Genomic DNA, 70,072 nt, shown 5'->3' with positions numbered 1-70,072 from the left:
TTCTCAAACTTTTAAATCACTTGTGGAGGCCACTTAGGTTGCCGGCATTCTCCCACAGATCCTTCTGCTTCTCTTTAGGAGAAATAGTCGTTATTACCGAGGAGGGGGTAATGACTGTACCTACCTCGTGGGTTTGTTGAGGATTTAAGCGAGTTAATATAAAGCTTTCGAAGGGTGGCTGGCACTTACAGGAACGGCTGTTTTTGTAGGTGCAAAATGGTAAAAAATGAAAGCATTTCTCACTTTGTACTCTGATTTCTATTTGCGAACTACATACGTGAATTACTTATTTTTAAAATGTCATCAAAGGTTATAACGGTGGGCGGTGTGAGATGGGGGAGCATAACTGTATTTAAAGAATAAATCCTATTTTTAAATAGCTGGTAAGGGTTGAATAGAGACAGGTCCAATTTCCTGTGTTTCAACTGAGCAGTAAGCACTCCATAAATATTAACCATCACCTATCCTCTTCAGAGGAGGAAACAAAGGCTCAGCATGACGGAGCACCCGCTGGCTATCGCCCAGCTAGTGAAAGGGGAAGCTGAGACTACAGCCCATCCAGAGCCTGCTGGTATTACTGCACTGCACTGCTTCTCTGGTTGTGACTGCCAAATTGCTCCTGTTGTAGCCCCAAGAACCACGTACTGCGGTTCTGGAGCATTTAGCAGACTCCGTTGCTAAAACTATACTAATAGTGTAAATCTATCTAGCTCATGTCTATGGGCACCTGCCATGACAGGAAGCATCAGCCAAGCCCCAGGCATCATTTGCTGGCGCACCCAGAGAGGCTGCTGTTGTGGAATTTTATGTCCTGTCTAGTGCTGGCAAATTAACCCTACCAAACTGATTGTTCAAGAAAAATGGTCCTGGGCGTGGGAGTGTCTTCCTTTTCATTGCTTCTGTTCTTCCCTGTAAGTGGGAGAACCGGGCTAGAATCTCCCATGGGCTCCCCAGAGGGGCAACGAATCAAGGCCTTAACCTAGGGGCTAAGACTGCTGACAGAAAGTAAGAGACTCTGGGGATCCACTGAGGAGTGGCAGGTGGAGACTGCAGGAGCTAAAAAGGACATGATGGCCAGTAATATCTCATTTTTATGGAAGGCTTACTAGGTGCTAGGCACTGGGCCTATTGGCCAAACATACTGAGTGTAAAAGTTCCTAGGGAGACATCCAGGTAGATATATGGGTCTGCATCTCCGAAGGGAGGCTAGGGCCATGCATAAAAATAGACGTGAGGGAATGTTTTGCTGGCATTTAAAGTGCCATTCACAAAGAATAAACAGAGATGATCATAGTACCTACCAGAGAAGGATTTGAGAAGGAATAATTCAGTTAGAGCTTATTAAAAACAACTGGCACACAGGCACCTGTTAATAACTATGTGTTGAATGAATAAATAAAGCATAGGGGGCCCAGGCTGGTGTGGCTCAGTGGATTGAGCACAGGCCTGTGAACTAAAGTGTCGCTGGTTTGATTCCCAGTCAGGGCACATGCCTGGGTTGCGGGCCAGGTCCACAATGGGGGGCTTATGGGAGGCAACCACACATTGATATTTCTCTCCTTCTCTTTCTCCCTTTCTTTCCTTCTTTCTAAAAACAAATAAAATAAAGTCTTAAAAAAAAAGAACATGGGAAATACTATGGGATCAATATTAATAGCTACCACATAAGGCACTCTACAAAGTGCTTTGCATGCTTTCTTTTGATCTTTATTAAAAAGCCTATTTGGTAGGTATTATATCCCTAGTTTACACATGAGGAAATTGGCTAAGACTGAAATGAGATAATTTACCCAAGATTATAACTGGTAGTGTAAGAGGGTGCACCCAGGCCCCCCCAAAGGAAGAGTTTGTAATGGGGTCCAGAATTCAGGGTGTCCAGGAAATATTAGGGAAAAAACATACATATAGGATGTCCTCACCCCCACAAGTCTGAACTGGGGGATGGGACACATGGAGCAGGGCTATTGAGTTGTTTTGAATAGCAACAGTTTTGCAGATAACCTCTAGAACAGTCATTTAACATATCTACATCCTTTAACTGGGTATAGATATGTTAAGTAGCTCTGGCCATGCTTTGAGCCAGAAAGAAGGGAGTGACTTCCACCCAGGATGTTACTTGGAGGCAACTCCCCCTGGTTACAGCGCCTGCGTGAGAGCTTGGAGATGATTGGCTCCACACCACAGGGCCACACATGCTCAGACTTACCATGGCAGCCCAGAAAAGCTGGAAAAATATGGGAATGCTGGCAAGTGTAGCCAATTGTGGAAGGAGTCAGAAATGGTGGGGTAGAGGAAGATTGTCACTGCGATTTAAACTCAGGCACAGGAGCCATAACAAGAATCATCATGTGGCTTTGGGTCTCCCTTTGCCATGCAGTTTAGGAAGCCAGAAAGCAAGATGTAGCAGCTATGCAGAGCTCTCTCTTAGCAGTTTGGAAGAATATAGAAAAGATGCTGCTGGAAGGAAGGGGGTGAAAGGACTATTGCTGGTGGGCCAGGAGTAGGTGCCATGTGGTTTTGGAATAAGAACTGAAGATCCCGACGACACACCTGGTGGTGCTGGGAACCGAGGGCAGCCTGCCAGCTGAGCACAGATTACTGGGAAGAGCCGGGAGCTACCTGAGCCACAGACTTCTATTTCTTTTTCTGAGATATGGTACCCCAGATCGGGCAAAGGGTGAAGGAATGACTGTGTATGTTCGTGGTTGTTTTAAGGGACTTTGGGATTTTAATGAAGACATTAAGTCATTACTCTTAAGTCTGTATAACTTTTAAATAAATAATTCCTTTCCTTTTCACCAATCTCTGACATGGGGAGCTATAATTCCCTGGCAGTGGACAAGGTGAACCTAGCACAGGGGACCCCAGGAGAAGGCGGGGTCCATTCAGGAACACTGTATGACCCCTTCTCTGGTGGCCAATCAGAGGAAATCATGGGAGACCACATACATAGTAGCTTTAAAGTAATACAACTACTTGTACAGGCTCAGTAAAAGCCCACCAAAACTAGCCAGGAAGGATCCGCCCTATAAGAATAGAACCCCTCCAGCCCATGAGGTCAATCTCTTCTTGGAGTTGTCCTGCTCCCCTGTTTTCTGCTATAAACCCTGGGTGTTCGGTTCAATTCTTTGTCCCCATCACCAAGAACCTGGTTACCTGTGACAGTAAAGATGCAGTTTGGATCCAGGACTATTTTAATGTAGATTTCACCTGATTTAACATTTAGTCCATTCTTTCTGAAGATCAGTGGTTGTCAAAGTGAGCTCCCTTCCCTCCAGAAGATATTTTGCAATGTCTAGAGAATTATTTTGGTTGCCACAGCTAGGGTGTGCTCTTGTCCCCTATGGATGCTGCTAAACATCTCACGATGCACAGGACAACCCCCCTCCCACAACAGTTGTCCAGTCTCAAGTACCAATAATCCTGAGATAAAGAAATCTTTCTCTAGAGCAATGATTCTTTTAATTTTTTGAGTCAAAAACACTATTGAGAATAATCTGATGTAACCAGTGGGCTATCTCCTCACAGTAATGCACATATACACAAAAATGTTGCATATGGTTCTAGGAGGTTCAGGGAAAGACTTGTCCAAAGCACATCTGTAAACCCCAGATTAAATCAACTCATCTCAACTATTAAATCAACTCGTCCTGCTTCTAGATTGTGATGTCTCTGCCAAAAACTGAACTCTTGTTTTTGGCCACTTACTGGATTACTTTTACTGTACATTGACTTGGAATCAATGTCCTTCACTGAGGGTTTGAATTAGAAGGAACAGCCCTGAGGATTCTGATCTTTACAGTAAAGATTTAGCTGTGAGAGGGTCACACAGCATCCTTTCAGTGGAGACCCATGAGAGAAATTCTCTCACTCCAGCACTTGTGTTCTCGTGGGAGGTTGGTTTGCTTTGTATTTTTTAAATAAAGTTTATTGTTTTTCCTTATTTTATAAGTAATTCATGTGCCTTATAAAAAGGAAATTGAAAACTAGCCGAGTGGCGGGCATAATTCTAAAATGTCCCCCAATGGCTGACAGCTTTGTGTAACCCTCCACTTTGGGTGTGGACAAGGCCTATGGATATGCTGGGATATTATTCCTGAGACTATGTTACTTTATATGGCAAAAAGGACTTTGCAGATGCAATACCTAATCGGTTGTACTCATCTAAAGGGAGATTGTCCTGGGTGGGACTGACCTAGTCAGGTGACTCTTAAAAGAGGATCTAGAAGTCGGAGATGGAGTCAGATGAGTTTGGAAGAAAGCAAACATCCATGTTGTGAACCGCCTATGAAGCCATGTAGCAAGGAACTCTGGGTGGCCTCTGGGAGCAGAGAGTGGTCCCTGTCTGACAGCTAGGAAAAGAACAGGGTCTTCAGTCCTACAACCACAAGCACCTGAAGTCTGCCAGTAACCTGAATGAGCTAGGAAGAGGATCCTGAGCTTCAGATGACAAGCGGGAATGGCTGATGTTTTGATGGCAGCCCTTTGAAACCCAGAGCAGAAAATCTTGCCACACCCTGCCTGGAACCCAGACCCAGGGTTCCAGACTCATTCAAGGCCCATGAGATAAATGTAATTACCACTAAAATTGTAGTTATTTATTACACAGCAATAGGAACCTGATACAGAAAGAAAAGGCTATTTTAATTTGCATAATCCACTGGCCCATTGCTTTTATATAGTATCTATTGCTTTGTGATTTGCTAATTTTTCACTCATTCATTTTTCAAACATTAAATATTTTTTAATTTTTCATATCATTAAATATTCTATAATATAATTTTCTAAGGGCTGCATAGTAACTTCCCAAGTATGGATGTAAATGGTTTTTTGGGGCTTTTTCCCCTTTCTCTTACACACCCTGTGAACCATGTGACCAATCTTATTTCTTTCTTGGCATCGGAAGCCCAGAGCCAAACTTGAATTCAGCCTCTGGCAATAAATTGTACGCAGTCTTATCTTATCTTTGGCTTCATCTTATTTTTCCTTTAACACAGTTATGGAGCCCTTACCTAAAAGCTTTTGTTTATTTGGTTTTCTTAGGTCAATTCTTTATGTAACATAGTGTTTCTTGCATATATATCATTTTTAAACTTTTATTTTGAACTAATATTAGACTTAAAGTTTGCAAAAATAGTTTGTCTATTACATCCTTCACTCAGCTTCCTTTAATAGTAACATCTTACTTAATCACAGTACAATGATCAGAATGAAGAAATTAACATGGATACAAATATTATTAACTAAAGTAAAGACCTTATTCATATTTCACCAGTGCTTCCACTACTATCCTTTTCTGTTCGAAGATGCCGTGTAGGGTTTCACATAACATTTGGTTATTTCTCCTTATTTTCCTGAAGTCTGTAATAACTCCTCAATCTTTCATTGTTTTTCATGACCTTGACAGTTTTAAAGAGTATCCACCAAGTATCTGTCAAAAGTCTCTCACTTTGGGTTTGTCATGTTTCCTCATGATTGGACAGATAGTTGTTCCAGATGTACTTTCATAAGCTGCACCACATTCTTTTGGGAGTTGGGTGGAGATAGAAAGCAAGCTGCAAGGTCCTGGCCTGTCTGCAGCCTGAGAGGCTCAGGAGCATGCCCAGACTCATTCAACGTCACCTGGCCCAGGTGTCTAGCTCCAGGCCCATTGTCTTCCAATGACAGTTTGCGCTGCATGCAACAAAGGTCCTTGTCTCCAGCAGGCACTAAAAAAAGGAAATGACTGTTTGGGGCCTAAAATTCATGCTGGTGCCTGATTTGCAATTTGCTGCTGTTTCTGTGGGTTGTTTTTTTTTTAACTATAGTTGATACTTTGGGTCTTGAGCTGACATTCTCTTATTAGTTTCCAAGGCCGCCATAACAGAGTTCCACCTACTGGATGACTTAGAACAACAGAAATGTATTTTCTCAGTTCTGGAGGCTAGAAGTCTGAGACCGAGGTGTCAGCAGGGCCAGGCTCCTGTCGGGAGCGTCTTTCCTTTGCCCCTCCCTGCCCCTGGCATCCCCAGACAGCTGCTGGCTTGTGGCAGTATCCCTTCAACCTTCATGTGGGTTCTCCCTGGGTATCCTCACATCATCTTCCCACTGTCCAGGTCTGTCTGGCCTTGTGTCCAGATTTCCTGTTTTCATAATGCCACCTGTCATGTCGGGTTAGGACCCACCCTGTGACCTCATTGTAACTTGCTTCCCCCCTATAAAGACCCTATTCCCAAACAAGGTCACATTCTGAGGTACTGACTGAAACTGAGGTTAGGGCTTCGTTCTTTCTTAAGGGACATGAAGTGGGGAAAAGCTTTTATTCATTTTTAGAGAGAGGGGAAGAGAGGAAAGAAATATCAATGTGCAATTGCCTCAGTTGCCTCTCCTGCACCCCATACCGGGGACCTAGCCCATGTTATGTCCACCGGACTCGAGAATAATTTTCAAAGACCTTTCAGGGTTTTGGTCTTATTTTATTGGCCAAGCTTAACCTGCGCAGGGGCAAACTCTCGGGGTGTCCGGAGACACGGTGCCCAAAAGGGCTGCAGATGAGAGTCGCGCCGAGCGCTTACAGCTAAGTCCTTATATAGGGACGCGCAAGCAAGCGTTGAACAGAAGCAGACGTGGCAGTTACCTATTTGCTGACAGAGACCGCACGCGGGAACAGGGTGGGGTTTCAAAATTCAAAACTAAACAGATTACAGTCTGCCTATCTTGCTCTAAGTAGGGCACTCACACACTGCAGGGTGTCTGCTCAGCCTTTGTTTGCATGCTGCTCCTTGTTCCTGTTTTGCTGTGGTCAGGCTATGTTCTCAATTTCCCAGATCTCAACAGTCCACAACCCAGGCATGTGCCCTGATTGGAAATCAAACTGGGGACCCTTTGGTTCTCAGCCTGCGCTCAATCAACTGAGCTACGCCAGCCAGGGCAGAAAAGTGCTCTTCGGTTTCTCCTTTACTCACACATTCACAGTACTTCTGAGTCAAAGTGCATGTTTTTTCCACACCAGCAGTTCTCTGCGACACCAGCTGGGTGTCCTATAATTCAATTCAAGCCTGACACTAACTGGAGCTAGGGCAGACCCCACAGGTTAAAGACTCAATCCCATGAGACTTCTCGCCTTCCAGAAGCCAATCACAGTTGCAGGTTATCTATCACCTGTACTTCTGACTGACTGGCTATACATGGGGGTTCTTGTGACCTCCTTCTTGAATTTGATAACCTGCTAGAATGTCTCACAGAACTCAGGGAAATGCTTGGGTTTATGATTTATTATACAAAGAAGGACACCCAGATGTAAAGATACACAGGACAAAGTCTGGAAGGGTCTGAGGAGAAGGAGCTTCTGTGCTTCTGCAGTTGGGGTGCATCACTGTCCAAACACATGGAAACCCTTGGAACTCCATACTTTTGGGCTTTTTATGGTGGCTTCACCACTGCAGGCATGATCAACCATTAACTCGATCTCCAGTCACCCTTCCTTTCCAGGGGGATGGTGTAACAGGGTACAGACAAGGGGGGGGGGGGGCCAAATAGGGATTTGTACTGGGGTCCAGAACTCAGTGTCCAGGAAATATTAGAAAAAAATATATATAGGATGTCCTCACCCCCACAAGTCTGAGCTGGGGGATGGGACACATGGAGCAGGGCCATTGAGAGTTGTTTTGAATAGCAACAGTTTTGCAGATAACTCTAGAATGGTTGTTTAACATCATTGTAACCTTTAACTGGTTTCATAGATATATTAAACATCTGTGGCCATGCTTGGAGCCAGGGGAATGGGAGTGACTTCAACCCATGATGTAACTGGGAGGCAACTCCCCCTGGTTACAGAGCCTGGGTAAGAGCTTGGAGATGATTGGCTCCACACCACAGGGCCACACATGCCTGGACTTAACGATGGCAGCCCAGTAAAATTGGAAAAATACAGGAATGCTAGCAAGTGTAGCCAATTGTGGGAGGATTTGGAAATGGGGCAGAGGAAGATTGGTGCTGGGATGCTGGGATTTAAACCCAGGCATGGCATCCGAGCAGCGTCTTTTTAGGGGACCACTAGGCTTGGGCAGAGAAGAACCACAGGCTTCCATTTCTTTTTCTTTTTTTTAATTTATTTTTTAAATATATTTTATTAATTATGCCATTACATTTGTCCTATTTCCCCTCTTCATTTCCCTCCACCCTGCACACCCCTCCCCCACCATCTCCCCTTTAGTTTATGACCATGTGTCTCAAGTTCTTTAGATTCTATATTTCCCATACTATTCTTGCCCTCCCCCCTATCTATTTTCTACCTACCATCTATGCTACTTATTCTCTGTACCTTCCCCACCCTTGTCCTTCTCCCACTCCCCTGTTGCTAACCCTCCATGGGATCTTCATTTCTATGGTTCTGCTCCTGCCATTTCTTTTTCTGAGATAAGGCAGTCTGGACTGGGCAGAGGGGGAAGGAAGGACTCTGCGTTTGTGGGTATTCTAAGGGACTTTGGGATCTCAATGAAGACATTAAGTCATTATTCTTAAGTTTGTATAACTTTAAATAAATAATTCCTTTTCACCAATCTCTGGCACTGAGAGACCTCTTTCCCTGGCAGCAGGCAAGGCAAACTTTGTATGAGGTGGGGGACCCCCCAGAGCACATGGGTGGATCCATTTGGTAATAGCATATCATTCGCACCCCACCCCAGTCTGTTCTGTAACAATGGGAGTTAGGGCTTAAAGTTCCAAGCTTCTCATGATGACTTTATCTTTCTGGTGATCAGCCACCATCCAGAAGCCCACCAAGCATTGCCTCATTAGAACAAAAGATGTTCCTATCACTCAGGAAATTCCAAGTAATTCATGAGCCAAGGTCAAAACCCAAATATTTGAACAAAAAGTGCTGCTATTGCTCTTATCACTTAATTGATTACAAAATTTTTAGGAGTTCTGTCCCCAGAACTGGAGGTGAAGACTCAATATATAATTTCTATTATTTTGCAGGGCACAATTCACCCCATAACACTCCCCATCCAGGAGCAGGCTGCAGGAACCATTCTTACCCCAGGATAGCTGGGGAGGTCCAGGAATTCACATTTTTTCCAGGAAGGATGCTTTCTTTAAACTTCACATGATTCAGAACGTTATATACCAGGAACGTTTTTCCCCATAGGAATGAATGTAAAGTAGGCCATCAAATGCATTTGCACGGCTCATAAATCTACAACCATTTTGCCATATTTTTGCTCTTGAGGCTGCTTTGTATTTTTGCAGCATTATTGCTACGGCACTCTCCTAAATAAACAGCGCCATGTGCCTCGGAGGTGGTTCAGTCTTCTTCGTGTTTTATCATGTCCAACACCTACTCCAAAGATATTGATTTGTGGGTATGTTTTTCAGCACTAGCATCTCTACCTCGTGAACGTGTGAATTGAGTTGTTATTATATCTTTTTTAAGTGGCTCACAATGACAGGGAATGGCAAAATAACAGCTCAGTAGTGTGGAAAAAGCAATTGCTAGAGTCCAAAGCATGTTAACAGTGTGATTTGCTCCATAATGACACGTGTGGTCATTTGTTTTCCAGCTGTGGTGGCGCCGCCTTGTGACAGTAGCATAAAGAGTTTATAATTCATTCCATCCGTATGCTTTGAAATTGTTCCATACCTAATGAGTTAAACTGTTTTCTTTTTCTGGCATTTGTACGACTTCCAATTTATACACGGAGTGGCACTTTGTTAATGGTTTTATGTGGCACCATGTCAAAGTTGCATAATTCATATCTGCCCATGTGACGCAACACACAGAAAGGCTGGGACTTGGCAGTGCAGCTCATGCCCCAGCTGAAACAGAAAAGCTTTCTTGTCCCTTCCTCTCCTGTTCGGTGTCCCATAGGAGCTGGGCAATGAAATTCTGAGAGCAGTCGGGCCCGAGCATAAAAGCCCATCAATAAGGAGCAGGTGACACTGCCACAGCTGGGTAATTTGTCTCTTTGCTCTTTTGCAGCCCATTCAGTGATGATCTATTTGTCCTAGAGAATAGATGATGGCAGGTTTGTCCATATTTTACACTTATGAACCTGCCTGCTCCTCGCCGCCCGGCACTGCCCATCTGTCTTTGTCCCTGGCTCCTCTCATTTCATTTCACAAATTAGGCAATAGGCCTTGGCAATGAGTTATGGAGGCAGATTCCATAAGGGCAGCTTTGGGAAGGAAGAAAGGGAGAAGAGAGGGGTCAGCTTTCTGCGGAGAGGGGAGGGATGGACAGGTGCGGGAGAAAGAGATGTCACAGCCTCAGTGGTGGATGGGGAAGGAACCTCAGAGAGGACAGAGGGGACTAGATCCTAGAACAGGAGACAGTGGTGCTGGGGCGGCCGCTCATAGAAAGCTGCTTGAAGGTCTGCATCCAGTCCTCATTAAGTCGGGTCTAGTGCAGAGCCTGATTGTGGTAGCTAGCCTCCAGGATGGCGCCTGTAACTCTGGAGTGTTGGTGTTCACACCCCTGTAAAGTCCCCTCCCACACCAAGCAGGGCTGATGTATATAACCAGTGGGATATGCAGAAATGACAGAGCGTGACTTCCAAGGCCAGGTTATAAAATTCCTTTTTAAAAAAATTATATTTATATATTTTTAGAGAGAAGGGAAAGGAGGGAGAAAAAGAAGGAGAGAAACATCCATTGGTTGCTTCTCACACTCCTCCAACTGGGGACCTGGCCTGCAACCCAGGCATGTACCCTGACCGTGAATAGAACCGTGACCTTTCAGTTTGCAGGGTGACACTCAACCCACAAAGCCACACCAGTCAGGGATGGTTTTAAAGGTTCTTGAAGTTTCCACCTCACTCCCTTGGATCACTCACTTTGGGGGAAGCCAGTTGCTATGTGGCGACTGCCCCCACTGCCTGGAGAAGCCCATGTGGTAAGGAAATGAGGCTCCTGGCCAACAGCTGGCACTCAGGTGCCAGGGGTGTGAGCACCCCACCCTGGAAGCCAATCCGACAGCTCTAGCTAGTCAGGCCTTCCCACCCCAAGCCAACATCTGTACTGTAATGTTGTGGGAGACCCAGAGCCAGAACCGGCCCAGCTAAGCAGTTACTCCTGAATTCCTGGCCCATTTGACACTGTGAGATAATAAATGTTTATTGTGTCAAGCTGCTAAATTTCGCAGTAATTTGTTCCACAGTAATTGGAAATGGCCTGATTCATTTTTGGCGGACTTGTCCAATATCTCTCTGGTTTGCTGCCCGGAATGCACAGTCCACGGGGCAGGAATCCACTCACACCAGCTTCTCAGCTGATTGGTTGTTGCAGGCCACAAGAGAGCCCCCTTTCAAGCAGGGTGAATGCAGTTAGTTAAGAAAAAAAGTTTCTGGGATGGAGTGGGTGTATGTCCTGTGGAGAGTGAGAGAGCCACAGTTAGTATGACCAAACCTTCTGGAAGGTTTCCCCAGGACAGAGGGGTGTCCTGGGATGGGGGACTTTCCATGATAAAACTGGGACAGTGGGCAAACTGGAATGAGCTGGCCATCCTAGGTGGGGTGAGGGCGGGGTTCTCGAAGCTGCATACAAGTGAGATTCCACACTGTGGCTCATTTCCCATCACTCTAGGCCAGGGGTGGGAGCATCCTGGAGCCACCTAGTTTGATTCTCTTGCCCCACTTGACTGGGGGGAGATGGGAAAACCTGCTTTGAAAATGCCTAGACCAGCGAAAGGAGGCTGCGGTTCTGCCCTCCCTTCTTCTCCCCCGCAGAGGCAGCCAGAAACACCAAGAATTGGGTGAGGACTCTCCATTTAGACCAGGAGGGCCATAGTCACCCTGTCCAAGGGTCCTGGCTTCCTGGGGCTTCATTGACAAATGCCCTCTGTTACATGGCCAGTGAGTTGTTACGCAGCCTCTGTTTGCATCTCCAGTGACAGGTTATCGAGGCTGCCCACACCATTGTTAGAAAAGTGTCCTTTGTCCTGAGTGATTCTCCCCCCTTTAATTACGTGGGGTGGTGCTGAGCAGTTCATACCCATTTCTTCCTGGTGGCCTTTTCACATACTGTGCACACATTGCTTCCTCTGCTTAAGGTTCTCCTTGCCCTGATCCCTGCTCCTGGCACGTTCTCTCTACATATCCTTTAAAGCTCAGGTCGAAAGTCAGGCCTCCGGTGAGGCCCAATGGAGGCAGTCACTTCTACCTCTCCATGCCTGCCACACTCGATTCCTAAGGGAAGGACAGCGCCACCAAATGACACTAGTGATATCTTTTAAAGGATTTATTTATATACTTATTTATTTTTAGAAAGAGGGGAAGGGACGGAGAAAGACAGGGAGAGAAACATCTGTGTGAGAGAGAGACATTGATCGGTTGCTACTTGTATGTGCCCCAGCTGGGGACCTAACCCACCACCCAGGCATGTGACCTGACCAGGAATCAAACCATTGGCCTTTCGCTTTGTGAGACCATGCCCAACCGAGTCACATGTCTCAGAGATACACCAGTGACATCTTTTTATTTTCAGTTGCTACCTCAACTTATTCATATGAAGCACACTGCACCAAAAGGAAAATGTATCATGTATTTTGGGGGAAAGGGGTAAATGTAAAATATCAGTAAAAGATTTTACGTTTCTTAGCTAAAAATGAGGCACTTACATTTTACACAAAAAGCCGTATTTAGAGTAAATTATAAATAACATGTAAATTATTGCAAATAGAACACCTTTAGTATAACACAGCTTATATTTAGGATGAAGCAAATTGTGTGTTGGAATTGTATCAGCAAATGGGGAATATAATTTTATTTGGCTGCCTCTGGCTGCCTCTGCTGGGGAGAAGAAGTCAGGTTTTTAAAATGTAATCCTCTTTAAAGTGATGTTATTATTACTCCCTGTTGCAATTATGTGGCTAAAAACATGTAATGTCATGTTAGAAATCCAGTTCTGTTTATCCATAAAGTCGTGCACCTGTGACTCCCCTCCCAGCTCTGGAGGCTCAGTGAACACGCAGAGAGTGCAAAGGGCAGGAACCAAGCAGGGCGAGCACTCTTGTTCAGGAAACCCAGTAAATTATCTTCTCTTGCTCCCAATAAATGGACATCACTGCTGCCACATTCCTCACGTTCAAGTGCATCTGCCAAAGCTGTAACCTGCGGCCTGCTGCTGTTTGTTCTTAAATGCAAGGCTGTTTTCCAGACATCTGCCCTGTTAACCTTTACCATCATTGCAGACACTAGTGACATCTTATTTGTTGCTCCTCCATGTACCCATTTGGGCTCTTCCTGAAGTGGCTGTGACCGGGAGCCCTCCAATCACAGTGACTTTCAGAATGAGGAGTTTGCTCCCTTTTCGGTCCCTCTAGTAATCCCAAGAAGCCACTGGGCCCTGCCATGTCTCTAACCCCTCTCCATGCTCTTTGTTAACACAGAACACAGGCCTCAGGCTCACAGCCTTCTGCCTGAGCTGCAAGGCAGCTGCCACACTGGTTTTCATTGCATTTATTTTGATGGTTCTGCCTGTTTACAGCAATTGATTCAGGTTTTTCATTTATCATGATGACACTCAGATTCCTTTTTAAATAAACCACATATATAATACATGTTCATTGTAGCTACTTTAGAAAAAAATCATATTTTGAGCCTAACTTCTTTATAGAAGTCATCATTGACCTTTATCAAAGTCATCATTGACCTTTGAAGTCATCATTGACCAAGGTCATTATTGACCTTGAAGTTTTTGTGGGACCTCCCTTTTTTCTCTTCACAGCCTCTATTGCAGTTAGCAAAAATATTTTTGTATATGCTCTTCTATTATTCAGTAAATATTTTAAGCGTCAGGTAGGAGAGGTGAGGGAGAGAGGCCCAAGGCTCCTTCCTGCCCTGGAGGGACTCAGAGTCAGTACCGATGGACGTGGACGACAGTGTGGTGATTGCAGGCAGGAAAGAGAGGTTAGGGGAAGTGGAAGAAGGCATGGGGGGGATAAATGGTGATAGATGGAGATTTGATTTGGTGTGGTTAACATACAGTACAGTACACAGATAATGTACTGTAGAACTGTGCGCCTGGAACAGTTCTACAATACATAATCTTGTATCATTTTGTCAACCAGTAACATCCCAATAAATTCAATTGACAAAAAAGTCCGTGCTCCCCTGACCAGTGTGGCTCAGTTGGTTGGGCGATGTCCTCAGCGTGAAAGGTTGTCAGTTCAATCCCGTCAGTGGCTGGGTTTCAAGTCTGGGTTTCGGGTTTGGTCTCCAGTCAGGGCATGTATGAATAGCAAACGATGCTATTTGTCTCTCACATCCATGTTTCTCTCCCTCTCTTTCTCCCTCCCTTCCCCTCTCCCTAAAAAACTAAAATAAATAAATAAATATTTTTAAAAAGTCAGTGCTTATTTGATTTTGTCTCCCCTGCCAAGGCCTTAAGTCCCCAAAAGGCCGGGGGCTTATTATTCTGGCCACCTTTGGTGTCTCAGAGCTTAGCACATTCACTAGCCAGGCATACTCAGTATTTGCGGATATTCACTCCCTCCACTCCCCCACTCCAAGCATACCAGGAGGGAGCCACCTGTCATCGATGAACATTCGTTTCTGGGATGTGCATGCGTGTTTCCAGGCCCCTTTGGAAGCCTTTAGGCTCCTGGGCCCTGAATGGGGTCTGCAGGCTCTCTGTCTCTGCTGAGGTCTGTAACCTGGGGGATTGTGGGCTGAGCAGGGATTAGTGTGGAGGGCAGACAAAAGAGCTGAACAGGGCAGAAGGAGGGTGTGGGACCCCAAGAGGCCCAGGCAGAGAAAAGGAAATGAGCTAGAGAAAGCTTCCCTGCAGCCCAGAGCCTTGCTCGCCTTGTCTTAAATTGTTAGTGGGTTTGTTTCTTTGACATTGTGATAAACACTGCTCCCCTCTCCCCAGAGAAATGCATACTTTTAGGGGGCTTACTCAAACACTTATCTCTCAATGCCCAGCTGAGAACCCTTGGTACCATCATTGTTCAACGCTCCCATTTTATAGAAGTGGACCCTGAGGCCCTGAGTGGGGAAAGGGGTTTCTTAAGGTCACAGAGCAAGTCAGTAGCAGAGCTGCAGGGGCTCAAAGGACCAGAACCCCAACTTCCTTAAACCCAGGGTCTGTGGAATAGTTGGGAGAGAGCTGCACCGAGGCAACGCCCACCTGGCCCTGTGTGGAAGGAAGGGGCTAGCGGAGGGGGCGGGGCTTATTCCCGCTCCTCCGCCTCCGGGTTCGGGGGCGGGGCTTTCCTCCAACCTGCTCTGTTCCAACATGGCTCCGCGGCTGTGCAGCATCTCTGCAGCGGCTCGGCGGCTGCTGGGGGGCCCTGGACCCCGCAACACGGATGCTGCAGCTGCATCTGCGGCACGGTGAGAGCCGGGCCGGGTAGGGGTGGCGTGCGTGGGGTTACAGGGCGGGTGACCAGGGCCTGGGCATGGGAGATGCGCAGAAACTCCGGCTTATAATCTATGGGTTAGAGGTTGGGGCCAAATCTAGGCCTAGGGAAGAGCCCTGGGCAAGAGCCCTGGGCAAGAATGGAGGAGATAGTACGTGCAGGGTCTTTGTCCCAGTGGATGCCTGACTCTGAGCAGAGAATGAAAGGTGGAGGTAAGTGAGAGGGGCGGGTCCTGGGACCTGGAGAGAGGGAGCCTGGGAGGGCAGGAGTGGCCTTTTCCCCAGGCCTTTGCAATGATTGTGAGATGGTACCCACTGGAGGCTCCTAGGAGAGCCAGCTTCCCCTTCTGGAAGTTCTGAGGGGAAGAATTAGGGAGAGCAATGGAACATCCCCAAGAGCCACGGCTGCACAGACCTTTTGCTCCCCAACCCTGAACAGTACCGGTGCGGCAAAAGAGGCCTGAGAATGGATGGGAGTTGCCCAGTCACTCCCCGTGCTGTTCAGTAGCAGCACTGGGTCTGGATCCTGGTCTCCTGACACCCAGTGCTCTTTGCACCACAAGTGGTGGCCTCCTGAGAGAGGGAGGCTGGCTGGCTCATGCCTTCAGTCAGCTTCCGTGTGGGCCCTGCTGTGGGCTGAGGCAGGGCTTGTCCTTTCTGATTGGCCCTGGGCTGCCCCTCCCTCCTCCGGCTCCTGCAATCTGTACTTCCCCCATCTCTGCTCTTATCACCGTTACCTGGCTCCCCTACTAGATCATCACCTCATTTTTCTGTTTTCCCAGCCCCTGGCACAGGGGTCAGGACAGTGTATACTCAACAGTTGGTAAGAAGTGAGGACACCTGTCCCCTCGCCTGTGGAAAGGAGGCAGCAGTCCCTTCTGGCCAGCTGCACAGGCCTGAAGCTTCAGAGCTTCCTCAGAGCTTGCCCTGAGATGTTAGAGCAGCATTGTGCAGTGGGGCTTTGGGGAAGGTGGGAAAGAGGGGCCGGCATGGGCCTCCACCAGACTGCCTAACATTTGGGGAGAAAGCTGATATCATGGAAAGAGCCTGGAATCTGCCTGGCACTAGCAAATCTAATTCAGCCATTCTTGGAGGGGTGAACTTGGGCAAGTAATTTGGCCTCTTGAAGTCTCAGATTCCTCATCTATGAAATGGGAGTGGTAAAATAGTACATATCTCATAGAGTTGTAGAGGATAAAAAAGGCCATGGTGTGAGGCTGCTAGTTCCTGGTGAACAAACAACAGGTGTTGCCCCTTGCTCAAGCCTGCATCTCAAGCAATTTCTGCATGACCCCCTCATATATCAGGGCAGCAAGGGCCTTGGGGAGATCATCTGTATGAGCCCCTTATTTTCCACGTGGAAAGATCAAGGCTGGGGTAGGGACCTCACTTCCCCAGGGTTACAGAATCAGTTGCTTGTAGAAGCCATTTGTGTGACACGTATCCAGAGGTCACACAGGATTCTGGGACATAGAGGCCACCTGCTGCTCCTCACTCGTTCAGTGACCTTGGATGAGGCACTGAACCTCAGTGAGCCTTGGTTTTCTTCTCTGTACGGTGGGAGTGGTGATCTCTGCTAGTTGTGTTCTGCAGGATTGCTGTAACTGCACATAGAAGATACTTACCCAGCCCCTTAGTTACCTACTCCCTGGTCCAACATTGGATAGAAGTGAATGTCACCATCCCAACTGACCCTTACTCAGTCCTCCCCACCTCTCTGGAGTCACTAGAGGGACAGCAGCAGCCCTTTTGACCTCTTCAGTTTGTGGGCATTGAAATCAAATGGATCCAGATCGGAATCCTGTGGGTCATTGATTAAAGCATGGAGCATCTTTTTCTCAAAACATACTGTGAGGATTAGCTCTTTGCACATAGTAAGCACTCAGTAAACAGCAGTCCTCTGCTGCACCAGTGATCCCGTTGTTAACAGTACTTAAATTCTAATTCTTCTAGTGTGTCTTCTAAAGACACACTCTGGAACAGTAAGCAGAATTGTGGCCCTTTCTAAAGTCAGCCAACTTAAAATACAAGTGTTTCAGAATGTTCATAAACCCCAGCTTCCCGGCAAATAAATACAACTTTTCGGAGCAGTTTCATGGGGAGAGGCATCAGACTATTGATCCCTATCGAGGGTGCAAATGTGTCATCTACTGAAAAATTCTCATCTGGAGCAAATATTGAGCAATTCTCATGTGAAAAGCATGGTGCTACATATCCTGGGGGGTGGAAGGACACTAGATAGTGGCTTCCGCTGTGTTTGGGGAGACAAGATGTAGTCATATGAAAATGAAAGGAGTGGGGGAAAATGTGAGAGGTGTTTTGTGGAAGGGGCTGAATGTCCAGCTGGGGCAGATCCTTCCCAAAGACTGGACAAAGCTGTATTGTGTTTTCTAGGCCTAGGAGGCATTCTTAATAGAATTTAGATAACAAAATCTTCAGTATTTCTGGGATAGTTTACTGAGGTTAAATGAAAAATAAATAAATTGGGACGGCTCTAGAGCAGTGATTCTCAAGCTTGAGTGTGCGTCAGAATCCCCTGGTGGGCTCGTTCAAACCAGGGTCACTGGGCCCATTCCTGGAGTCTTGGAAGGAGCTGAGAATTCCTCGGGTGACACTGGTACTCTGGGTTTGAGAACCACTGGGATGGGAATTCCCAGCTCTGTGGTTATCAGATTTAAACAGGAATTAACTCTGGAAAGCTTGACAAAGTAGATGAGAGCTAGAGTCCCAAGTGGAGACTCCAGCCTTTGTTTTGTAGGCAGTGGGGAGCCACAGAAGACTTTTGAGCAGAGGAGTAGCATCACAAAAGTGCTGCTTTACAAAGACTGATGGGCAGATTAGGGAAAATGTGGAGGGGGGAGCCCAGAGATCAGTTAGGAATCTAGGTAGGAATAGTGATACTAGCTACCACTGCCACTTAAAGCCCTTTCTCTAAAAGGTCCATCTTCTGGCTTCTATTGTATAGATGAGGAATATGAGGCTCAGACAGATGAAGCTGAGTTGGGATCAGAACCCAAATTTGTCCAGAACCTGTGCCTCAAAGCACTAATTCTTCTTGTGGTGGTAAGGATAGAAAGGGCCCCTGAGCCCTGTGTCCATGCTCTGAGCAAAGGTCCACCCTTTCTTTACTTTCTTGCCTTCCACCTTTCACCATGTTCCTGCGGCTCTGTCTGAGCTCCCCCACCACTCCTTTCATTCCCCAGACATGGACTGAGCATGCGCCCTGAGCCCTGCACTGTTCCAGGCACTGGCAAGACAGCAGGACTGCACAGGACAGACACCATCCCCATCCTGGTGGGGCTGCTTCTAGTGCGGAAACAATGAACAAGGCACATTAAAAAAAATTTGTGTTAGAAGGAGCTACAGAAAAATAGAGAGCAAGGTGAGAGAGTTCAAGGGGAGTTCAAGGATAAGAGAATGTTGTGCTTTCACTGAGAAAATGAAATCGGAAATGTGAGCCTGACAGTGCTGGCTTCCCAGGGATCTTGGATCCCTAGGATCTTGGACAGGTCTCTCCTTGTGCGTTACCTGTAGAAAAGATTCTTAGAAGCAGGCTGTTTTGCCCTGCTCATTTGACACATGGGGAAACTGAAGCCCACAGGCAGGAAGGATTAGAGAGTGATGGGAAGACCTGGGGGCCCGTGGGATCTCCTGGGTCTCGCTTCCACTCCCTAGCACTCCAGCCTCCAGGCTCTTTCTTCAGGGCTGGCCACTTGGCTGTTTTTCCTGGCCAGTATCAGTGTTAATAAATTACTTGGAGTCCAGTTCTGGAGCAAAGGTCTTGGTTGACAAATTGGAGATGCTGATCTCCCTGCCACCACCCCTTCCAGGGGAAGCATCCACACCACATTCAAATCAAAGGTCAGGTCCCTCTGCCAGTGGTTTTGTTGAAACTCACCTAGTTCTTCACCGTATCTGCCTGCTGTTCCCCAGGTCAGCACCTGACCCAGGGCGGTGACTGGCTTTAGAGGAAAGAGCTCTGGGTTGGCCCATGCCTGCATTCTGCCCCTGACTTGCTATGTGACCTTGGGCAAGTTCCTTAAACTCCCTGACCTTCTATTTTCTGGTCTTGAAAATGAGGGCAGTAGTAGTATCAACACCATAACATCATTACACAGATTCAGTGGGATCATGGGACTGAAAAGCTGATCATGATTACAAATCCCTGGCACAGAGAATGTCCTCAGCAAGTATTATCTACAGGGCGAGACTCCCTCATTCTGGATCAGAATTTTCTTAGGCCGCTCCACCCACCTGAGGATAAGTGTCTTGGTTTTTGTTAACAAAGCAAATGTGTGCACAGTGACAGAAGGACTGTGAATTCAGAAGCACTTAACACAATTGTTTTTAGCTTTATGAATTATAATGAATAAAGACGAATTTAACCATCCCCCTCACCCCTCTCCCAGGTAAGCAGTATTGACAATTTGGGACAAATTCTTACTCACCTTTCTTTGTGCTCATACGAATGTGCTTACCATTTTAAAATGTTTTTACATTTTATCTATCCGAGCGGCTGATCCATGTTTTGGGGGGAAACTGTAATCAATTAGAAATTATAAGACATTAATTCTAGCCACAGAAAAGACTCAGAAAAGGGGAGGACTTCTCACAGGGCCTCCACGGCCAGAAATCATCCACTGGGAGACTTGCTTTTTAGGCCTGGCTGGAGGCTGCTGGGACCTTGTGTGGGAAAAGCAGTTATGGCCTGGCAGGACCTGGTAATAGGTTTATCTGCTCTGAACAGGGCACATCATTCATTCATTCATTTATTCTTACAACACCCTAGTGAAATACACAAGGCAGATATTTGTCAATTAAGTTTGGCTGGATGAATGAATGAATCTTGCCTTGCAATGCCTTTTACCCCATCAATGGGCCAAATCAGCCCTGTAGATCTGGAAACTGGTTCGATCACCTCCTCTGGAGAGCCTGCCCCAATTGCCAGAGGCTAAGTTCAGGCTCACTGGCCTGGGCTCCCCCAGCATTTTGTGTTCCCAGGCTGGTTTCTTCCAGTGACTGTGACCTCCTCAGGCACCAAGCTTATTTGTCTTTGGCTATCTGTCCATTTGTGGGGGCTGGAAGAGGCACAGGCCCAGTGTAGCGTGAGCACTAGAAAGGACAGTGAATGCAGCATTCTTGTCATTGGGGACAGAACTGGCAAAGAAAGCACAGAGTGAAAGAGCCCGGTGTGTTTAGGGAGCAGCATACCTGGAGAGTGGGGTACACACTTGGTGGGGGAGGATGCAGAAGAGAAGACTAACAATATAGGTTGGGCTATTGAGGACTTTGGGTATCCAGCAAGGTGGGTTTGAGTTTGGTTTGCCTCTTGGCAAGGGGCTGCAGTTGTGTGGCCCAAGAGGGGAACCCCTCGGAAGGGGTTCAAGTGTGGAGGCTGGAGAGAGAGATGGGAGTTGAAGCTGCCTCTCTTGGCCTCCTGAGGCTCCTCAAATACTCAGGAAGCAGACTCAGACCGGGCAGCCATGATCTCAGTCGAAGGGATGAGGTCTGCTCAGCTGGCTCCGATGACGTGTTACATTCTGGAGCTGCCATGGGATTCTGTGGCCCTGTTCCCAGAAATGTGGGTCACCAGCCTAGGGGACCAGTGTACCTGAGCAGATGGAAGGGCCAAGGCTCCCCATATCCCCGCATGTCCTTCTGAATTCCTTTGTCTCACAGCTTCTATTCCAAGGACAATGAAGGCAGCTGGTTCCGCTCTCTCTTTGTGCACAAGGTGGATCCCCGGAAGGACGCCCACTCCACCTTGCTGTCCAAGAAGGAGACCAGCAACCTCTACAAAATCCAGTGTGAGTGGCTGCCACACCCACCAGCCTGCCCCTCCAGGGCCTGCAAGGCTTCAGCCAGGAGATAAGAGGGGCTGGGATATCCTGAGCTGTCCTGGGAGCCCTGGCCCTGTTGGGCTTCCCGGACCCTAGCTCCCTGCTTGCACACACACCCCCTGCTTCACCTCCCACTCTCTGTCCTCTGTTGCAGTTCACAATGTGAAGCCCGAGTGTCTGGACGCCTACAACAGCCTAACGTGAGCATCTTCCACCACCTGTTCCAGGGCCTATTTGGGCGGGGACTCCATCCCAGTCCCAGTCTCCTTAGAGAAATCCAGGGATGAATATTTCAGAGCCAGAAGTCCTAAGGATGTCTTGTCCAACATCTGCATCTTAGAGACGGGGAGACTGACGCCCAGCCCAGAGGGCCTGGTGGCTGGTGTGAGCCCTCTCCCGTCTCTGTGCCCCTCCCACAGCGAGGCTGTGCTGCCCAAGCTGCACCTGGATGAGGACTACCCCTGCTCACTCGTGGGCAACTGGAACACGTGGTATGGGGAGCAGGACCAGGCAGGTGAGATGCCCACCTCTGCAGTGCCACTGCCCCCCCCAGGCCCCCAGCACCTCTTACACCTGGCTGCCCTCCACTTCCTCTCCACAGCAGCACCCAGAGGGGTCTCTGTAAATGCAGCTCTCATGGCTCACTCCCCTGCCCAGACACCTGTGTTGGCTCTCCTCTGCCCTTGGAGTGGCCCTTGAGGCTCTGCGGGCCCTTTTCTGCCCAGCCTCTGACCTTATCTCTCCACATCCTCCTTGCTTACTGTGCTGTCCCGCCCACAACAGTTTCACCCTCCAGTTCCACACTGTTCTTGCTGTTTCCTCTGCCCAAAGCAGTCTTTCTCCCTTGCCCCTTTCCCTGGCTCACTCCTCTATTCATCTTTTATTTTGGCATAAACATTACCTCCTCCAGGAGGCCTCCTTGATTTCCTCCACCCAAGCTGGGGCAGATATCTCCCGTGGTTCCCCAGCCCCCGGGACTTGCCTCTTCACAGCCCTGGTCCTGCACCCTGTGGAGTACTTCTCTGTCTCCCCATGTTGGTGGTGAGTTCTGGGAGGGCAGGGCCCTGCCTCTCTTTCTTCACCACTGAATCCCCAGTGTTTGGCACGTATTTGTGGAGTGAACAGGGGCTCTTGTCTGAGGTGGTTCCTTCTCCCCTGCATGCTCCATCCCACTCCAACTTACCCACCTCAGTTGGCCTCAGCTACTAAGAGCCACACATGGATTTGGTTGACTCACAGCGCCTCAGCCACTCAGAGGGGCCTTGGCATTTAGATCTTCGCGGTCCAGGAAGGTATCCACTAACCACATGTAGCTATTGAAGTTTAAATTAGGTGAAATTAAATGAAATGGAAAATTCAGTTTCTCAGTCACACCAGCTACATTTCAAGTGCCCATTGGTAGACACATGTGATTGGTGGCTACCATGTTGGACAGTAGAGCTATAGAATGTTTGCATCTTGGTACAAAGTGCTTTTGTGTAGTGCTGGTTTAGACTCTGCATGGCACAGGGAGCTCCTCTAGAGCTGCCTTGACAGAACGTTCTCTCTAAGACACTACCAGCAATGGGGAGCTCACTACCTCGTAAGCCAGCCTGTCTCATCCTTTCATAGCTCTGATAATTGTGTCTTTAAAATAAGCTGTGATAGGCAGATAGGTTTTCTTTTTTCTTTTTTTATTTTTAAGATTTTATTTATTTATCTTTAGAGGGTAAGGGTAAGAGAGAGGGGGAGAAGTATCAATGTATGGTTGCTTCTTGTGCAACCCCTGCTGGGAACTGCCCTGCAACCCAGGCATGTGCCCTGAGAATTGAACCACAATCCTTGGGTTCGCAGACCCAGGCTCAGTCCACTGAGCTATACCAGCCAGGGCCAGATAGGTTTTCTTAATCATGGATTCTGTTTCAGTAACAGTACATCAGAAGGGATAAGAGAAAACAAACTGTCTTCAGTTTCAGCTCCTGCAGTTCTTCCATTTTAGGTACAACTTAATCAGCTCCAGCAGCACTGCTTGGATTCTCCTGTGTGTTTGCTAGTTCAGGAATCAACTCTGAGGAATGGCATCCTGAATTTTTAAAGCATGTCCTGTGTGTTGCATGTCTTGAAGCGTCTTGCACAGGATCAGCTGGGGTGGTGGGATTGGCGGAGCAGACCCTGTGAGCCATCCCTAGGAGTGGGGCTCAGGAATCTATGTTTTCATGAATTTTTAAGAACTACTGATTCATCTTCTAGAGGAACCACTTTTATTGCTAGAAAATTCTTTCTTCTCTTGGGCCTAGAATGCCCCACCTGTAACTTTTTCCTGTTGGTCCCCCAATGTTAAGTTAATTTCTCTTCCATAGGTCAGCATTCCTAGTCTCTGTAGACTTCCATTCATGTAGCACTGTTTCCCCTTGGGAAGGACCTTTTAAACCATAGGTTCAGACCATTTGCCAATGGGAAAAATCAAGACACGGATGGAGTCAAAAGGCAGGTGAGAGACAGGTTAGGGATGAAAGCAGCAAGAGTCTCAGCTTCCAAATGCTGGTTACCCTCACCTGTCAGGCCAGCTGCCCTCAGCTCTTGTCTGCCCAACTGATCTTTTGGGAGCTTTCCTCCCTTGTCCCAGCCATTCTCTGAAGGATGGCAACTCTGTTCCCTTTCTTCTTTTCCACACTAACTGTGTTACTTTATTGTTGCAAGGTATAGTTTCTTTTCCTAGGGCTGGCATAACCAAGTACCAATGAGTGGGTGGTTCAAAAGAGCAGAAATGTTTTCTCTCAAGTTCTGGAGCGCAGAAGTCTGAAATGAAGGTGTGGGCAGGGCCATACTCTTTACAAAGTCTCTAGGGCCAGCGTCTTGGTGGTTGCTGGAAATGCTTGGCATTCCTTGGCTAGTAGATGCGTCGCTCCAGTCTCTACCTCCTCAGGCACACACTGTTCTTTCTGTGTCTTTCTCTTCACATGGTGTCCTTTCTCTCTGTGTCCAGATCTCCCTCTTTCAGGGACACTAGTCACTGAATTTAAGGCCAACCTAGTATGACCTAAGATGTGTTTAATTACACCTACAGAGACCCCGTATTTCCAAATAAAGTCACATTCTGAGGTTCTGGGCGGGCATGAACTTGGGGATAGGGGAAATATTTAACCCAGTACAGAAGCTATGATACAAAATTCAAATAGGACAAGAGCTTTCAGGGAATGAAAAGGAAGCCTCTTCCTGCCTGCGATCCCCAGGTCTCAGTTCTCTGCCTCCAGGGCCTCTCCCGTCACAATCTCTTGAGTCTCCATGGAGAGATGGCACGTAGACCAGCATCTCTAGAGATGCCCTTCCACCCCTAAATGTGTGGTAGCATACCGTACATGCTGCTCTGTTCCTTGGTTTCTATTTTAAACTCACTGTTTCGCAACGTCCCATCTCAGCTCGTCAGACCTACGCGCTCCTTTTGTCCAGCCTGACCCCACAGGCCTGGCTGTAAGTGAGCCACTGCACCTTGGGTGAAAATTCACATCAGATTCTCTTGTTGCTACTGAAGGCAGTTTGGGCGGGAGCATTATTATCATTTTTAGGATGAGGACATTATAACCTAGAGGGGTCAAAGGGTACCATCTGGCAGAGCTGGAGCTCAAACCTAAGTCTTATAGGCTTGTGTCTGGGGTCATCCCCTACCCAGCACTGTCCCCCACCAAGGCAAAGGAAACTCAAAGAGTCCTGGTGCTCCGGAGAACCAAGCCAGAGACCACCCCTTATATATATGCTTAGCCAGTCTTGGGGTAAGCAGGGCAGGGTCCCAGGGGCCCCCTGACCTGAACCTCTCACCCCACAACAGTACACCTGTGGCGATTCTCGGGTGGCTACCCAGCCCTCATGGACTGCATGAACAAACTCAAAAACAACAAGGTATGTTGGTATCTACTTGGCAAACATCTCTGCTTATTGGTTCTGGTCCAGCTCTGTGCTGGGGGCTGCCTCTGCCACCACCCCACGGGGCACACTCCGGGGGGCAGCGGGAGAGCTTCCTGGGTGTCATGCCCACAGGAGTACCTGGAGTTCCGAAAGGAGCGCAGCAAGATGTTGCTGTCCAGGAGAAACCAGATGCTCCTCGAGTTCAGCTTCTGGAATGAACCACAGCCCAGAGCAGGTCCCAACATCTATGAGCTGAGGACATACAAGCTTAAGGTACCTTCCTCCCACTGGATCCCTGCCTGGTCCCACTTCCCTGCTGTACAGGTGCCCCAAGGTGGGTGGGCCCTGTGCCCCAGCACCTAGACTGTGGTTTCCAGCTTCTCCCTCCTTCTGGGCTCAGACCAGAGGTGTGTATGCACCTGTGCGTATGTGCACACCCAGCTGCGAGTTGGGGCCCCCAGGGCCAAGTGACCTTGGAGCTGGGGAGACTTGGTGGTTGCCCCTCTTCTCCCAGCTAGGACCCTGGGAATCTGAAGTGAGAGCTCATTCCAGTCTCTTCTGGTTCTTTTTCAGCCAGGAACCATGATCGAGTGGGGGAACAACTGGTGAGTGGCAGGTCTGGGTGGGGTGACCCTGGGCAGGGTCTGCCTTGCCAAGTCCCCTCCCCTGGGGTGCCACCTTTCCCAGGGCCGTGTGGCAGGGAATCCTGCAACCTTGGCCCCTCATGGATCCAGGAGAAGGATCCAGCCAGAAGGTGAGGATCTTCTAGAGGACCCCCTGGAAGAACACCCAGCCAGCAGCCGTACCTCCGTCACCCCTGTCCCCAGCCATCTCAGAGCTGGGGCCTGACCTCAGGCCTCTCCCTTGAGGTGTGGCAGAGAAATCAGCTTGGGGACACCTCACGGGTCCCTTTGTATCGGCCCTGGCCTCTTCCTCACACTCTTCTGCCGTCCCAGGGCTCGGGCCATCAAGTACCGGCAGGAGAACCAGGAGGCGGTGGGCGGCTTCTTCTCACAGATAGGAGAGCTCTACGTTGTGCACCATCTCTGGGGTAGGCTGGGGGCCCCCCAGGAGCCTTCTGCTAGTCCCCGTTCTCCACTGTCATTCGTGCAGACAGTGCAAACACATTAGTACCCTGTGGAAGGTAACGCTCTAGCGGAGGGAGAAACCACCTCAGACGTAAACTAACAAAGATAATTTCACATTGTTACAAATAACGCAGACAGGGAGAAACGATGACGGTATGGGGACCTAAGTTGTCCGGAACAGACAGAGAAGGCTTCTCTAAGGAGGTAGAAGTGGAAACCCAGCTAAAGGATGGGAAGGAGCCAGCTGTGAATTGCTGGGCAGGGGCGTTCCAAGTACAGGGAATAACACGTGCAGAGGCCCTGTGCTGGGGAAGGGCCTTCAGGATTTTGAGGATCGCAGAGGAGACTGGTGTGGAGAGAGTGGGGAGGAGTGTGAGGAGATGAGGCTGGCGGGCCTTGCAGGTTATGGGGACGAGTTGAGGTTTATTCCAGATGCAACAGGAAGCTACTGCAGCATTATTAGCAGCAGGACATGACCTGATATGTATTCTAATATTCCTGTGGCTGCCATGTACTATGCTGATAGCACTTTGTAAGGAGCAAGAGAGGAAGCGGGGCAACAGGAGACGGTTACCCTTGGCTCAGGCAGGAGAGGTGACAGACTGGCCAAAGTGGTGGCGGTGAGGATGCTGAAAAGTCCAGATTAATTAGTCTGGAGGGGGAAGCAGTGTGTCACTGGGGCCCTAAAAGGAGCAGGGTGGGGAGTTCAGAGGTTTAATCATGGCCCTGAAAGTGTTACACTTCAGATGCTGGCACATCCAAATAGGGATATTAAGTGGGCACTGGATAAATGTGTCTGGGGCCTGAGAGGAGGTTCTGGGTGGATATATAGAAATTTGAGAGTTGTCAACAAATGTACTTAGCAGATGAGACTGTCAAAGCAGACAGTGTTCACTAACATTCCGAGGCATCGGGGAGGAAGACAGCAGGGCGGGGTTTGGAGCAGTGGGAGGACGGCCCTCCTCTGGGTACCAGGGTCAGATCCTCTGTGCCCAGAGAATGAGGCAATGCCTTTCCCACAGCCTATAAAGACCTGCAGTCTCGGGAGGAGACTAGAAATGCCGCTTGGAGGAAGAGGGGTTGGGACCAAAATGTCTACTACACAGGTGAGTACCACCTCCTCCGGGCTGGGGTATGAGGGTCAGAGGACCTTGGAGGTCAGCTGCTAGGTGCCTCACTTGATTCCCTCCACTGATGGGAAACTCGCTTTGAAAGCAATGAATTTTGGGGCTTCTGCCCTGGTGGCACACTCCATGTGACCCAGCAGTCCTAAGTGAGTGCTCTAGGGGAAGGTAAAACAACCAAGAGGTCCCTGCCTCAGACAAGTGGAGTAGTTCGGGCTGCCCTGCAACCTCGCCGAGGCCGCTTCCTCATCCGTAAAATGGTGATGGTAATAGTGCCTGCCTCGGAGGGCTGGAGGGAGGATTCCAGGCGCTGATTTATGAAAAGTGCTTCACCTGGATTCTGGCACAGAGGATGTGTGCAGCAAATATTTTCCAACAAGCTGTTTGTCATTTTGCTGGGCCTCCTATAACCACTTGGAGTCAGTAGGTGTTGACAGAGCCCTGGCTCTGCTCCAGGGACTGTGGGGGGTGGGGTGGCTGGGGCATCCCAGAATGAACAGGGGCCTGTCCTTTAGTATCAGCGTATCTTGGAGCCTTTGGAAATGCTGACTCTCAACCCCCTCTGCCACCTACTGAATCAGAATTTGCACTTTAACAAGGACTATAGGCAATCTGTGTGCACACAGCATGACTAGCTCTGAGCAGGAAGGAGTCTCACCTCCTTGGTGACTTTGGCATCAACCCATTCTGGGTTGCAACCTCTCCCCTGTAAAATGAGGCAGCTGAACTAAATCTTTTTGAAACCTCAGCCACTTGAAGACCCCCTCCCAGCTTTTGTCCTACCAGTACACTGTGGCTACTTGTTTTCTTGGCACTTTTCTTTAAATCCCCCTACTTTGTTCTTTACCTAGCATTGTCCTAAGCAATAGGATCTGTGAAGTCACTTTTTACTATGCTATTATTTTTTTCACAAACTCAGGAAAATAAATATATAATTACGAAAAATATTTAAATGTTGCATTTCATCACCACCTGAGTCCCCTCTCCCACAGTTTGGAAGACCTGGGGCTCTCTGTGAGGCATTCCAGAAGGGCAGTGGGGCATTGCATGTCTCAGCATCCCTGGCACTCTTCCCCTTCAGAAGCATGTTTCTCGCGTTAGCTTGCTTCATTCACTCTGTGACCTCTGTGACCTCTGCCTCTCTCTGCAGTCCCCCTGGTGCGACACATGGAGTCTCGGATCATGATCCCTTTGAAGATCTCGCCTCTTCAGTGATGTTGCTGCTGCTTCCACCACATTCCCCTTCTCCCTCAGGGCAGCCACGTACAGAGGAGCTCCCAGTTCTGCTATCTTGGTTCTCTCTCAGATCTTGGAGGACTCTGGGGGCTAGTGCTCAGCCCAGACAGTGGGGGGCTGAAGGATGACAGGGTTCTGAGAACTTCTAGTTCTGCCCGGAGACTTCCCACCTTCCCCACCCACTCCTTCCCCTGTGCTGGAAGCAGTCTGTAATTTCTCTGAATGAAGAACAACCTTTATGTCTTCCCCCTAAGATTCCTCATCTCAAGTCCACCAGTCCCCAATTGTCACCATGAAAAACCTCAGTTTAGCTTTAGTTGCTTGAAATGTAGTGTGTCTAGTGGTTAGAGGTGGGGTGGGAAGGGAAGAGGTAAAACCACACCAGGCTCTCAGGAATTTCCTGGTCTCTGCTGGGCTACCCACTTGCTGAACAGTCTGAACCAAATCCCTCCTGCTGGGAAAAAGCCTAGAATTGTCACAAGAAATAAAGGAAAACCCTTGATTAGCAATGTCAGCAGTAGGTCCAGCTAATGCACTTAGAAAATCTGGGAAAAGGGAGCTGGAAAGGTTCTGGGGGTCAGGAACTCTGAAGGTAGAACATAGAATTCAGAACTTTGAACTGCAGAACTTGGAATACAGAATGGGAAAGAGAACAGACATGACAGAAGACCACTTGCAAAGAGGCTCATCTGTTTCCTTCTGCAAAGTGAATGCATAGTTCCAGCCCTTCTGTGCAGGGAGATTCTCCTGCTCTCCCTTTCCCTTCCTGTAGGCAAAGATATGGGCCTGAGCCTGTATGTCCCTCACCTTGTATCCCTTTTCTCCCTCTTCATATTCGATCAGCCCAACCCTCATTCTACGGGGCCACTCGAAATGTGGAGTGGGGTCAGTGACTTTGGGGGCCTCCTCCGTGACCCCCACACTTTTAATCCTCTGGGTAGATTTATTCTGCCTCCCTTTCAGGAAAACCTGTGCTGGAGATGCTGATGGAACCAATTACATGTTTACTATAAACCATTGTGTCTTTTCTTCATCTGCAAGGAACTTTTTGGTAGGTGGCCAAGGCCAGGCCAGCTTTCCCAGTTCCAGCTGCTGATTTACCCCCCTCTGTATGGTATTGTGCTTCCTGAACTACTCAATGATGGCTTTCCCCCATGGCAGAAGGAATTTCCCTATATAACCAGGGATTTGAGACATCAGTGTCTCTACCTCCAGATAAGTAGGGCTTACTCTGCCTGTACAATTCCTACCAGGGATAGAAAATATTTGAAGCTGTTAGACACTGTATTTGAAATTGTGACTGCCCTGGGCTAATTGGGTCGAAAATGGGAAATTACTGATGCACCTGTGGTAAAAATACATGTAAGGTGGGGTTAATGCCCTCTCTGACTTGCTGTCCTGACTAGTGTGGATGTTAGGGTGAAAATAACAGTTGTTAATAACCCAGGTTATGAAGGCAAACCCACAGGGGTCCAAGTCTTGACACTACCACACTTTTGTGTTATCTTGGGCATGACGCCAGTTCATTCAACAAATACTTGACAGAGAACCTACTAGATGCTGGACTTGGGGCGCTGGGGAAAGAGTGAAGGAAACACATTTCAGAGTGTTCATCCTTGCTGTCCTGGCCGGGTGCTCAGAGAGTCGACACACCAAGATTGCGGGTTCCATCCTGGTCAGGGCACATTCATGAAGCAACCAATGAATGCACAAGTAATTGAAACAATAAATGGATGTTTCCCTCTATGTACTCAATACAAAGAAAAGATTGCCCTTGCAGCTTCAGTTTCCTGGTTTTAGAGGACTGCGTGAGGATGTTGGCGATTGGGACACTCCCAGGCAACCCAGAAACCTAGTAATCCCCGCCTCGTGGTCCCAGGTCATCCAGCCACTGCCTGCACCGTAGGCCGATTACCTTCCCGGGACTTGGCGCTTCGCTTCCGGCTTCCGCTCTTCGCTTCCGGCCTCCACGCCTCGCTTCCGGCTACTCTTTCTTCCTTCCGCTTCTTGGTGGTGCGCTGGCTGCAGTCTCCCGGCGCATAAAGTGGGTCGCTCTCTGGGACCGGCTCGGGACGCTGTTCGGTGAGGAGGGGAGCGGGACTGTGGAAGGGCGGCAGGGCCAGGCCGTTGCCCTGGGACTGAGGTGCGGATCACCCGGGGGCGTCCTGGGGCTGGAGTCCGGCCCGGATTCTCGCCCTCACGCCCGGGTTCCGGGCCTGTCGGCGCCGCGCGGCGCGACCGCGCGCGCTCAGTTTCCACTTGTGGGAAATGTGGGCTGCAGATTGTAGGCCTCACATTGTAGCCTCCAGGTGACGACGGTGGTGGTGGTCATAACCGACGGCTCACATTGTGTGCTTTTGTGTGCCAGACACTCCACTGTGCTGTCAAAGTCGGGGTTTCCCACATTTAAGCCTTTCAGGTCTTACCTTTGTGGGGTCTCACCTTTGGGGGTTTGGCTAAATCAACTTAGATGTAGGATTACTTATTAAAGGTTTTTAATTGAGTCACTTTTAAAATTTAAATTCGGTTTAAAAGAAAAATGCCTCCTCCAAGACTAGGAGGCATATAATGTCATTTTTCTTTTAAATACAAAACTTTTTTCACTTGTCATATGCAGAAGGTAATGATAAAAATTAATATATTTTAGCCCTGGCTGGTGTGGCTCAGTAGATTGAGTGCCGGCCTATGAACCAAAGGGTCGCCAGTTCGATTCCCAGTCAAGGCACTTGCTGGGTTTCGGGCCAGGTCCCGAATTGAAGCCTGTGGCCAGGTGCCTGGCCACAGGGAGGCACATGCGAGGCAACCATACATTGATGTTTCCCTCTCTTTCTCCCTCCCTTCCCCTCTCTCTAAAAATAAATAAATAAATAACAAAATGAAAACAGATCACTGTTAATAATTCTGGCTAGATTCCATTGTCTAAGGCTCTGTGATAAGTCCTTTTGTTAACAAAGGAACATGGGTGTTCATAGATGTTAGACAAACTGGGGAAATGAGACCTTTTTTTTTTTGAAGCAATGAGAAGGTTCTAAAGAAAATTGAAAAGAGATTAACTTTCTCCTCAGGTGTTCAACATCATTTAAAGATCACCCATGTACCGTCTAAAGCCCCGCTCCCAGATCATCTTCATCACCTTCCACAGCGGAGGACATTCCTATGTTAATGTCCACAGCAAACCCTGAGGTGGGGACTGGAATTCTCGTTTGATCTGTGAGGAAACAGGCCCAGAGAAAAGTGAAGTGTCTTGTCCCAGGACTCATAGCTATAAAATAGTAGAGAGGAGACTCCATCATAGGGTTCTCTGACTTGTCTACCATGAGCTACAGGATCCCTCAATAATTGTTTCGGACAAAGTTTTGGGGGTGAGGGGAATAATGCTGCCCACCTCAGGGGGCTGTGGTGCCATTTGGGAGAGATGGGGGGGGGATGCTTTTATGACCACAGCCATGAAATGTAGGCTGTGGTCTTTTAAATTTTAGGGTTAACCAGGGAGTTGGTGGCAGCCCCTGATGAGATGGTAGCAAGACTAGGAGGCATATAATGTCATTAAGAGCACTGATGTGGCATCAGATGTAGTCAAGCTTTAGCATAATAGCGGTGTAAGCTTGGGCAGCTCATGCACCTTTCTGATCCTCAGCATTCTCATCTGTAAAATGGTACTTTTTACCTAAAAGGTTTGTATAAAGATCAAATGAGAACATACCCATAACGTGCCTAGATAAGGTCTAGCACACAGCGATCAATCAGTAGTATTGGGAATGTGCTTATATGCCAGTCTGCGGAGTTTGGTCAGTGGTGTGGTAGTGGTGCCTCTAAAGGAGGTGGAGGTGAAGAAGATGGGTTCGTTTTGGACAGGCTGAGGGATGACCCTTCCCCATTTTTACAGAAGATTTAACTGAGGCTTAGGGTTGAGTCTTTTCTTGAGTTACCAGGGTGTTAGTGACCAGAACTGCTAGTTAAACTTCAGTATTATGACTCCAGGAAGATCTCCAGTTCCAACTCTAGAAAAATCTCAAAAGCTTTCTCCCCTGAACAGGTCTCTGCTATTTCTTCCTGACCTCACCAAACCACCATGTCGTCAGAATCAAGCAAAAAACGGAAGCCCAAAGTGATCCGCAGCGATGGAGCCCCAGCTGAAGGGAAGCGCAGTCGTTCTGACACTGAGCAGGTGAGATTAGCCAAGGTTGCCGTGCTGCTGAGAATTGCAGCGTGTGGGCCAGGCACCTGGATGTGGGTTTGTAGCAGGTAAGGGTCACAGGGACAACTTCCCAGGCGGCCTCTGTTTAACAGGGTGCCCAGAGTTCATGTAGCTCTACAAAGTTTAAGTAGCCGCATCAGGTGTTGCTGCAGCATCCCAGCACCCAACAAGCCTACGTGAGACATGATTAGTGCCTGAATGGAGAATGCATTCTAGTATGGTGTTTCCCGTTTTCCGGATGATCAGAGGAAGGCAGTCCATCTGCAGCATGCCACTTGAGCTTTGGAGATGTGGCGGCCCTGGTCTGCTGCTGAGACAGTACCAGAACCACGTGCCCACAGAACCTCTTCTGTGGTCTGAGAGCCAAGTGGCCAGCAGGATCTCCTTTTGCTATTTCTCTGTCCTTGAAACCGTCAAGCTAATTCATTACTTGTTTTGATTATTTGGTTGGTTATGTGTTTTGTTTGTTTTTAAAACCAGAACAGAAACATACCAGCTTAAGTTTAAATAAAAAGTGATATCTTCCTCAGATTGGGAAATCAAGATTAATGAAGAAACATCCTTTTGAGGGCATTGATTCTGACTCTTTCTCTCTTTGTTTAATTTTAAAGATTTTACTTACATATTTTTAGCAAGAGGGAAAGAGAAAGAAAGGGAGAGAAACATCAATGTGTGGTTGCCTCTTGTGTGCCCTGTACTGGGAACCTGGCCTATAACCCAGGCATGTGCCCGACTGGGACCAGCGACCCTTTGGTTCACAGGCCCTTGCTCAACCTACTGAGCTATACCAGCCAGGGCTGACTCTTGTTTTAATGGAGATATAACTGAAATACAGCATGTTAGTTTTAGGTATACAACAAAGTGATTCGATATTTAATATATTGCAAAATGGTCACCACAGTCAGTCTAGTTAACATCTCTCACCATACATAGTTATAAAATCTTTTTTGTTATGATGAGAACTTCTCAGATGTACCCTCTTAGCAGCTTTCAAATGTGCAATACAGTATTATTAACTATTAACTCTCTATTAAAGAGATTTGTTCTGTTTACTCCAAAGGCTTGGAGACCAATTACGATATTTTAGTCTCTACTAAAGCTTAATTTGACCATCTGAACACTCTTCTATAGGAATGTGGTGATATTAATTCTGGTTTATCTAGATAGTGGACTGTCTGGCCGTGGTGCAGCCATTTTGATGGAGATATGTGTTGGGATGGAAAATTGTACTAAACGGCATGGACAGTATGAGCTCATTTTGTTAAAAAATAAAATGTGCGCCCTGGCTGGTGTAGCTCAGTGGAATAGAGCACGGGCCTGTGAAGCAAAGGGTCTCTGGTTCGATTCCCAGTCAGGGCACATGCCTGGGTTGCAGGCCAATGCCCCAGTAGGGGACACATGAGAGGCAACCACACATTGATGTTTCTCTACCTTTCCTTCTCTTTCCCATCCCCTCTCTCTAAAAATAAATAAATAAATAAATAAATAAATAAAATAAAATTTGCGTTTGTCCACAGTATTAGCCATGGAGTTATTTCAGACTGGGAGGTGAAATTATAGGCAATTTTTCTTTTTTTTTTTTTTAAGATTTTATTTATTTTTAGAGAGAAGGGAAGGGAGGGAGACACATCAGTGTGTGGTTGCTTCTCGTGTGCCCCAAACCAGTTCAGGACTGTGTGGTTCACAGGCCAGCACTCAATCCATTGAGCTATACCAGCCGGGGCAGCAATTTTTCATTTTGTTTTTTGATACTCGTCTCTATGTTCTGAATCTCTGTCACTAAGCATGCATTACTTTATAATCAGAAGAGGAATTATTTTCCATTTTGAAACAAAGAAAAACAGGTGATGTGAGGAACAGATTCTTTTTTTTTAGATTTAAAAAAAGATTTTTTAAATTTATTTTTAGAGATAGGGAAAAGGAGGGAGAAAGAGGGGGAAACATCAATGCGTGGTTACCTCTCATGTGGCCCCCACTGGGGACCTGGCCCGCAGCCCAGGCATGTGCACTGACTGGAAATCGAACCAGCGACTCCATGGTTTGCAGCCCGTGCTCAATTCACTGAACCACACCAGCCAGGGCTATTTATTTATCTTTAGGGGGGAAGGGAAGGAGAGAGGGAGAGAAATATCAATGTATGGTTGCCTCTCATGCATTCCCTGCTGGGAACTGGCCTGCAACCTAGGCATTCACCCTGACAGGGAATCGAACTGAAATCCTTTGGTTCACAGGCCCGTGCTCAGTCCACTGAGCTATACCAGCCAGGGCTCAGGAACAGATCCTTTAGAGACCTGATTTGGGGGTTCATGATTACTGGTCTCAGCCCATATCCCTCCCTATGCCTGGTCCTGACAGGGAGACTTTTACTCCCTCCCCAAGTCCTGTATCCTTGCCTCCACAGGAAGGTAAATACTACAGTGAGGAGGCTGAGGTAGACCTGCGGGACCCTGGAAGAGACTATGAGCTGTACAAGTACACATGCCAGGAGTTGCAGAGACTCATGGCTGAGATCCAAGACCTGAAGAGCAGGGGAGGCAAGGATGTGGTAAGGAGTGGACTGGACACACATGGACCTGGTGGGTCTGCATGGGTGGGCCTGTCTTGCACCTACGGAGCCCTTCCTGATCTTGGTCTCCTGTCTTAGCTGCGAGTAGTTGGTTGCAGCCTGGGGGCTCTGGAGACTTGCCTATTAATTTATTGGAAATTCTCATTATCACCCAGTCACCAGTTATATAAAGTAATGAAAGTACAAGATAATTATTTCTTTCATTCCTATAATTTGATAATTCATCCAACTACTGTAATATTTATTAAGTGCTAAGTATTTTGCTAGGTGAGGAGAAATGATAGTACATGTAAGTTTCCTTGCTATTGTAAGGAGAATTGTAAGGATATATACAAGTAAATCATAGAGATCAAAAATGAAATTGTTTTTTTAAAAATATATTTTATTGATTATGCCATTACAGTTGTCCTATTCCCCCCTTCATTCCCCTCCACCCTGCACACCCCCTCCTCCACTATTCCCCCCTTTCATTTATGTCCATGTGTCACAAGTTCTTTGGTATTCCTATATTCTTGCCCTCCCCCCTATCTATTTTCCCATCGTATTTTTTCTTTTTCTATTTATTTTTTTAATTTATTTATCTTTTATTATTATCCATTAGTTTTTTTCCCCTTTTTTGATACCCTTTTTTCTCAAGTTCTTTAGATTCTATATTTCCCATACTATTCTTGCCCCCCCCATCTATTTTCTATCTACTGTCTATGCTACTTATTTTCTGTACCTTCTCCCCCCTTCTCCTTCTCCCACTCCCCTGTTGCTAACCCTCCATGTGATCTTCATTTTTATGGTTTGCTCCTGATCTAGCTGTCCTCTTAGTTTGCTTTTGTTTTAGGTGTGGTTGTTAATAACTGTGAGTCTGCTGTCCTTTCACTGTTCATCTTTTTTATCTTCTTTTTCTTAGGTAAGTCCCTTTAACATTTCATATAATAAGGGCTTGGTGATGATGAACTCCTTGAATTTGATCTTATCTGAGAAGCACTTTATCTGTCCTTCCACTCCAAATGAAAGTTTTGCTGGATAGAGCAATCTTGGTTGTAGGTCTTTGGTTTTCATGACTTGGAATACTTCTTTCCAGCCCCTTCTTGCTTGTAAGGTCTCTTTTGAGAAATCAGCTGACAGTCAGATGGGAAGTCCTTTGTAGGTGACTGTCCCCTTATCTCTTGCTGCTTCTAGGATTCTCTTCTTCATTTTAATCTTGGCTAATGTAATTATGATGTTTGGTGTGTTCCTTCTTGGGTCCAACTTCTTTGGGACTCTCTGAGCTTCCTGGATTTCCTGGAAGTCTATTTCCTTTGCCAGATTGGGGAAGTTCTCCTTTATTATTTGTTCAAATAAGTTTTCCACTGGTGGCTGTTCCTCTTCCCCTTCTGGTATCCCTATAATTCAGATGTTGGAGCGTTTAAAGATGTCCTGAAGGTTCCTAAGACTCTCCTCATTTTTTTTAATTCTTGCTTCTTGACTCTTTTCTGTTTGGCCATTATTTGCTTTCTTCTGTTCCACTCCATTGATTTGAGTCCCAGGTTCCTTTTCATCGCTATTGGTTTCCTGTGCAATTCCATTCATTTCCATTAGTTTCGCCTTCATATGTTTCTCTAATTTGTGGCTATAATCAACCAGTTCTGTGAGGATCCTGATCACCAGTGTTTTAAACTGTGCGTCTGAGAATTTTGCTATTTCTTCATCGCTTAAATTTATAGGCTCTGGGGCTTTGAGTTCTTCTTGAGCCATTTTTGGTCTGTTCACGCCGCTGGGTGAGGAGCAGAGCCTTAGGTGGTTCACCAGGGCCGGGCCACTCAGAGTCACTGGGTTACCACGCTATATGTGGAGGTGGGGTCAGAGCGGGGAAGTGGCGGCGCCCTCTGCTGCTGCTTGCCGCAGGGACCCACTGGGTCCCAGTCCAATTGCCCACTCCCTTGCTTGTCTATCCATGCACGAATGCGCGACCATAGTCAACCCGCAGCCCTGCTCCCTCGCTGTTTCCACACGGTCGCTGGGTCTCTCACTAGGTCCAACCCTGTGCCTGGATTCCGCGCGCCTGAGTCCGTCTGACCGAGTTTTCCTGTGCTACCCCACTCTGCCAGCTGCTGGTTTTGCCCCTTACCGGTCAGGCTGAAGAATTTGTTGTTAACAGACTTCCGAAAAGTTCAATTTTCTGTGTTCTGGCTGTGTTTTTTGTTGCTAATATTTAGTTGTCTCTAAACTTGGTTGTGTGAGAAGGCACGGCGTCTCCACCTATGCCTCCATCTTGGCCTCGATATTCAATTCTTAATACTTTGGTCCAAGCAGAAAGTGCTTTTTTTGGCCTAAAAACCTTAAGCATTTCCCTTGTACAATTAGTCATTCTTTCATTCCTCTCTGACTCTTCTCATGGTTCTGAGCTCCTTCCAGTGTCTTCATTTTGGAGCAGAAGGAAGCTTCGCAGCACCCATGGTTGAGGTTTATCAGTTTTTCTTTGCCTTCAGGCAGTTGAGATTGAAGATCGAAGGATCCAGAGCTGTGTGCATTTCATGACTCTAAAGAAGCTTAACCGATTAGCCCACATCAGGTTGAAGAAAGGAAGAGATCAGACCCACGAGGTACAGTTGGGAGGTGTAACCCTCCTGCTCCCCACCCTCTTCTCAATCTCCTTTATCCTGTTCTCTGAGTTTGCTGCTGCTCTGCTCCATCGTGCCCCACCCCAACTTGCCCCACTCACCTCTGGCCTTGTCCTCTTTTCAGGCCAAGCAGAAAGTAGACGCCTATCACCTGCAGCTCCAGAACCTGTTGTACGAAGTGATGCACCTGCAGAAGGAGATCACCAAATGCTTGGAGTTTAAGTGAGTTTTGGAGGACAGGGCTTTGCAACATGGTCTGTTGGTAACTGCTTTTTTTCCTGCATAGCTCTGCGTGAGCTAGTCTTTTAAAAAAGAAATCAGGCGATTGTGGAAACTGTAGGACCTGGGAGAAGGGTGTATAGATTACTTTGGGAAAATTGGAAGCAGTTTCAGGCTGCACCAAGAAACTCAGAAGCCTATCTGACCCTTTTGAATTTTGAGCTCTGTACCTGGTACAAGCAGTTGTCTCTCCCTAATAGGGACCTCTGCATTCATTACCAGTTCGATTCCTGAGTACTTGGTGTGGAAGCGACTCGCTTCCAGTCATGCCCTTTTAACCATTGGCCCAGTTTCCATCTCTAAAGTTCCAACAATTCATTTTTGCAGGTGGATTTTGTTCTTTGGAACCTGCATTTCTTACTGCTTAGCTGTCTGCTGGTGAACAGAGTCTGGCAGTATTCTTTCATAAAGTAATTAATGCCTCTTGGCTAATCCAGGCTGAAAGATGAGAAGGAGGAAGGAGTAGACAGAAGAAGAGAAGGGAACGTGTTCTCGTTTGGTCAGACCCAGTTGTGCAAACTGAAAGGAGGCAGGTTTTATTTGTAATAAACTTGGGGTGGGTGGGCACATCAGACATTGGGTCTAACGTATTTTTAATAAGGACGATTTTTGAGAGGCATCTTTATCTGTTCCACAAATTCGTCAGATAATAATACTTAAATACTAATAGAGGTGAAATCCACATCAGGTCGGTACCTGAGTTAATAGTCTTGTATAGTTGTCACTTTCCTGGTTTTGACTTTGTACTGTTTAGATACTATTATTGGAGGAACCCGGGGAAGAGTACATGGGAGAAGTAAATGTTCAGTACTCTTTTTGAAATATCTTGTGAGACTTAAGCTATTTAAAAATAAAGGTATAAAAACGAAGTAAAAGAATGCATGCCCCTACCTGTAACTATTGCTCAGATGAGAACTGATAAACCCAAAATACACTGGAACCGATCCACAGAGAGGCAGTGGCCACAGTAGATACAGCCCGCATCTCAGCTCTGCCACACACTAGATGCGTGTGACCTGGGGCATACTGCTTAACTATGGAAGTTTCCGTGTCATTTGAAAAATGGAGATAAAAATTCCCATTTTAGAGTTGTGAGAATTAAGTCAGGTGAGGACGACATACACCATGTGTTTGATGTACAGTAGCAACTGTTATCACCATCATTTCTTCACAACCTGTGCACCATGTTAACGCAGGGCAAAGTGTTGCATTTCTTTTCTTTATACACGTATGTCTCTCTACATGCAGCATGTAAAGCCTCTCGATTGTTTTCCCATCTGGTTATTCCATGCTGGATCTGCCCCATCCCGTGCTTACACAGCTAACATGTGGAACTTAAGTGCAGACCCTTATGTTTATTTCTGGTAAATGATATTTCTCGGTTCTAACCTGACTGTCTAGGCCTAGACCATAGTGTTTTTATTTGGCTTTTTAAGCTAATAGCTTTCATCCTGGAGATGTCTGGGAGTTCAGTAAGCATCCCTTCCAGCCAGGTCTTTAGCTAATTCATGGATAAAAAGGTTGGCAGCATGGGTAAGGAGCCTATGGCATGCCACCAACTATCTCTCTCCATCTGATACTTCTGCTAATGACCATTTGCTGAGCAGACTGGACTCCATGTCCCTGGGTAGCTGTAGGCCTGGGCTAAGTGGGCGTACATGGGGAGGAACTTCGGGCCTGCTTAAGCCACAGTGTGGGTTCCCAGCAACAGCAGCTTAACCTTCATTTTTGTCTGTAGGTCAAAGCATGAAGAAATCGATCTGGTCAGTTTAGAGGAGTTTTATAGAGAGGCTCCTCCAGACATCAGCAAGGCTGAAATCACCATGGGAGACCCTCACCAGCAAACCCTTGCACGTCTGGATTGGGAGCTGGAGCAGCGGAAAAGGTAGTGTCTCCTCCCTCTTGACCTTGTTAACCTGTTCAGACAAAGTGCTTTAACCACAGGGTGCAGTACTTTGTCTTGCCCCACAATCTGCTGAGCAACTAGCAGAATAGTCTCTTTGAGACCAAATCTCATTTTGTGATTTATTCACACCTGTTAGTAAAAAATTGGCCAACCGTGTAGTGAGTAGGGTTGGAATTGCTTAAGGCTATTAACAGAAAGTTGGTGTAAGCTTTCTTTTAAAATCTTAACACCTGAGCCCTAAATATTTTTTCGGTCTTTCCCCCTGCCTATAAGAATATCCCTATGTGTGTGTGTTTTTTAATCCTCGCCCAAGGATATGTTTACTGATTTTAGAGATAGAGGAAGGGAAAGAGGGGAGAAAGAAAGAGGAAAAAAATCAATGTGAGAGAGAAACATTAATCAGTTGTCTCCTGTATGCACCACCACCAGGGATCAAACACACAATTTAGGCACGTGCCCTGATCAGGAATCAAACCCACAACCTTTGGTGTACAGGCTGATGCTCCAATCAACTGAGCCACCTGGCCAGGGCTCACTGTGGTATTTTAAAGCTTTGTAAACATTATTCTAGAAAGTTGTGCAACATTCAACATATAGACAGTTGTAATACTCGTAATTATTCCTTTTACTGGATTGGACTCTTAGTTTGTTCCCATTTTGGGGGATCATAAATAATGCTTCAAGGCATACCTATAGATGTAAGAGTTTCCTGTACTAATGAAGAGATTTTAGTTACTGTAAATAGAATGTCTATACTGCGTAATTTAATCTAGGTCTTTCTAAGAATATGGAGGGTGTTGTTTGGTTTTTTTAATCCTGGAATCTTAATAACTGTATCTCTTCCATTATGGTGGCTTTTTTCCCTTTCATATTATATAAGAATTCTAAAGCTTCGGGTTGGCACGTCTCCTTTCTTTGTTGGAGAAGCAGCTGTTTTTATCTCTTGCCTTTTCTGTTATACATTGTGTTCTGTGTCGTGGTCCACGTTATGAATTTAATAAGCACTAAAGTCTGATTCCTAAGAAACTGGTGTCAGTTCTTTAGCAGATAGGGCCGGCCTGGCACCCCTGTGTCCTGGGCACAGGTGAACTGTGCGTGTTGCGTTCCTGTGGCCCTGGTCTGGAATCCACCCTGAGTCTGCCCTGCTCAAGCCACTCGATGGCCTCATTTGAGTCCTGTAGCTAGGTCCACATATTTGTGAAACTTTGGGACTTGCCACTGGAGGCAAGAAATGGACCAAAAGCTGGCCAGTGTGGCTCAGTTGGTTGGAGCATCATTTCATAAACCAAAAAGTTGCAGGTTCAATTCCTGGTCAGAGCACATGCCTAGGTTGCAGGTTAGGTCCCTGGTCTGAGCGCGAATGAGAGGCACTCAGTTGGTGTTACTCTCTCACATCAAGGTTTCTCTCCTCTGTCTTCCTCCCTTCCCTTCTCTAAAATCAATAAGCTCATCCTCAGGTGAGGATAAAAAAGCTAAAAAGAAGAAATGGAACAGATGATGACATGGGTATTTCTTAGAGGTTATGGACAGGGCCTCTGGAGCCAGACAGGCACAGATTCGAAGCCCAGCTCTGTGCTCGTTTTTCATTGGATGACCTTGAGCAAGTTACCTGCCTCCCTGATCCTTCATTTCCTCCTTTGGGGATACGAAAAGTACCGATCTTTCAATGTTTTTATAAGGATTAAATGCAATAATGCTTATAAGGAGTTCTTCAAAGTACCTGGCATGTAATAAGTGCTAGGTAAACATGAGTTCATGGAGACTGCTGTTTTTTGGTGAGTTCTGACAGTGAACAGGCGTGTCAGGACAGCCCTGGAGAGCATCTAGTGTCAGTGCCCTATCCTTTCCCAACAGGCTGGCAGAGAAGTACCGGGAGTCCTTGTCCAACAAGGAGAAGATCCTTAAGGAGATTGAGGTGAAGAAGGAGTACCTGAGCAGCCTTCAGCCTCGCCTGAACAGCATCATGCAGGTGAGGGCCTCCCCCCAAACCTCCACCCCCTCAGCCTTTTGCCTTCATTGAAGAACCAGTGAGGCCTTGCTGATCTGAGCTGCCGGCAGCCACGTTTCCCTCTGGGTTTTGCCCGGTGTGTTACCCTAATCTGGGTTAATGTGCAGTGTGAGGATGGTCCTGGCTAACATCCTGCCGAGCTGGCATGATAAGGTTGTGTCCTGGGTGGAAGAGAAGCTGTTCGGCTGGACTTGGGAACATTATCCACACATTTTACGTGGGACGTTTTCTTTCCACGCAGAGCCTCACCCAGACAAAACACATTTGCAAACTCCTTAGTTTACCAACCGCATGGTGTTTACCAGCCCCTGAAGTCTCCAGGCATTGCAGCGTGTTTCTGTGGCTGTTTGATTCCCCCTGACTGTACCTCGGGCAGATCCTCAGATCTACTCACTCTGAAAAGAACCGTAATGATGTTTGAAAGCCATTAGGTACCTTAGGAGGAACAGTCCCCACTCTACCTGTAAAATGTCAAGTCTTTCTACATCGGTGACCTGATTTTGTTTGCTTTGTGAAACCAGACTTGGTCTAAATCCCTATAGTTTTATGAAGCAGGGTATATGGTTACTATGAGGGAACTTTGCAGAAGGCCCCTAGAGAAATGATAAATTCTCTTTTTCTGGGATTTGGCAAGATCCGCATTTCCTCCCTTCAGCTCTGGGCATATAGACTTGGAATTGTTAAAACAGAAGTATTCCCAGTAGCACTTCATAATAGGACAGAAAGAAAAAAAACCAGAAACTTTTAGTTGTACTTAATTTTTTCTGTTAAAAAAATATTCTGTGCACATACTTAGGTTTTTAAAATGATTGTACTGGTTTATGGACATTTCCTCCAGCACTGTATGAAAGTTCTAGTTGTTCTGTATCCTCATCAACGCTTGGCATTGTCAGTCTTTTTTTTTTTTTTTTTTAAGATTTTATTTATTTATTTTTAGAGAGGGGAAAGGAGGGAGAAAGGGTGAGAAACATTGATGTGAGAAAGAAACATTTCCTTTTGTGAGCACCCCAACTGAAGACAGACCCGCAGCCCAGGCCAGGCGTGTGCCCTGACCAGGAATTGAACCAGCGACCTTCCTACCCGGGTCACACCAGTCAGGGTGATATTGTCATTCTTAATTGTAGCGACTGTGGAGGGCATTGCTTATGGTTTTCATTTCCCTTTCCCTGGACCAGGAACAGTTGAGTACAGCACCTTTTGTGTGTCTGTTGGCTTTTGGATTAACTCTTCGGTCAGGGGCCCGCTCAGGTCTTTCATCCATTTGTCTGTTGGATTGCTTAGAGTTTTTTATATTTTCTGATATTTTGCAGATATCTTTTCCATTCTGTAACTTCCTCTCATATCTTTTAATGAGCATTGTTCTTAATTTTAATATGATCTAATGACCAGTGTTGTTCTTGTAGCTAGTGCTTTTGTATCCTACTTGAAAAATATTTCTCTGTCCGAATGTCATGGAGATATTATATTCTCTTGTTTTTCTTATAGACACTCTATTGTTTACCTTTCACATTTAGATCTATAATCTTCCTGGAAGTGCATTTTGTGTGTAGTGTGAGGTAAGGATCAGATTTACCTTTTCTCCCTTGTAGGTATTCAGCTGACTCGTTTATTGAAAGGACCATTCTTTCGCCATCATTCTGCAGTGTCTCTCTCATGAATCAAATGTCTGTGTGCAGGTCTAGGTGTGATCTGTTTGTCTGTCTGTGCACCGGTATCATACTGTTTTATTTCCTGTAACTTTAGCAGAAATCTTGATGCTCAGTAGTGTACGTGCTCCAGCTTCATTTTTCGGGATTATTGGATATTATTGGACCTTTGTATTTACAAAAAAGTTTAGAGTCAGCCGGTCTGTTTTCACCTGCTGGAATTTAGAGTGGGATTGCACTGAATTTGTAGATCACTTCAGGGAAAATATGGGAGTCTTCCAGGCCATTAGCATGACATACATCCATTCATTTAGATCTTTCCTTTCTCAGGTCTTTGTGTAGAGGTTTATGCACCTTCATTTATTTATTCTTAGGCATTCGATGTTTTCTTGATGCTGTTGGAAATGTTATCTTTTTAAGTTCATTTTCTTACTGTTTGTTGCTTGCATAAAGAAATACAACCGATTTTTTTTATATTGACCTTTTATCTACCGGTTAGTTCTGTTAGCTTATCGTGTATCACTTTTACAAATAAAAAACTATGTACAGTAACTATGCAGCCACATGTTCATATGTAGACAGCCTAAAATGGAAAAATAAAAATCCCACTTCTGTTGCATACAGGCTTCCCTCCCAGTGCAAGAGTACCTGTTCATGCCTTACGACCAGGCTCACAAGCAATATGAGACGGCCAGACACCTGCCGCCTCCCCTCTATGTCCTCTTTGTTCAGGCCACTGCGTATGGGCAGGCCTGTGGTAAGTATGGGGGCCAGGTGAGGAAAAGGGGCTGAGGGAGCAGAAGCTGTGGCTGATTGGGTCATTTGGAAGCACTGCCTGCTGAGGAAAGCTCCCAGGCCTTGCTCCAAAGCCCTCAGGTGACAGATGCTGCCTCCCCTCTGCATTACCCAGCATGGCTGCTTTGACTGGCTGGCCTGAGGCTGGACTAACCTGATGGGCATTTCAGTGTGGATGGCTTTGAATCTTTGAGGAGCCTGGCTGGTCAGCTCTTGGGTGCAGTGCGCAGGCAGCCCAAAGCACGCTTGGCAGGTAGATTGGCACCTCCTGCTCTGCTTCAGGGAAGGGGCTTGGTAAGCACAGGTCCTGGTCAGCTCTCCTAGGCTTTTCCATGCTCCAAACAGGCTGCGTGTCATTACGGTGAATTACCCAGTGAGAGGATGTGTCCTCCTTAAGCTAAAGGCAGCCCTTTGCTCCACTAGGGTTTTGAGAAGCTTTTGGAGACCCCGCCTCTTGCCCTACTGCAGCTTTCACCCAGCACCTAAACTTCCCACCCCCTCCCACCAGTGCATGCCTCTCCTCCCAGCCATAGGCACCAATACATTACTCTCTCTCTTCTTATGTCTTCCTGGTCCCTCTGGTCCTCTCCCTCCCCTTTGTTCTCCTTTCTGTTTTCATCATCAGCTCATATGAAATCTTCCCAGCCCCCTAGACAGGGTGAGTAATTTTCCTTTGTGTTTAAACCCCAACCTGTTTCCATTCTCCTTTTACTGTAGAATTCCAGGACTAAACTACTCAAAAGTTTGCCAGTGGTTGATGGGCACAGCCAGCTTATTTGGGGTACGGTGTGATGGGCCATGCTGGGTTGTCAGAGAGAAGTGGTTGGCCTCTGGGAGTATTACCTCAGTGCCTGCCACTGGGGGGGAGTTTGCCACCTCTACTTCGTACAGTTGGGCAGATCATTTCAGTCTTCAGTGACTGTCTGTAACCTGTGTGCTTTTTTAAGTGGAGCAGGAGAAGGGGTGTCCTGTCTGATCTCCCAGCCCTAGACCAATGAGGCCCCACAAAGTCAGGGTCAGGCATCACTCAAGGAGGCATCAGGCCTGGTGCGTGGAACAGGCCTCTTTTTACTTGAGATGCCAAGGTCAAGTTGGAAAGAAATGGTCTTGAATAGACCTGAGCATGGTGCCAAGCACAAGTTGAATAGGCCTATCTTACTATTCCTGGCTTTTGAATCAAACTTCTCTGAGCCTTAATTTTCTCATCTGTAAATGGTTAAAATGTATAATAATAGTATTGTTCTTGTAGGGTTGTTGTGAAGATTAAAGTTTTGTAAAGTGTAATTTTAAAATTACAAGCATGAGCTCATTCATTACAAACATCACCTCACTATCTGACTGGGCAGCTGTCATTTGTCACAGTCTGATTTCATAAATGCGGAAACTGGGGCTCAGGGCTGTGACATAACTTTTCAGGGCACGTGTTTGGGAACTGGCGGGACAGCAATTCAGACCTAGGACTGGACTGCAGGGTCCAAGTTTCTGCCCACCGTCCTGCCTCTCAGTTAAATGTGACAATGCCACCCAGGTACTTGGCGTAGTGTGGAATAGAGAATAAGCACTTAGTCTGGGACGTGGATGGTTAGGCACTTCTGCATGAGGACTTTTAAGACAGTTGGCGGAAGAGTAACATTAACTTTAGGCCTTAGGTTGGGATTTCTGTACCTTGGTGTAAGCCTGAAAACAGGCTTACATTAACCACTTACATTAACCACTAGTCTCAGATGAGACTTGTCCAGGGATCTGCACTTTGGGTTCTTTGTTGTCAGTAAGTGATGCAAAAAAGACTCAAGTTTCCTAGTTTGTTCATTTTCATCTAGAGAAAGGGCTTTTGTCCTCCCACCCCCAGTCAGTAAGGAGCCATGGCAAAGGCAGAAGAAATGCAGGCCCCGAGCCCATCTTCTTGTGTAGCTTAGCTCATTCCCTCAGCGCATGTCATACAAAGCTTTTTCTTGCTCCCAGATAAGACGTTGTCAGTGGCAATCGAAGGCAGTGTGGATGAAGCCAAGGCTCTGTTTAAGCCTCACGAGGACTCCCAAGGTAATGTGCTGGTCAGGATCCCCTGCCCTGAGTTTTCTGTAATGGGTTCCAGGCACACTAAGCCACCACCCAAGGGCAGCGCGGGTCCTTTGGAAATCGGCTGTGCTAGGTGTGTTTAACAAGGTGGTTGACTATGTTCAGGGGCAGACAGGGAAAGCACCGCCTTTGGATTTCAGCCCTGCCACGCACTAGCTCATTCATTCCTGGGAAACTGACATTTCTGAGCCTCAGTTTAGTCACCTGTCAAAGCAGGTAGTAATACCTCATGTAGAATGATTATGTGAATTAAACAAGGTCATGCATGCATAGGCCCTTGATATCCTCGGCACACAGCGACCCCTCAGATTGTATGGGCTGCTTTTATTGTTACTTCTATTACTGTTATTGCCACCACCACCACCACCACCACTAGCAGTGGGGGGCTTGTAGTCCATAGGGCAATGTTAAAAAACACTTTAAAAGATGGGTGGTGGAATTACAGGTTATTTCTCTTTTTCTCTTGCATCATCATGTTTTCTATCTGAATACAAAGCAGCAAATTAATATATTATTTATTCTTTAAAAGTTTATATACAAATGACACAGAGTTTGGGTCCCTATATGCCCCATGGGTTGAGGTGCTTCAGGGAGCATTGGGAGCTCCCTTCACTGTAGGTGTTTCTCTCTGTGGCTGCAGATGACGAGAGCGACTCGGATGCTGAGGAGGAGCAGACCACGGTGAGAGCTGTTTCCTCTCGCGGGCGTACCAAGCAGCTGCACTGGGGCCTGCTAGTTAGCAGGTGCCATTCTTCCTAGAAGCAGAAGAAAGGTTTGAAAGAAAAGGCTGCTGGGAGCCTGGCAGCTGAAGAGCTGAAGAATCAGGTCCCAGGCAGCAGTGCTAAGGCCTGGCCAGTTGGGAGAAGGAAGGGAGAGATTCCTATGACCAGTGTCCATCATCTCCGTTCCTTCCTTTGTCCAGAAACGCCGGCGACCCACCCTGGGAGTTCAGTTGGATGACAAGCGCAAGGAGATGCTGAAGCGGCACCCCCTGTCTCTCATGCTGGACCTGAAGTGCAAAGGTCTGGCTCCACTTACTCCGGGGATCCCAGAGCTCTTAAGAGTTCAGCGAGCTGTAGGCGCACAGGGTCCAGCGAGCCAGAGGCCTCTGCCCAAGAACAGATTTTGGTTTCATGTTTCTTTGTTTATCCTCATTGTTTTGCATGGAGTTTGTTTTTTTCCTCCCCTAAGTCATACTATAACAACAAACGCATAGGGACGCTTGAAAAAACTGCACCTCTTTGTGAATTTTAAATATCACATACACAGAACAAGTTGCAAGAGTATGCAGGTTTTGAGTTATTTAGCCAACATGCTTAATTTAATAAGTTGGACTTTGGGCTCTGCAGAGAATACGTTTTGAAATTGCTTTGGTATAGATAAAGGAGCATGTGGTAAAGCATTCAGCAGTGTAAGAGTTGAAGGTCAAATGTAAGTGTCTTTCTCATCCAGATTCCCAGACTCTGGTCCTTGCTTTACCTCCAGGGAGAACTGTCATGACAGGGTTCTTATGTATTTTCTAGAAATAATCCATGCATGTAGTTCTTACCCAAGTCTGTATTTATCCCCTCCTCCTTTTATCTGTAACACAAATGGAAATACATACTCTGCACTCTGATCCTTCTTTGCCTTAAAAGAAGTTTTTTTGAGGTAATTTTAGACTCAGAAGAGCTGCAGTGATAATACAGAAAGTTTGTATAGGTTCGCCACCTGGCTTCCCCGAATTTCAGTGTGTTATTTAGCCACAGTAGATGATCAAAGCCTGTGCTAATTTCCTTGGTGCAACAGTATTCACTAAACTGCAGGATTTACTCAGATTTCCCTGGTGTTTCCTGGAATGCCCTTTACCTGTTCCAAGATCCAGTTCGGGATCTCACATCGCACTTAAATGGTCACCGTGCCCCTTAGTCTCCTCCAGGCAGTGGCATTCCTCAGTCCTCGCTGGTCCTTTATGACCTTGACACTTCTAAAGACAAGGTTTATTTAGTGTGTAGGAAGACTCTTAATTTGGGCTTGTCTGGTGTTTTTTCTGATTAGACCGAGGTTGTGGATTTTGGGGAGGAAGACCATAGACGTGGTCTTTGCTGTCACATCATATCAGCTCACATCCTATCAGGGTACATAGTGTCATTGTGTCTTTTTACTTATTTAAATTTCTTTGTTTTAATTGTCTTTTTTTCCATTACTATTTTTCCCCCTTGTGCCCTTCTTCAACCCCACCCATTGTGTCTTATTACTGGCATTGTTAACCTGGACTCACTTGGTGATCACTTAATCTTATCCCCCCACCTTTTTTTTTTTGAAGATTTTATTTTATTTTTTAGAGAGAGGGGAAGGGAAGGGGAGAGGGAGAGAAGCATCAATGTGTGGTTGCCTTTTGAACACCCTCCATTGGGGACCTGGTCTGCAACCCAGGCATGTGCCCTGACTGGGAATCGAACCCATGACCCCATGGTTCTCAGACTAGCACTCAATCCACTGAGCCAAACCAGCCAGGGCTATAGTAAAATATCCTAAAGCCTGTTGACTTTCTTTTTTATAAAACTATTGACCCTGATCTTATGTTTTACTCATAAATTTTTTTCTTTTCTCCTCGTCCAGATGACAGTGTGCTTCACCTGACTTTCTACTATCTCATGAACCTCAACATCATGACAGTAAAGGCCAAAGTGACAACCGCCACAGAGCTGATCACCCCCATCAGTGCAGGGTACTGAGCATGCGTTGCAGAGAGTGGGACAGGTTTGGCGGGGCGGGGTTGTGCTGTGCCAAGAACCTGGGTGCTGGACTGCTCTCGGTATCTTTGTCATCTGGCTCCGGGAGGTTCATGACTACTTTGACTTCTGTCGCCGCGTCCACTTTGCCTGAAAGTCCTGGAGTGTAACTGGCGTTTAGAAAGCACTCACCAACTTGAATTGTTGAAATACACCTACACAGCAGATGACAGAAGTGACTACAACATGTTGCAAGTTGAGTAGGTGGGACAGAGTACCAGCTTTTTACAACCAGTGTGGAAAGAGTGTAAATGTAAAAGTGAGATTTGGGAGACATTATCGGGTTGACCAGTTTTGGTCGCTCTCTTTTCCTTTCCTCTTTCTCTCCCAAGGTGCTTGGATTTCCACTTCACAGCTCAGCGCAGTCCCAAGTTGTCCTTACCTGGGCAGTGGGAGGAGGACTGTGGTGGGCCTGTGGGGTTTTTGAGGAGGGTGAGCAGCGGCATAGTATTGGCAGACGTAGGTCAGACATGCGTAGTGGCCCCTGATTGTGGCAGTTGTCTCCCACCGCCGGAAGTAGGAGGAAGGGAGGAGGACCTAGAGGGCCTGAGGGTGCAATAGCCTCACATACAAGAACACTGGCCTGCCCTGGCACTCCTTCTGCCCCTGCCCTTACCTGGTCCCACTGAGTCCTCATCTAGCGGTGGAAAGACCACTGACGGAGACACAAGTCTGGCACCTAATGGGGCAAGGCTTTTTTTTTTTTTTTTTAAGATTTTATTCATTTATCTTTAGAGGGGAAGGGAAGGAGAGAGGGAGAGAAGTATCAGTGTGTGGTTGCCTCTCATGTGTCCCCTGCTGGGAACTGGCCTGCAACCCAGGCATGTGTCTGACTGAGAATTGAACCACGATCCCTTAGTTCCTCTCTCAATCCACTGAGCTACACCAGCCAGGGCGGGGCAGGGCTTTTTATGGCTGCCTAATAGTGTCCCCAGGTTTTCCGCCCTGCACTTACAGATCACGCCTCCTTCAGGCCATAGCCTTGGTCCCTGTGCTTGAGTTTTGACCCCCCAGGGGCACTCTGGATGAAATGACCCTGTTCCCACCTGACCCCAGCAGAGGGAGCCCAGGGCTTGCTTCTTCAAGCGCCCAGTTACACTGCCCAGGCAGGGCTCTTGGTTCAGTGACCCGCTCTGGTGCTCCTTAGGGGCTCCGGCTGAGGCAGATCTCCTTGTCACAAGCACTCTGCCTACTCACTTCTCAGGTGTCCTAATAGGGTTGCAGGCTGACCTCAAACATGCTTACCTTCAGCTCCTCGCTAGGCTGTGCACGTGCAGTGATGGGGGCAGAACTGCAGACTAGTTATGAGCCCTGGTGAGTCCCAGGCCTGCCACTTAGAGCTCTGTGTGCACCTTTAGCCAAATATCCTGGCTTCTGAGTTTCCTCATTCTGTGGTTGTCAATTATAACATCCACTTCTAGGGAGCTTGTGAAGATTAAGGTCAAGTGCTTAGCATAGATGAAGCACTTTGTAAATGACAGCTGTGTTTATCCTTAGCAACTCATTTAACTCTCACAGTAGCTTATGAGGCGAGAACACTGAGGCCTGTGCACCAGTCTGCTGTATTATTGTCATTGCCATGTGGGTCCTGGCCCCCAAAGAGAGAGGAGACGCAGAAGGAGACCGGCCTGAAACCAGGATAAGGTCTTTATGGGCCTTCAGGTGTTTAGCTTATCTCCCTGTTGTGCAAATGGAGAAAACTGAGCTCCAGGGGCATACGGCCATGGAAGCCCTGGGCCTAGAGCTCCAGATGCCCTGGCTCAAGTGCAGGCTGCTCCGGCCCCTGGAGACACCAGCCTGGTGTATGGTGTTAGGTATCTATCTACTTTTTTGTTGTTCAATATAATTACTGTTTATGCTAATTCCTTAATCTCACCCAATAGCCAGTCAGTCAGAGTTCAAATTTCTGTGGTTTTCTCATGAATGTTTTTTGTTAATTGTTTAGTTTGGTTTTTATAATTTGGGTTTTGACTCAGGATCTCTGTAAGGTCTGTGTGTTGCAATTGGGTGAAGTTTCTTCCAAGCCTCTTTTCTTCCGGATGTCTCTGCGATCTTTTGATTTGTTGAGAAAGTGTGTTTCTGTGCACTGTAGGTTTCCCCCAGAATTAGGTTTCGATGATTGCATTCCTGCAGTACAATTTTATGGGTTACTCCTTCTGTGTGTATTTCGTGTCAATTGTAGTTAGATTGAGAGGCTTGATAAAATTCCATTTTGGTTTTTTTGGAGGGGGTCAGGAGGGCAGGACTGTGTCACGGATGTTCTCCAGTGTTTCCGTCAGGAGAGCCGGGCAATCTCTCTCTGTGGTGTTGGCAATATGGATGACTGTTGTCAGGATCTAGTACTTCATTAGGGAATTAGTGTTTTTAATACAAACATTTTCATCAGAATTATGCCAGCCTGGCTGAATTTTCCTGAAGAAATTATTTTCCAGAATGATCTCATTGGGGCTTTTTAATTCATTAATTTTTCATGAAGCCATTAAACTATTTTTAATCATTTTCCATTATTATTTTACCAACGTTTTTTAAATCCTTTTTTCATTAAAATTTTATAACAAAGATTTGAGTACTTGAATAGTTTTTCTTTTTGTGTTTTGGTGTTGTATTTTTATGACTGTGTGTAGCTTCCCCTTGCATGTCTGTCATTTTTACCAAAATCATTTGTCTTAAGACACATATTACAGATGTAAGTTTCGTCAAGAAGATTTGATGATTACAGCAAGTTTTGTCAGTTAGAAACCCATATCATGTGCAGTTTTAGCTACTCTGTTTTATTTTGGTTGATTCATTCTGTTGGTAATAGTCGCTAAACATTGGCCCAAAGACTGGCAATTCTTATTTATTTTCTAGCCCATTTCTCATGTGAGGCAAAGAAAGGGGCAGGTGCTGGGGGGAGGGGAGGCAGAGCCGAGAAGAGCCCGAAGCTGCCACTGCCCCAGTATTAAGTCCCGAAGGCACACTGGGGGCTCAGAGCGGCAGGATCCCCCTTCTGCGGAGTTGCTCCTGCTGCTGTTCCTGAGAAAATGGAGAACCCTGTGCTGGTTCTGGGAAAGAATAGGGTCTGTTGTCCTTTGTGATCAGATTACTCCATTATCCTCCCCTTCCACTCAGTCTCTTCTCCGCCTGTCACATTCAATTACGGGCTGTGCCCTAATCATTCCAGGTAGGTGGCAGTGGCATCACTGCCTATCTGCTTACAGCACTGGGTCACCTTGTCTCCTGTGCATGTGATAATGTCCTTTTCTGGGAATATAAAAGGGATCTTTCTCGTGAGCAGCATGAAATTTGGTCAAGTGATACAGCACCATGGCTGCGTACTTCCTTTTAGGGTCATGAGGAATCTCTGCTCCTGTAAAATTATGATTATTTCTCTTTCCAGTATCATGGGGTTTTGCTGCCCTTAGGTAAGGCCTTGGTCACCATATAAGTCTTGAAGGGACAGGAGTTTTGTTTTTGTTGTTTTGTTTTCCGTAATTTAGTGGTTAAGAGTACAACTGCCTTTAATTACGATAGTGCAAATCCCAGCTTCAGCACGTAGGAGCAGTGTGATTTTGGACAAGCCATATCTTTGAAAGCCTTGAGTTTCTCTTCTGTAAGATGAAGATGATAATACTCCCTACCTCATTGAGGTTATGGAGATCCAATCACCTCAGGTGTGTAAAGGATCTGACTCACAGGAAGCATTCAATAAACGGTGACATTGGTCATTAGTGGGAGGTGGCCCTGCTGTCCCTGAACACCCACATCTGCCCCAAGACACTGTGTGGGACGGCATTCTCACTGCGGTCTTCTGCCTTTCCAGTGACTTGCTGTCTCCTGACTCAGTCCTGAGCTGTTTGTATCCTGGGGATCATGGAAAGAAAACTCCGAATCCAGCCAATCAGTACCAGTTTGATAAAGTTGGGTGAGTCAGCCGTGTTTCCTCCTCTGTCAGCCTCTGCTTCTGAGTTTTTCTGGTGGCTCAAGGCCAGTAGCCTCTCAGAGGGTAGGGGCCGTGGGGCAAGAGACATTGCCGTATTGAGAGAAGGCAACACATGACCTTTCCTGCTTATGAGGCAAATGGAGGTCATGGATGGGCAGGAAGGGTGGGTCAAAACTTGGGGAACATGGTAAGAACTCGTGATATCATAAAAAGTTCTAACATTTTAATTCTCTGAGAATTAAAAACATTTAAAATATTTTATAAGTTGGTAAATTGGTAAGGGGATCAAGTGCAATGCCCTTTCATTGAGATTTGCTTATGGAGTGAGGGCTGTCAGGAGAAAAGGAAAAGTGAACGTGGGAGATGGAATTGACAGCAGGGAGCCAATAGAGTCCAGAGGCTGTGCTGGCTGCCCGGCTGTAAGCATGGCTGAGTCTGCGGGACCGGCCTGTTTGGGGTGGATGGGAGGAAGGCTCTGTCATGGGACCATTGCAGAAAGGACTTACAAAGGTCATTTTATTCTTTTATGCAGCATCCTGACTTTGAGAGACTACGTGCTTGAGCTAGGTCACCCCTATTTGTGGGTACAGAAGCTGGGTGGCCTCCACTTCCCCAAAGAGCATCCCCAGGTGTGTACGCTGATCCAGTCTTCTTAGCTGTAGAGCTCTACCTCCCCTCTACCCATACAGACTCCAGAAAGGCTTCTGATGGCCTTTGGGGGCTTTAATTAGCAGAGTGCTTTCCTTCAGGAATATGATCTGTCCTCCCTCCCCTCAGGACACTAAAATGTCCAAGCCCTACAGGTATTTAGGGCCTTCTCCATCAGTCTAGACACCCTCTAGGTCAAAGTAACTTGGGTCCTTGCTCTGGGTATAGCACAGTTCTAGGCTCTGCTACCCCATGGTCTCGTGTACGAAGAGGCCAAAAATGAACTATAAGCAGAAACCCAGGGGATCTGGCACCTTAGCAGAAGCTTTCCTTTTCTCAGGAGATGGCCACAGCCTCTTAAGAACCCAGCAACTTGTGTCGTTCCTGCTGGGACTGAGCATCGGGTCTGTCATAGCAGGTAACCCCTGCCTTTTCCGTAAGGTGCCCACCTCGGGGCATGAGTGATCTTGGCTGCCACAGGCAAGCAGGAAGGTCCTAGGAGAGGGGCAGTGCCTGGAGGAAGGGCCAGGGTGCACTCAGGTGCGCCACCTACTGTCATCCACAGCAAACGGTGATTGCTGACCACTCACTGAGCGCCAGCCACATGGAGACCACCATGAAACTGCTGAAGACCAGAGTGCAGTCCCGCCTGGCCCTCCACAAACAGTTTGCATCCCTGGGTAAGCCTGTGGTTAGTGCTATGGCTTGAGAGCCACCCAGAGACAAAAAAAACTTAGCCCTTCGCTCAGATGTCTGAAATCCTGACAGCAAATCAAAGAGGGCTGGATTTCCGGCTATTGCTGAGCAGAGGTATTGGCAGGGCCACTGGAGAGATCTGCAGGCCCACCCAAACAAGATCTGAGCTCCCCTTGGGGCCGTCAGGATGGTCCTTGCAGAGGGGGCCCAAAGCCTTCTGGTGGTACAAGTTGGTCAGGAGCAGCTTGTCCTGTTAGTGCACATCAGACTTTGGTGTGCATTCTGCAGATACTTCGTACAAGGCCAGTTCATGGTTTGTGGAGCTTACCTCCAGCTTATTTGAATACAGCTGTCCAGAAATCCACCCCTCTTTCCTCCCCCGAGACCTACTGAGCTAACACTCTCCAGGGTAAGGCTGAGCTCCTCTGTTTTTCATAAACTCCCAGGTGATTCTGATGAGCTGCTAACCAAGGTAGTGGCCGTATGGGGGCTTCTTTTCACTTATTGATTCAGTAAATCTTGTCAAGGGCTTATCCTGTACAAGGTACTTGAGGCTTAAGATCTTTCTGATCTAGGAGTCACTGTCAGGAAAGACATTGGCTTCTCGGGGTCCCTGTAGAGACCCTGCCCCCTAGTTCAGCTCTTGTTCTCCGTGTGGACCCTGAGCTCTCCAGAGCAGCATTGCTTGTCCCTTGGCCTCTCTCCCCATCCGTATTGCATTGCTGAATTCGTTTTGTCTCAAGGTTGGATGATTGTCATCCTGGACAGCATTTACTGTGTTGGCATATTTGCTTATTGAGATGCCAGCAGGAATTTATGCTGGAGCAGTTATCCAGCCTTTTTCCCTTAGAGGAACTGACACAGAACATCTCAGTCATTTCCTCCATCAAGGTCAGCCTTGAAAACACAGCCCTCTCGGCTATTTGATCTAATTAACAGTCACTGCTGCAGAGGCACAGTCACTGGTTTTGGCTGCCGGGGGTTCTTGTTTTTGCTGACCATCATTTGCTTAAGGATAAAGCATCATGAATGCTGGTGCTCAGTGTGGCCACAAGCACGTAGTCCTAGGTGAAGGTCAGGTTGCTATGCCTACATTCCTGGCACATGTTGACCTGGGCACCTACTGAGTGCCAGGTATACCTGGACATCTTTCAGGGCCATCTGAACACTCCAGAGGATGCTAGTCACCTAATTGTGGCCCCTGATTTCTACCTATGACACCACCTATCTTGCTGTCTTTCAGAACACGGCATTATACCAGTTACCAGCGATTGCCAGTACCTCTTCCCTGCAAAGGTTGTCTCTCGCCTGGTGAAGTGGGTGACGATTGCCCATGAGGATTACATGGTAGGTAGAGGAGTGACGGGTCGGTGTTGCTGTCCTGGTGACTGTAGGCCCGTGTCTCCTTTTGGTTTCTGCCCCTCCATCAGAAGGGCAGGAGGCTTGACTAGAGGAGCCAGCAGTTCATGCCTTGTCCGTGGTGGTTTCTAGGAGCTGCCTTTCACCAAAGACATTGTGGAGGCTGGACTGGCCGGGGACACCAATCTCTACTACATGGCACTTGTGGAAAGGGGCACAGGTAATTTGTTCTGTTGGTAGCCGAGGTTCTAGGCAGGGGGATTGGCTGAGAATAAAACATTGGTGGTGGTTGCCCAAAGAAAGTGAAAGATCTGGAATCCTGCTGCAGGGACTTAGTGATGAATGTTGGGAGCCATTGTTGGCAAGGACTTGTTCTGCAGCACAGTCACATACATGCTTTATTTCACTGAATTCTCATGACAGTCCTGGGGGGGTGGTTCCCCTTTTATGAATGAGGGAGTGAAGACTTAGTCTCAAACCCAGCCTGACCTCTTACCCTGAGCTCTTGGACTTTGGCTTTCTGGGTTCTTCCCCCTCCTCACAGGAGGGCCGACATGTCCCTGCCAGGTTGTGAAGTACAGGATGGCAGGACCTTCCTCCCTCTCTGCCGTTTCTGCACTCATTTTGGAGGCATCAAAACCTGATTCCTCACAGGTGTCCTGGCATCTGATTCGCTAGGACTTCTTGCAGGAGCCACCCAGATACTCTCTGTGGTGCTATTGTCCGGCCCAGCCTCGGCAGGCCTGGTACTGACAGCAGAATCTGATCCCTGGGGCTTGGTATGGTTGCCACAGAGTCGAGGAAGTGGTCTGTAGTTTTAAGACAGTGCAAGAAATGTAAGGAAAGGTTCTACTCTTTGATGTTAGAGTTTCTTTACCCCAATTTCTCCCCTTCTCTCTCTCTCGTGTATGTGTGTGTTTAAAAATAGTCTGGGGGGGGGGGAATAAAAAAGAAAAGGAAAAAAATAATCTGAAGAACCCTGGCTGGTGTGGCTCAGCTGATTGAGCGCTGGCCTGCAGACCAAAGGGTTGCCAGTTCAATTCTCAATCAGGGCACAGGCCTGGGTTGCGGGCCAGGTCCCCAGTTGGGGCAATGTGAGAGGCAGCTGATCCATGTTTCTCTCACACATGGGTGTTTCCTTCCCTCTCTTTCTCCCTCCTTTGCTCTCCCTCTGAAAATAAATAAATAAAATATTTTTTAAAATAAAAATATTCCGAGGAAATTAAGTATTTCAGACACAGTCAAGGCCCCTGATTCCACTTCATCCACTCCCTCATGGCAGATGACCACTGTGTGGAATTTGTGCTTTTGCTTTGCATCCTCTCCTCTTTTAAAATATACTTCTACCTCATCCCAAAACACCATAGGGTACTGTTTTGAAAGGGCACAAAATATGCAGTCCAAGAAGTTTACAGAGTCCCACGGGTGGGAGGGAAGTCATTGGAAGACATCACCTCTGCTTCCCGGTTGAGGAGACAAAAGCTTGGAAAGATATGAAATTTTCTAGGCTCATACACAGAGTGAGTGTCATAATTAAAATTTTCATCAGCTGTATTGTAGAATTTGAAAAATCCGGGTGAAATTTAAATGAACAAGTGGGCAACAAGCCCAAATACATATTTAATCCTAAAGTCATACAGCAGATCATATTGAAAAGTTTACATAGTATGGATTAAAACAAAAACTTGGTGAACAGAGATCTACCCAGAAGTGTATGCAGGCTCTTTGGACAGAGGCACAAACAGTAGAGAAAGGAATCACTTTATACTTAATGTTTTTGTGGCCGTCAGGAAGGAACTGTCTTCTTAACCTGCACTTCCCTATTGCTGTTACTTGAATTACTGGTGTAGTCAAAGACTTCTTTTTTTCTCTCTCTTAAATCCTGAAAAAAGAATGGGATGCTTAGCCCATTGGTGGAGAGGATAAATGTCACCCTATTGAAAATTATAAAGACTTTCACTAGAGAAAAAAGTGAACACTTTAAAAATAAGACATTTCATTCAATGATTGTGCACACAGCCTTGACATCAGGCAGTTCTGGTTAATGCAGCACGGCTGCCTTGCACCTGCCCGACCTTTGGGAAGTTTCTGTCGGAGCCTTGGTTTCTTTATATGTACGCCGGGGACGATGCCCATCTCAGAATCCCTTAGGAAGGAATAAAGTGCACATAAGGGTCATGGCTCAGTGCTCAGAAATAGAGTAAGCACTCCGTAATGTTGGCTTCAACAAGTTTCACATACAAAATACCTAAAAATAAAAGGAACAGAATAAAGGTAGACTTGACCGATGTAACAGCTAATACATAATATTGGAAAAAACAGTAAGCCTTTACGTGGGAAAATCCTTAACTTGCTGGCAAATAAATTAAAATAAATTTATGTTAAAGGAGCAAATAGAAGTCTTAGGCAGACCTAATGTGGACCAGACTCTGGGGAGCCCTAGGCATACCTAGACTCTAGACATACCTGTCTCCTTGGAAGGACCAGTGTCGCAGACATTGTTCTACAACCTGGCAATTACACTCGGAGATTCCAGAACAAATGAAAGTCAGTTTAGTACCAGAATGTGCTCCGAAGCACTCAGATTAATGAGACATCAGAGCTAGCACGAGGGGCCCCACAGGGGTGGTGTGTGGCTGGCAAGCTGGGTCCCAGCACTGATTTTTCCTCCTTGCCCCCTCTTCCCAGCCAAACTCCAGGCTGCAGTGGTGCTGAACCCTGGCTACTCCTCCATCCCACCCATTTTCCAGCTTTGTCTGAACTGGAAAGGGGAAAAGACCAACAGCAATGATGACAATATTCGGGTAAGGCCTTGCTAGGGGTGACGGGAGGAGCAGGAAGAGCCTCTTTGGGGAGGTGGGTTTGGCAGAAACTGCCTCAGCTGAGGGCTTGGGTGCTGGCATAACCCCCAGGACAGAGGGGCTGCCAGATTTACTGAACACTGCATGGTGTAGGAGAGGAGAGAGCCTAGGCCCATCTCAACCAGTTTTCTGGTTTGGGCCCACAGGTTTCACCTCATTTATCAAATAGGGATAATATAAATGCCTGCCTTGAAAGGTTGTTGTCTTGGGCTTCTGTGAAAATGTAAATTAACTCAGAAGCATAGAATTGCTGGAATGTGATGATGCATGAGGACATTGCAGCTGTTAATTGTTATTACACCTATTGATTTGATTCTGTGATGGCCTTAAGGCTGTGGAGCGTGTGTTTGACCCTATGAACTGGATCACATCTCGAGATTCCTTCTCTGCTGCCTCTGTCATCTGGGCTGCAGGTGTTCAAGGCAGGGAAAGTCATGGGTCCAAATCAGGAAGACCCCATTGTTTTGAGTAGGGGGAGCCTCAGGGCGGTCCGGTCTGCTGATGGGGCGTGGGCCAGCCTCTGCAGAGGCCCAGCTGCAGTTCTCGTGGAGCTGCCAGACCCAGCAGTCCGAAGGTCATGCTGAGTTTCTGGCCTTCCCACCCCATAGGCCATGGAGAGTGAGGTCAACGTGTGCTACATGGAGCTGTGTGGCCCCCGGCCTGGCCATCAGCTCTTGACCAACCAGCTGCAGCGCCTGTGTGTGCTGCTGGACGTCTACCTGGAGACTGAGAGCCACGATGACAGCGTGGAGGGGCCCAAGGAATTCCCCCAGGAGAAGATGTGTCTGCGGCTTTTCCGGTGAGGGGAGGGGCGAGAGTACCAGGGAGCTCCAGTCCTGCCTCTCATGGGGACTTGGAGCACAGATCAGAGCCTGGCACGAGGGCATACCTCTTCCTAGATTCACTCCTCTCTGTTCACAGAGGAAATTAAGGCCCCCCTGCTGGATTTCCTCGGGAGAGTTTGCTGCCTCCTTGCTGAAACTTTTCTGGCAGCATTTCCTACCAGCCTGGTCCAGTTGTTCTTTAGACACCCCTGCAGCGGGGCTACCCACTAGTGAGCAGCACCGGACCGTGAACCAAGAGGATTTGGCTGAATTTTACTCTCTGCACTGTCCAAATAAGCTTTTTAAACTCTGTACACGTCTCCAGGTCCCCAGAGTCCGCTACACCCTTCCTAGGGTGCTCACTCATCTGTGAGGACCAGCTTTGGGCTGCCGGGCTTTACAGAAGGAACCAGCTCTGAATAAGATGGACACAAGTGCACCTCTGTTTTGCTGCTCACCAGCTGTGTGACCCTGGCAGAGTCACTTCAGCTCAGCTCTGAGCCTGTTGTCTGAAGGCTGAAGTGGAAATACTACCTTCCAGCTCATGATGAACTAGAGACGATTCATGTAAAGCTTCCAGAATGGTCCCTAGCATAGACAGGGGCTCAGGAAGTGCTAACGGGCCCTGATGGCTGGTGTTCAGCATACCTGCTTTCACAGCGCTTCTAGCTACTTTTCCTTTCTCTTCGGGGTCCTTTCTCTCCCTTTCATCCCCTAACTCAAGTTTTTAGAGTGCGTTCCCCAACTCCAGAGTTCACATTGCTCAGGCACATTGCCCTTCTTTTCTGAACAAGGGCTTGGGGAAGGGTGGTGTCGGGGGTGGGAGGTGGGGAAGGGCTGTCATTTGTGTCTAACCGGGACACCCCCTGTTCCCTGTCAGTCTGAGAGGTGCTGTACTTGCTCCTCGCTTTCTCAGACAGCCAGCCCCAGCCCGGGGACGCTGTCCCCAGCACCCCCCGGCCCCTGTCTGGCACCTTGTCCTGCCTCATCTGCGGTGCTATCTGATAATAACCAGCTCTAGCCCCCGTGTGGCTGCTGGAGGTGGAGCTGGGGGCTGGGTGTTGGTGCCGTCCAGGCCTTGCTCTCCCTAGTGGGTCTGTGTGCGGCCTCGGCTCTTCCCACCTGCCCAGCCTGCTCTGGCACATTTAGAGGGTGGCATCTCTCACATGGCCACTGTTTGTTTCCTGTTATCTAATGGTTCCCAAAGGACCCGTTTTGTGAAGTGCTGTGTGTCACCTAGGCTGAGCTCCTCTGAGGGAATTCCGGGAAGGTGCTTCTTTGGCCTCTCAGATCTAATTAACTCCATGACTGGTGGGATGCGAGGTTCTTGGCCTAAAGTCCAGCTGACCATTGGGATCAGGCCAAGGGGCTGGTTTTGTTGTTGTTGTTCAATGCAACAAATTTTATTTAGCATAGTCGGTCCCAACATTCAGCACAAAAAGTTTACAGAGGCTGGGTGGGTACCTGCAGTCTGTGGGTTCGGCTGTACACTTAGACTTAGCTGATAACAGTGCCCTTCTGGCGTCGGCAGGTATACAGCATCCTAGTTATGAGCAAAAGCTTTGAGGCCAGGAAGACCTAGATTCAAATTGCTGCTCCTACCTGTGTGACTAGGGTCTACACTTAGTCCCTTTGAGCTTCAGATTCCTAATTGGTAATACAGCATTCACTTCAGGTGTGAATTCAGGGAGGATGAAATTAACCCAGATGGAGCATGTAAAGTGCCAAGCACAGTGCAGGCAAAATGAATAAGCCTGCACTTAGGTAACAGCAGGTGTCCTGCTGTTAGAATTGAAACCTTTTTTCTCCCCTCATCTCTACAGTCCCTGACACACACTCCTTCCCACCTTCCCTTACTCAGACCAAGATCAAAGGTGTTGCTAGTGGTTCCCATTGAATGTCAGTCATGGATGAATGCGGGAGGCCCTGGACCTGGACATCAGTTACTGTGGAGTCGTGTGGAGGAGGGCCCTGGGTGAAGTTTTGCTTGGTGCCCAGGAAGCCCCTAAGCTTCATGAGGTGGATGATTTGGCATCAGTCCTGGTTTTGAGTTCGGGCTCTGCTCCCTTCTGACTATATACTATTGGGCAGATAGTTTAACTCCCTCAGCCTGTTTTCTCATCTGTAAAATCTATAAAATTATAGAAGTAGTATCTAAGAGGTAGGCACTTAGTGCAGATTCTTTTTATCGCCTGACTTCAGACTCCCACCTGCATGGGAATCTCCTGCAAAGGAGGTTTTAAAATTTTTTTTTAAATTATAGCACAAAACCATGTTTGTTGTTAAACATAGAAACATCAGTGAAGAGTTGTATAAAAACACTAAAAATGAGCGTGCCTGAGCCCCATCCCCAGAAGTGCACATGGTCAGCGAGGTCCCTTCCAGGCCTGTGTTCATGCATTTGCAGTTATATAGAGACATCTGTACAAAAATGGTATCACACCTTACATACTGTTCTGCAGTCTCGCACGTTCCTTTTTTCCCCTAACAGCTGTACAGTACTGTGTGGATAACCATAGTTCATGCTGTCAGCGCAAAGGGCGTGGTATTAACTGGTCTCTCTTCTGTTTCTCTAGTGGTCCCAGCAGGATGAAGCCGTTTAAATACAACCATCCTCAAGGATTCTTCAGCCATCGCTGACCTCCTGCTCGGCCTGTCCTTTCCCCCTAGGCCCTCAGTGCTGTGCCTCTGCTCTCCTCGGTTCGGTTCCACATGTGGCCCCTGATAGTCTCCAAAGGCAGGTTTTATATTTCCAGCTGATTAAAGTATCATCTGACCAAGTGGCCTTTGTCTTGTGGCTCTTTTGGGAGGAAAGGGGCGGCCTTTGCCGTCTGTAGAAGCCACAGCCCAAGCCCAGTGCAAAAGATTCTGAGTGTACAGAGATGCTGCCTGCCTGTGCACATTCAACTTAGTTGTTTCCACTCCCGGCCATCCTCATTATCTTGGTATTTATTATTCTAAGACCTAGGAGGTGGCAGGGCAAGCCGAAGTCAGCACAGCACAAGGGCAAAAGCTCTTCCTTCCACTGGGCCTGTCAGTGCCTCTGATGGCCAGATTTTCTGATCGCTGGGTGTCACGAATGTCTGACAGTGCAGTGCAAATAGGTGACAAATATATCACAAAGAATAATTGTAAATCTTGCAGGATTTATGAAGGTGATGAGTGATGGTGGAGCATCACTTGCAGAGCTGCTGCGCAGCAGGGCTCAGGCAGCGCGGGTCCAGGTGACACATGAGAATCTTCACAGCGATAACAGGCTAAGTGCCTCCAAAAATAACGGTTTGACTCTCGGAGGATTAAGAGAAGTCCTGGGGAAATAAGTAGCAGCTTTTAACATGCTTGCAAAATTACCTCCTTTGGAATCTGGCAGAAGTCGAACACAGTGAAGGACGGCATCGAGTGTTCTTGGACAGTTTTGTCAAAAATTGTACTCCCTCAGCTCAGCACTCTTCGTTCTTTATTCATCTTAAGAAGAAGATACAAAGGGGTAAGAATATTGAAGAATTATTACATAGTTGCAGTATAATTTAAAGTTTGCAAGCCACAAGATGACTTTAAGTCCTCTTCAGCTTTATTGAGTTGTAACTGACGCACCATGTGTAAGTTTCGGGTGCACAGTGGTCACCATGGTAAGGTCAGTTACCACGTCATCACCTCACATGAGTAATTGTTCTGTGATAAAAACTTAAGATTTACTCTTTTAGCAACTTTCAGTATATGTAAATTTTATTTAGGTGATTGTCCCGATCAAATGGTTTTTTCCTCCCACCACATACTTTGAAGTTTGGTCCCAGTGTATGCGTGTGTATGCACTCTGAGTGGATTGCCCATTATCTTCGGATAACAGGCACCGCTGGTATAAAAGTTGCTATGCCCCTGTCCTCTCAGCCGCTCGCTGAGCACCCATTGACGAGGGTTTTCTGAGGAACTGGGAGACTCCTGGCCCTGCCAGGTCCCTTTATTTTACAGATGGAAGCCTGAGTCCAGTGACGAGTGGAGAAGGGCACTTCCGGGGGCTCTGAAATAGTCACCACCACCTGTGCCTCTCTTTGCCATCATCCTACATCATTCCTTTGAATTCCGGAGGTGGGTACTGTCCAGCCCAGAGGTCCTTGAACTTCAACATGCATGAATCACCCATCCTGGGAGCCAACTAGCAATACAGATTCCCACACCCCATTGTAATATTTGGACTCAATGGACCCAAGATGGGCCTGAGGCAGTGTATTTTTAACAAACTCCCCAGGTGCACATGGCCCTAGTCTCTTTAGAAGTTGCTGTGCTTTCTTCCTTCCGTTTTATTGGTGACTTCTCTAATCATGCAGAAGGACCCCTTTCTCTGTGAGCAGCTCCCCCTCTTCTGTCTTCTGTGCCTTGGGCAGCAGCATGGGTCTCTGGGCACTTCTTCCACTTCACAAATGAGCACTCCTTGTCTTTTCTCTGACCTACTTGCCTGGGACTCTCCCTGCCAGCATCCCCTTGGTCTGGCCACCTTCAGGCCTTGCATCTCACAGCCTGTGCTGAATAAGATTGAAATGGGGCCTAAAAATAGTTCCTTTAATGGCCCCTGCATTGCGGTCTCCACTCCCTTAGCTGGAAGGCAGCCAAACTGACTCAGCACAAAAGCTTGTCTCCCTGAGCTGGGACAAGGTTGCAAAGAGCTTGTGAGGGCTGGGAGGAGCCTCTGCTTCCCAGGCAGGGATGTCACCCTTCAGAAGAGGTTTTTCTTCTTCAAAGGAGAAAAGGTTGAACAAAAGAATCTTTTGGCCTTAAGGAAAGGGTTTTTTTTGTTGTTGTTTTTAATATATTGATATTTAGAGAGGGGAAGAGAGAGAGAAGGGGGGAAAAAAGAAAATTCCATTTATTTGTTGTTCTACTTACTTCTGTATCCTTTGTTTGATTCTTACATGTGTCCTGACCAGGGATTGAACTTGCAACCTTGATGTATCAGGGTGATGGTCTAATCAACTGAGCTACCCAGGCAGGGTAAGGGGAGGGCTTTAAAACTGGTGAGAAGCCCAGGACAATCCAACCCCTTTGAGCTACTTAACTGAACCATTCCTGCCTTGGTGAGGCAGGCTAAGTAAGGAAAGGAACCTGGCTTGATTCCTTCTCAGCCACACTTGACCTTTCCTTTCCTGGGACTCAGCCCAGGCCACAACCCTTCCCATCGTCCTCCTACACCTGGGAGGGACGCAGCCCAGTTTCCTTGCCTGTTTTAAGCTGCCATCCATGTTTTTTATTTCATCTAGTTTCTCCTTTGTTTTCTTCTCAACTTGCCCTTTTCTGACTTTACAAATAAATCCCAGAGACCCTTTTTATTTAAAAGGTGCTCCTGTCGCTCACTCGTGGGAAGCAAAGCCAAAAACCGCATTCGTACAAAGGAGCAGAGCTGCCAGACTTCCAGAGGCACTTTCTCCCTGTCTGTGCGGCCCCAGCTCTGTCCTCTTCATGGTGCTCAGCAGCCTCTCTGGTGAGAACGGTGCCTAGCATCTATTTCGGGTCAGGCTCTGTGCTCATTGTGATTTTACATTCACTGTCCAGTTTAATTACAACAGGCCACCAAGACTATACATTCCCACTTTAACCAAGGAGGAAACTGAGGCTCAGAGGATTAGATGACTAATCTGTGCTCCAATGGTTCTTGAGCTGCCCTCCCAGGGTGCAAGCCCAGAGCTCTGTCTGCCTGCAAGGCTTTCCTTTTCACTGGAGTAGTTTCAGGCCCCACATAGCTTGCTGGGCCCTTTACTCATTTTAGCAACACCTGTGCACTAGGAGCACAGTGGTGGTCAAAAGTTACAGCTTAGTGTCAGGCTGAGTCTTCTGGGTCCTGGTTCTATCCCTGAGCAGCTGTGTGGCTCACCCTGAGCCTCAGGAGCTCTCACCTGCAACCAGGGGTAGCAATGGGCCTCCCTCACGAGGTGGTTGTGGGCACTAAGTATCTCAGCACGGCGCCTGGTACCTATCACTGCTCAGCAAACGGGAGTGGTTCTTGTCCTTCCTCTATGGATTTCAGCCATCAAAGGGGCCTCTTAAGTGAGGAAGGCCTTTCCTGCCTGAGGTCCCACGCCCCTGCTGGAGGGTTCCCAGGCTCTGGAAGCCCAGCCCTCTGGCCCCATCCCTCCTTGCCAGCAACACACCCTTCAGTCAGTGGCCAAGCTGGGCTTCACCCTTGGCTGGAGCCAGGCTCATCGCACCCATCACTCGTACATGGCCAAGTGCAGCACCTACTGTGGTCATATGGTTTTTTCTTCATTCTGTGTAAGGTGGTGTTACATTGATTGATTTTATTATGTTGAACCATCCTTGCATTTCTGGGATAATTAGTCATGGTATGTAATCTTTTTAATGTCATTGGATTGTATTTGCCTAGCATTTTGTTGAGGACTTCCGCATCTATATTCATAAGGCGTATTAGTCTGTGGCTTTATTGTGGTTCTTTGTCTGGCTTTGGCATGAGGGTAAATACAGGCCTCTGAGAATGAGTTAGGAAGTGTTCTTTTCTCTTCTGTTTTTTGGACATCTGAGAAGGATTGGTATTAATTCTTCTCTAAACATTTGGTAGAATTTGCCAGTTAAGTCATCTGGGCCTGACCTTTTCTTTGTGGATAGTTTTTAAATTACGAATTTAATCTTTCTTTGTGGTAGGTCTGTTCAGATTTTCTGTTTCCTCTTGAGTCAGTTTCAGTAGCTGGTGGCTTTTCAGGAATGTGTTGATGCGTGAAGTGTCCTCTAGGTGTCTGGTAGGTCTCACTGACAGGAACTATTAAAGTTAAAAACTAGTTTTCTTTTAGCTGCAACATGTTTGCTAATATAAATATAACTTAATACATTTAATGAATTTTCTATTAGTGTATACTCAAGGTATTTCCTTTTTTCCAAAATAGAAACAAGGCTAAAGTGAACATATTTTGTCTTTTAATATTCTTGGACAGAGCTGCTATTTAATTTTGGATACATTCCTGGAGGGGGAATACTTTGGTTAGAGGAACTAAGCTTTTAAGGTTGTTGATACTCATTAGATTGCCTTGCAGGGAGATTTTTGTCAGTTTTCATTCCATTAATTTCAACCATTAATTTCTCTGTCTACCCACTAGTGGTGGGTAAAATCGCTCCTTTGGATCCTCAGCTAGATGCACTCAGGCCACTGCAGACATTTGCATCGGTGCTGCCCAGCACCCACCCCTTTTTCTCCTGGTAACGGTACCTCTACTTTCCTTTGGGAACTGTGCCTCCCAAACTCTCAACTTCACTTTGCGGGGCCTGACATAATACTCTGGCTGCGGGAATGGGTGAGTGACCTCTGCCTAGGTCATCCGTGTCCCATGCACACCCAGCCACAGAGATTGGCTCAGGGAGGAGCACGTGACCTTACCAGACCAATGAGAATCAACCCCTGGACTTTTCCCAGAATGTTAGAGTTCTTTTTCCCTCCAGAGTACTCTAGACTGGTGGGATGGAAGCCTGAAGCTTCTGGAGCCCACATGGAGAGGTCCTGCCTGAGAATGAAGCCTACACAGAAGAAAGCAGCCGAGATATGGAGAAATGAGTAACAGCATCTTAGAGCTAACAATTGCTTGCGAGTTCCCTCAGATCAAGCTATATCTGAAGCAGTTCAACCTTTTTGACTCCTTGGTTATGTAAATGAATATATTTATTACTATCATTATTAACTATCAGTAGCAGTATTTTGCTTAAGCTAGTTTATTAATTCTGTTTTGAACACCTGTAACAGAAGCAATGCTGCAAATTATGAAAACCTCCTCCAATGCATCCCTTCAGGAGCTGCTGGGTCAGGGGTCTCTGGGACACCACTTAGAGCTACCAGTGCTGCTCCTAGAGAGTCCTCACACTCCTCCCTGCAGGCACTCGGTGGGACTGCTCTGCCCATCATCCCTCTGACAGTAGACATAATTGTGTGAATTGCTTTGGCCAAGGAAAAGTTGCTAAAAGAAAGCTTTATCATTTCCAGATAAAAGCTTTTTCCTTATTTTATTTTATTTTATTCTATCTTCTCTTATTTTTGTTTATTACTCTTTTCTAGGTAGAAGTTTTAAGAGCCACATCCCCTCTCCCTTGCCTCAGTCGACCTAGAAGCCTGGGTCTAGGTTATTAGCTAGAGTCCCTGAGCGACCACTATGAATAGAGACTCCTGCCAACCCACACTGGACGCACAGCATGAATGAGAAAGATGCTTTCTTTGTGTTAAGGCATTGGGATGTAGTTGTTTATTATCATAGGCAGAACCTAACCTATCCTCTGTAAAGCAATCTCCTTGGGGAAAAAATGAAGGATGTTTTTCATTAACTCGGCTATATCTGCTAAGCTAACAGCTAACTAGCAGGAAGAGTGCGTCCCAAAGCGGTCATATCATCTGTGTCCTCCAGGCCTGACATCTGACAAGCAATTTCTTAGCAAATTGATTTTATTGGTTTTTCTTAAGGCTTGTTATCCTTCCAGAGAGAGGGAGGATGATTTGGTTTGGCAGGTGGTTAAAATCAGTCAAGTTGGTATCAGGCGAACTCATGCCTCCAGCACCGAGAGCACGTCCACTCTGGGCAAAAGAAGGGCAGCTGGGTGGATCCGTCTGTCCTGCCTGTGCCACTTGGGGCCCCCACGAGAATGGCCTCATCCAGGAGGCATCATCCCAAGCATCATCAGCATCTGGCTTAGGGATGATCATCTTTTATGTCCTGGGAGAAGACAGGGCAGGATGGCAGAGTAAGAAAGAGCCTGGACTCCGTGGTCAGACAGGCCTGAATTTAAATCCAGGCTCCACTTCTTCCTGGTTCTAGAACTTTGCACACAGTCAGTCCACTTCTCTGAACCTCAGTTTCCTCAACTGAAAAATGCATGTTCAGCAGTGGGCTTTTGTTAGACCGTGGACATAAAATACATAGTCCAGGGCCAGTCCTTGCCCAGGAAGTGGTGTCAAAGCTGATGGTCTGGGTTCCAGTCTACACGAATCCCTTCTTATCTTCCATGGACACAGGCTGAGTCAGTGACCCATGAGAGCACTTACAGCTCTTAACGCCTAGTGTGTCTTCCCTCATGTTGGCTTTCTAAGTAAAGGTCATTGAGGGCAATTTAAGAAAATCAGATTCTTAATTAATACCCATTTGACTCATATTTTTTTTACAAATCAAATTGGAAAGCGTAGCCAAGCTACTAATTGGCTATTTGGCCTTAGGCTTCTACCTCTCTGGCCTCAGTTTCCTCATCTATGTAATGAAGAGATTAGACTCAATGATGTCTTGGCCCCTATTTTTTTGACTAGTTACTTTCTGTTTAGTATAATGCACAGGGGCCTTTGTGTCTCTTCCTCAACCCCTATTTTCCATTCTAGATCTTAGGTTATGGTATTTACCTTTACATTTTTAATCATATGTAATCTCTTGATATATTAATTTTTTAACCAAACTTTTAAATTTTTTTATTTTTTTAATTTTTAGGGAGAAGGGAAGGGAAGGAGAAAGAGAGGGAGAAAAATATCAACATGTGGTTGCCTCTCACATGGCTCCCACTGGGGACCTGGCAGGCAGCCCAAGCACGTGCCCTGACTGGGAATCAAACCGGCGGGCCTTTGGTTTGCAAGCCAGCACTCAATCCACTGAGCTATACCAGTGAGGGCTAAAAAAACTTACAAATATAATACTTACAGAGAGTTCCTGGATAACCTCACTCAGCTTCTCCTAATGTTAACATCTTACACAATCATGGTACATTTATCAAACTAAGAGATTAATGTTAAAGATTTTATTTATTTTTAGAGAGTGGGGATGGGAGAGAAAGAAAAGTAGAGAGATATTGATGTGCGATAGAAACACTGATTGACTGTCTCTTGCACGCCCCCTGCTGGGGCCCTGTCCTCCAAGCCAGGCATGTGCCCTGGCTGGGAATTGAACCGGCAACCTTTTTGATTTGTGGGCCGGCACTCAATCCACTGAGCCACACCGGCTAGGGTTGAACACTATTATTAAGTGAACTGCAGACTTGATTCACTAGCTTCTCCCCCAGGAAGCCAGTCCAGGGCACCATGTTGCACTGAGTCATAATGTCCCCATAGTCCCCTGCAGTCTGTGATAGTTTCTCAGTCTTTCCTTTGCTCTATCAGTTTTAAGCACTTTGTAATCTATAGTCATTGCTTTTGTTATTATGTAAATTTTCCATGAATTATTGAATTGACTAGCGTATCAATCATACTTCCTTTTATATATAATATTTTGTTTTTCCTGGAGTTAATAATTGCTTTCCTTTCATTATTTGTTTTGTTTTCTTTGAAATTTACTAACCGTTCCCACATTCTCCAATAGTTTAGTAAGTCTTTCAATTCAATTTTATACATGGTGGATAGAATTTACCAGTTTAATTTTTGTTCCTGGAGCTCCCCTTCTCCTCCCATAACCACCCC

General features: G+C 47.0%; 2 protein-coding genes across 4 annotated transcripts; both read left to right on the top strand.

Annotated features, from left to right (window-relative positions):
- The first annotated feature begins 15,191 nt into the window (after nt 1-15,191).
- NIPSNAP1 (nipsnap homolog 1) lies at nt 15,192-29,523 on the top strand. The gene is made up of 10 exons (XM_037153270.2): nt 15,192-15,314; nt 21,019-21,146; nt 21,334-21,379; nt 21,599-21,693; nt 24,985-25,055; nt 25,194-25,334; nt 25,635-25,666; nt 26,018-26,112; nt 27,172-27,255; nt 28,424-29,523. Exons 1-10 carry the CDS (start codon nt 15,217-15,219, stop codon nt 28,486-28,488), a joined length of 855 nt encoding a protein of 284 aa, XP_037009165.1. The 5' UTR covers nt 15,192-15,216; the 3' UTR covers nt 28,489-29,523.
- Nucleotides 29,524-30,466: 943 nt separating this feature from the next.
- On the top strand, nt 30,467-62,442 carry THOC5 (THO complex subunit 5). 3 transcript variants are annotated; one of them, XM_037153267.2, is made up of 22 exons: nt 30,467-30,591; nt 31,575-31,692; nt 32,546-32,677; nt 35,109-35,252; nt 37,736-37,849; nt 37,992-38,089; nt 39,885-40,031; nt 41,907-42,021; nt 44,331-44,463; nt 45,127-45,159; nt 46,464-46,541; nt 47,218-47,258; nt 47,500-47,599; nt 49,179-49,287; nt 53,154-53,255; nt 53,806-53,902; nt 54,487-54,601; nt 55,861-55,964; nt 56,109-56,196; nt 58,665-58,780; nt 59,446-59,636; nt 62,238-62,442. In XM_037153267.2, exons 3-22 carry the CDS (start codon nt 32,582-32,584, stop codon nt 62,299-62,301), a joined length of 2,085 nt encoding a protein of 694 aa, XP_037009162.1. In that variant the 5' UTR covers nt 30,467-30,591; nt 31,575-31,692; nt 32,546-32,581; the 3' UTR covers nt 62,302-62,442. The 3 variants fall into 3 exon arrangements, with proteins under 3 accessions (XP_037009162.1, XP_037009163.1, XP_037009164.1); XM_037153268.2 differs by lacking the exon at nt 31,575-31,692; XM_037153269.2 differs by lacking the exon at nt 45,127-45,159.
- Nucleotides 62,443-70,072: the final 7,630 nt, after the last annotated feature.

The sequence above is a fragment of the Artibeus jamaicensis genome, unplaced genomic scaffold (assembly GCF_021234435.1).
Source record: "Artibeus jamaicensis isolate MK-2021 breed Jamaican fruit bat unplaced genomic scaffold, CSHL_Jam_final contig_525, whole genome shotgun sequence".
Taxonomy (NCBI): Eukaryota; Metazoa; Chordata; class Mammalia; order Chiroptera; family Phyllostomidae; genus Artibeus; species Artibeus jamaicensis.
This window is presented reverse-complemented; position numbering and strand designations above follow the sequence as displayed.

Excerpts from the sequence above, each read along its gene's own strand:
- NIPSNAP1 (XM_037153270.2), top strand. The coding sequence starts at position 15,217 with ATGGCTCCGCGGCTGTGCAGCATCTCTGCAGCGGCTCGGCGGCTGCTG. Across the intron at positions 21,147-21,333 it reads CAACCTCTACAAAATCCAGT|TTCACAATGTGAAGCCCGAG; the intron begins GTGAGTGGCTGC and ends CCTCTGTTGCAG. Across the intron at positions 27,256-28,423 it reads CCAAAATGTCTACTACACAG|TCCCCCTGGTGCGACACATG; the intron begins GTGAGTACCACC and ends CTCTCTCTGCAG.
- THOC5 (XM_037153268.2), top strand. The coding sequence starts at position 32,582 with ATGTCGTCAGAATCAAGCAAAAAACGGAAGCCCAAAGTGATCCGCAGC. Across the intron at positions 42,022-44,330 it reads GCCTGAACAGCATCATGCAG|GCTTCCCTCCCAGTGCAAGA; the intron begins GTGAGGGCCTCC and ends TGTTGCATACAG. Across the intron at positions 56,197-58,664 it reads ACTTGTGGAAAGGGGCACAG|CCAAACTCCAGGCTGCAGTG; the intron begins GTAATTTGTTCT and ends CCCTCTTCCCAG.